This window comes from Urocitellus parryii, chromosome 5, assembly GCF_045843805.1.
Source record: "Urocitellus parryii isolate mUroPar1 chromosome 5, mUroPar1.hap1, whole genome shotgun sequence".
NCBI lineage: Eukaryota > Metazoa > Chordata > Mammalia > Rodentia > Sciuridae > Urocitellus > Urocitellus parryii.
Window position 1 is genome coordinate 16,426,461 of NC_135535.1, and position 72,089 is coordinate 16,498,549.

Below are 72,089 nucleotides of genomic sequence, written 5' to 3' on the forward strand. Positions count from 1 at the left end.
CAAGGGAATGGGGAGTGCGTGCACAGGGGCCGTCAGGAAGCAAGGCTGGGGTTTGAGCTGGTTAAGGAGGGACACAAGAGGCTGGCAGCGAAAACTGCAGCAGTGGTCCCAATGGGGGCCAGAGACTGTTGGAGAAGAGGGAAAGAGAGATGGTGGCCGAGTGTGGGGTGTTAGAAATCGCCGCGGTGAGAAGTTATCATCAAGAACTGGGCATGAGATGGGCGTCCATGCCAGAGGCTGGGGAGAGGACCAGCTAATTCTAGGAAGGAAGGTCAGGAGCTGGGAGGCCAGGGCATGGGAAGGTTCCCACAAAGACAGTGAAGTCTCCAGCACAGATGTTGGTGACAGTGGCCAGGGCAGACTCCCTAGTGGAGCAGCAGCAGCTGTGTCCAGCTGACCCCCAGGAGTGGGAGGGTGGACGGCACCTCTGATGGGGAAGCTCCTCCTGGTGCTGGTGTTTCCAATCATTTGACTTTAATGAGGCTAACCCTTCCCTGAGACTCACTGGCCATTTCTACTTCCTTTATGAGCTGGTCTCTTGGTTGCTTTGTTTATGATTCTCTCGGGGCCTTCATCTAAGAGCTCTTCACAAAGCACATTAGTTAACCCTCTAGATGTCACCCAGCTGCCTTGCTTCCCAGCCACTTGCCTTATAGATGTTTCCTGGCTGGTTTTTTTTTTTTTTTTTTTTGGTTGTTAATGGACCTTTATATCTTCACATGTGGTGCCGAGAATCGAACCCAGCGCCTCACACATGCTAGGCAAGCGCTCTACCACTGAGCTTCAACTCCAGCCCCTGGCTACTTTTTTTAACATAGATTTTTTGTTTGTTTGTTTGTTTATAATACTGGGGGGGGGTGGAACCCAGGGCCTTGCACTTGCCAAGCAAATGCTCTACCACTGAGCCACATCCCTAGATTTTTCATTTTTTACATTGTCAATTCAGAAATATTTTATGAGTTCAACTTGTATGTCATCCCCATAAATCTCCTTCCCATTCTCAGATCAGATAAAAACTGTTCACCAATATTTCCCTTGGTTTTATAGTTTCATGATTCATGATATGTTCAAATTCATTCAAATATATTTATAGGAGAGTATGTGATATTTTGACATTTCTCCATCCAATTATTCAACTGTTTCCAATATCATTTTTTTTAAAAAAAAGTTCCTTTACATTCTGAGAAATCATCATATGAAAAATTTATATTCACAATAACCATATAAATTTTTGTGTTTTCTCTTCCATCTTCTATCTGTTCCTGTACTGGCCTTCCCGTGGCTACTGTGATAATGCTTTGGTGTTCAGCAAGGCACATTCTCCTCCTTGTGTCCACTCCTCCGATCTATATGCTTTATGGTTACAATTGCACTAAAACTATAAGTAAACACAAGAAGATAACAATTTGTTCCTCAAGGACACAACCTCCTAGAGCTGAATATCACTTTGAATAAGGAATTAGGAAATCCAGATTATAGATTTCATCCTGTAGCTCCAAACAGAACCTACATCAGTTGCAAAATACACCCAAGTCAAAACCTGTAATGGAACTCAACAGGGGAGGTTTTTGGATCAAGCAGACCCTCTGCCTAGACCAAAACCCCAGATTCTCCTCTGTTCTGACTGGCCTGTTTCTATGGGGATCTGTGGTGGTGAGAATATGATTACTCCGATCATTTGCTCTGGTGTGGAATGTCCAGTCTGGGACCTCATTCAGTGCTCTCTTCATGTGATTTCCAGCACCCAGATCTCCTGGCTTTCCTCCCGCTCCATCCCCTCTCTGGCTACTCCTCCATTGGCATTTCCTCATCCTCTGGACTCCACAGTGTCTAGGAACAGCCCTTCAATCTCTTCCTCATCTGCTCACCCTGCTGGGGACCCTATAAGCCCTATACACACATACCCAATTTTTACCTTCAGCTCCCACTTCTCTCTTGTTATCTTTTGCCGTGAAGCCAACAGATGCATCTCAGGCTGGGGCTATAGCTCAGTTGGTAGAGTGATTGCCTTGCATGCACAAGGCCCTGGGTTCAATCCCCAACACCACCACCAAAAAAAAAGTATAATTATCATTATGGGGCTGGGGTTATAGCTCAGTGATAGAGCACTTGCCTCACACACCTGAGGCACAGGATTCAATCCTCAGCACCACATAACAAATAAACAAAGATATTGTGTCCATCTTTTAAAAAAAAATGCATCTCGAACTTTGTGTCCAAATCATTTTCTTACCCACTCCCCAAACCCTAAGACTCCAAGTCCCCTGCATCTCAGAATGGCAACTCCTTTATCCTAGTCATTCAACCAAAATCCTTGGAGTATTCTTTTTTAAAAACATTTTCTTTTTTAAAAAATTTGTAGTTGTAGATGGAAGTGTGTCTTTATTTTATTTATTTTATGTGTCGCTAAGGATCAAACCCAGTACCTCACAGGTGCCAGGCAAGCGCTCCGCCACTGAGCTACAGCCCCAGCCCCGGAGTACTCTTCAATAATTCTCATACTCCTGCCTCCTTATTTGATGCCTCAGCAAATTGTCCACTCTATCTTCAAAATCATCCAGAATCTGACTACTCCCAAGGCCACCTCCTTGTTCCAAGCTATCCTCAGCTCTCCCCTAGGTTACTCCAACAGCTTCCTGACTGACCTCCCAGCCCCCATCCTCATACACCAAACACAGCAGCCAGTAACCCCAGCCAGGATCCCTCCACTGCCGGAAACCATCCAGCAGCCTCCCACCTCAGAGAGAAGACCATGGTCTGCCTCCGGAATCGCCCCCGCCAGCAACCCCCGACCTCTCCTAGGACTCTGCCATTTGCAATCTCCGCCAGTTATTCTGAAATCTGTTCAGTTATGCCAGACACACTCCCACGTGGGCCATTTTAGCTTGTCCTTTCTCCTTAGCATGTTTTTCTGCTGGATACCCATGTGGGTGGCTAGTTCTCCTTCAGGTCTTTGCCTTCAAATGTCATCTGAAAAGATGAGTAATTCCCCGATCAGCCATTTAAGATTAAAAACAGCAATGCCCACCTTCCCAACTGGCTCTCCATTCTCCTCTGATATTTTTCTGATAACCACAGATATGTATTTATTCATTTAGTGTCTCCCCTGTGCAGAATATAAAGCCCATGACGTCAAGGACTTTTGTTTGATTTGTTCACTTCTCTATCTCCAATGCCTAAAAAATGCCAGGCCCAGAATAGACGTTCGGGAAATAATCACTAAACGAATCGCATCAATGAGTCTATGAACTGTCACCAATCTTAGCGTTAATTATAATACAGAATTAATTTTATCCTATTGATTGAAAGGGTCCAAAGCACTGAAGGCAAGTAACTTACCAAAGGCCCTAAAAAAGTCCCAAAGATCTACCACACCAATAAAAAGACACTGCAATTGCCCCCAGAAGTCTGGTCCCCTCTAGAAAAGAGTGACAACAATTTCACTTTCATTCTAACCCAAGCCATTTCTTCCGAGTGGGTCCCTGGTGTTTGTAAGAATGGAAAAGAATATATAAAGCCCCTGCTTTCTAAGGAGTCTGTAGTACTTTAATATCAAATATTTAGGGAATAAGCAAGATATATAATGGAGTGCTAAATTATTATATGGTGATTATTCCACTGAAGGAGAAAGAAGTTTAATCTAATGATTTTGTAGAAAAAGGGGAAATGGTGAAGAAATAGGATGATCTAATTACTAATTTCATTCTGTTGTTTCCGCTTGGTGCTGGGATAGGCGTGGCCCTCTCCCGTGGAATGTTCCTGACACATTCGTTGCCTGAATCTACCCCACACAAGCTGCACATCAAGACCCCAGGAATTGTGCATTACAGCTTAAACGGGAAAACTGCACCTTGGCTAAGCAGGATAGCATTAGTCATGTTTCCCACAGAGAGTGCCACAAAACAGGCACTGGAGACAGAGACCAGGCCTGAGGGCCACAGGTAAAGGGGGCGTCAGCACCTGGGCTCAGGACTGCTCCACTCCCCAGGGGCTTCTCACGGATGTCAGAAGTTCCAACCTGGGGCCAAAGGTCTCAGAAGCTCCACCCCTTTGTCACCACATCCCATGCAAGTCCCAGCAGTTGCCAGGTCACACCAAGAGCTTTCAGGGCTCAGCCCTGGCATCTGCAGTTCTCAGCCTGGTAGGCCGCTTTCCTCTCCCACCCGTCACTGGAAACTCACTCCCTTAACTAAGGCTGTGCCTGGGGGCTGCTCTATAGGGAATCTCTCCTCACCTGCCGTCCTGACACAGTGTTCCTGCTCTGTGCTCCCCTTGCCAACCCTGGCCATGGCTCTGTGTACCACCGGTTGCCTGGTACACCCACCAGTACTCTAAGGAGTAACAAATATTGCCTTTAGGCTGTGCCCCAACTGGTGACGGCTGATAAATGGCTGAAAAAGCACAGCTGGGTATCAGAACACCATCTACAGAGAAGCACTGCATTGTCTGGAACTGCTTGAATTTTTTTAGGTGCACAAAGTAAAAAATACATAAATAAGATAATTATCTTCCTGGGAATGAGTTCCTCATAGAATTTCTGAATCCTAAAATTCTTTACAACCCTGACCTGGGTCCAGGGACAAAACTGTTATTGACAGCTTCCATTTGTAAAACCAAGCCTGTTCTCTTCCTCTTCACATCTTACCAATTCAAAGACTCATAAGGGCACTCCCAGCCCCACCATCATACTGACTTGGTACCTTCTCCAATTTCACCTCTCCCCACAAAGCCTAGTCCAGATCACCTCTGGAAGCTCAGCTCATCTGGTTACATTCTTCGGGAACCCCCAGAAGCTGGTTGTAGTTTTCAGAACTGGATTTCTACGTTGCTGAATTAGAAGCCATTTTTCCCAAACTCAATTCTAGATGTCTGCTTAACTGGATCTAGGAATTAAGCACGTCCTAGCTGAGAAAGTTTGTTAAGAAACACTTTTCTAATCATTCTTAACTATTCAGAGGTTCTCTGAAGTTCAGAGATGTGGCTCAGGGGTAGAGCTTGCCTGGCATGCATGAGGCCCTGGGTTCCATGCCCAGCCACTGCAGGGATAAAAAACTCAAATTCTCTGAAACTCATCTCTCCGTTAGATTTTTTTAATAATAATCTTGTAAAGAAACAGAATATTATTGGAAAAGGTTATTAACTCCTAAGATTCAACCGTGAAGTCTTTCCTGGTCTCACTTCCTTTTATAAGATCTTCACGTTAAGAGTTTATTCTTCTCAAAGTCTTTCCCTCAAGATTCTTGCAACACTTAATAAAGATGATAATCATCCACCTTAAGAAACAGGGAAGTGGGTGGCAAGTATTATTAACACGTTAGAGCCACAGGTTCTAAATATAAACGGTGTCTAGTTGAAGGAAACGTTAAGACCTGTCATAATATGGAAGACAACTGCTCATTTATAATGAAATTGATGATGTTTCAGGAATGTGTTTGAACTAACTTTTGAATTGGGTTTTTATTTTATAGGACTGCTATTAAGAGTCAACCTAGGGGAGAACAAAAGGACGGGGAAATGTCAGAATCCAACATGAAAAAAATTCCAATGGTCCAAACTGGAAGCCTTTAAGCAGCAAGGTAGTGACAGCATTGGATTACAGCCTGAAAATGAAATAAATACCCATAAGTCCATACAATATAGTAAGTTATTCAATAAATAAGTAAATGTGTGAGAGGGACAACTGTTTCCTAGGGAAGAACTCTAAATAATGTCTGTAGAAAGAATGGGGTGGTGGAATGAGATGGCCATCATCTCTCTAGGTACGTGTACGATTGCACGAACAGTGTCTCTACACTGTGTACAACCAGAGGATTGAAATGCTACAATCCATTTGTGTATGATGAATTGCAATGCATTCTGTTGTCATGTACAACTAAGTAGAACAAATTAAAAAAAATTTTAAAAAAAGAATGGTGGAAAGTTCTCATTGGAGTACCACAGGAAGAGCTGCTGCAGGTAGGATCCAGGCTGGATTCGAACACAAGTGGGCAAAACACTAAGGAGAAAGAGGACGTTCACAGAGACCCAAAGAGCTTTCCCCAAATACTACTAACTACCATGGTGCTTTCAACAAATGCACCAAAATTCCTGAATACTGTTTCCTCCTGGAAAGCTTGATGCCCCTGTCCTAAGTCTAAACTCAGTGACTCACTTATAAGGAACGGGACAGAAAAGCAAAACTAGAAACTTTTTAGTGGAGAGAGCCAACAGACACCACCTACACGACCAAGGTCAACATCGCCAGTAGTAATCACGTGGGGATCACAGGCTTTAGGATATGATGGGATGAGGGGGCATTTCATTTCTGTGGGCCTTTTCCCCAAAATCTGTAATGCCAGCCCAGTCGTAAGAAAACAGACCCATTCAAACCGAGGAGCATACTACACAATCTCTAACCAGCAAGCTTTACAAGTGACAAGGTCTGGGAAACAGAGAGCCGAATGAGGAAACGTCAGGAAGAGGGAAAAGGAGGCAGATGACAACTGGAACAGAATACCATGGCATCTTGTTCCCAGGACTAAGAAAAGGATATCAGTGGGGAAACAATGGGATCTGACTAAAGGTTATAGTTCATAGTGTGGTCTGTGTTTAATTTCTTAGTTTTGACAAAAGTATAGATATATGAGATTAATCTTCAGAGAAGCTGGGCTAAGGACATATAGGAAAGTCTCTGTACAATCCTTAAAATCTTCTGTAAATCTAAAATTATTTCAAAATTAACAGTTTTCAAAAATTCAATCTATGGGTTATCCTAATCAGATAAATTGCTTATAGTCCATCTATACATCATTGTGGACTTGCAGGTACAGTACAGGAGTATGTGTATCATGATTTCTTAGTAATTTTACCTTTTTTAAATTATTTTGATGTCCCTGTGGTTATCATTTAGAGCAAATATACAAGACAATGACTTTCTAGTTATAAAAAAAACTTGGTATTTTTCATAGTATTCTATAAACTTATTAAATTATCATTATCACCTTTTCATATCAATATATTCTATCTATACATTAAAATGCCATCAAAGAATGATTTCTTTGAAAATGTTCTTTTAAAAATAATTAAGAAATACAGGAAAGAGGGATAAAGTGTTTGTTGAAATAAACTAGTTGAGTACTTTATATTGCAATAATAAAGTACAAACGTCATTAGTAAATTAAGAATTTTCTAGATATCCAGGTATCGTCAATCTTAAGTCCTTGAAAATCATATAGAACAACTTTGACGAGATGCCATGATCACACAGAGGTGGAACGAGAGACTCGGTGGCCATGATGTATGTGTGGTCCCACGAGCCTCTGACCAAAGAAACAGGAATTCAATCAACCCGTATTTTGGGCATGCAAATTTAACTAGTTTATTTTTAAATATTGCAATGCTATACAATGTTTCAAATAAAGAAAATTCTCTACCATCTAAATCAAATTAGAAAACCAAATAGTAAAAAAGGGAAAGAGATAGTAGTAAGAATCCATTTACCAATTTTACAGCTAAAAATTAATGTGAAGTAGAAATAGTGAAAGATAAGAGGCCAAATATTTTACTTTAGGTAATGCATTTATAATGCCTTATTATCTAAAGTTATAAATAGAATAAGGATTTTGTTATATAAAAATTATCCAAAAAGTATCAGAGAAAAGACATGACATCCACAAGCTGAGTGGCCAGTGACAGTGCTGGAGCACGACAGCCCAGGCTGGACAATGACCTCCAGACAGTCTGTGCTTGTCTTCCTGGGCGAGCCACAGAGTCCATAAAAAGCACACTGCCTGACCGGATCCCTCTGCTGTCACTGTGAACTGCGCCCATGCTTTCTTTCACTTAGGATTGGGGAGGGGGTGACTTTAGAATTTCCTTGGGAATGTCTGTGCATGTTGAAATGTCCCTGGGGCCTAACTCCTTCCAAATTGATGAGAAAGCTGTGAAGAGAACAAACAGAAAAGAATCAGCAAACTTGAAAAGGTGTATCAGATAACAATGCACAGCCATAGTCCCCCAATTATGTACTGCTTTTTTTAAGTTGAGTACATACTCAACGTCCACCCAATATTTGTTGTTCTCATTGGAGTACATTAGTGCATGGCATAAAAAGAGACCAAATCAGGTGGCAAAAGAGACTTATAAACTTACAATTAAAATGCAGCATGATAAAAAATGCCCAAACCTGGCCACATGCATGTATAGACTGTTCAGTCACAAATCTCCCCTCCCTCAGTGGTCAGAAACTCCAGGGAGGGCTATTCCAGCTGTCCACGTGAGACTGAGCTCCCTGGGGATTCTGAGGAAGCCAGCCCATGCACTGGCATCTGAGAACCATGACTTCAGTCCCCTGCATGTCTCTGTGCACACGATTTTTACCCTAGAGTAAAGAGAAACTTTTACAAAGAATCTACACATTGCATTGTGGGCCAAGTAACTTTCAGAAACTCTGAAGTTATAGCTGAATTTCCTTAAGAAAGTAATCAAATCAAATGTGAACTTGGGTCAGTGAGTAAGCTCAGTTCTGAGAGATTCTACATGTTGGTCAAAAAAAGTACAGCTGATACTTTTTCCATAAGTCTTCTTCTCCAAAAGACAGACAGACTTCTCATCAGGATGTCCATCCAATAGCTAAGTCCAGAAAGCCACAAGTTAGACACGTCCCAGACCAGTACCACAACAGCCACGCAGCTATTCAACTTAGAAAATCTTTCAGGCCATTCCAAGAGGCAAAAGCGAGACCAGGATCAAAGTGATCATTTAGGTCTCTTCTCTGGACACGGCTTCGGTTATCTCGGACACGAATTCTCTCACTATCTCCATGGTCGCTGCCACTGAACTGTCAGTCTCCTGTCAATCAACCGCCTCCTCTACCACCATTGCTGCTGCCACTGATTGTGCTGCTGCCCCCCTGACATCACCGGGAGGTCTTCTTTCTGGGTGCTGCTGCCACAGAAGAAACCGCTGCCCTGGGTGCAACTGAAGCCGACACTGCTGCTGACCCCGGAGATCGCCTGGTGATCTGCCCCCACAGCTACAGTTGCAGCTGCCCCTGCAGCCACCGCTGCTGCTGCCTGCTGCCAAAAACCACCGCCACTACCAGTGCTACCATGGCCTATGGGACTGCTTCAGGGGAAACTCCAGGTTTGATTGCACATGGTTGCACCCATTTTGGGACACCAGCCAAGGCCTGGGGCCTGGGTGCCAGTAAGTTTACCACCCCAAGAGCCTCTGTCCGGGGACTCCAGATAGGACCTGCAGGTCCAGTGTGGGGGTGCCTGCAGGTTTGGAGGAGACTGGAGTCTTCCTGCTGAGAGTGCTGGTGGCCCTTGTCTTGCTGCTGCATCTCGGGGTTGCTCTTCTGCAGGAGTGTATCCCTGGTGGTCTCTCTGCAGGAAGGAGCAGCACTGAGATCTTGAGACTGCAGCGTGGCTGAGTCTGAGGTATGTGAAGCCCAGATCAGTGGGATAGAGACTGGGTTTGTGAGGGCTGATCTGGGCTTGGTGATCCCAAGAGATGTCAGAGACAGGACTGAGAATCTGTTGAACACTGACAGACAGTTTGGTTTTCTAGCAATATTTATTTTATTTTTTTAATATTTATTTTTTCAGTTTTCGGTGGACACAACCTCTTTATTTTATTTGTATGTGGTGCTGAGGATCGAACCCAGCACCCCGCGCATGCCAGGCGAGTGCGCTACCGCTTGAGCCACATCCCCAGCCCTATTTTATTTATGATTTACTAATCTCTCTACCATACTTGGAACAGGATGTTTTTTATGCATCAGTGTGGGGAGGACAATGAGATATGAATGGTGGTTTATAGTTCTGTTGTATTCTTATGTCTTTAATTTTTTCTCTTTGCTCGTATGCTTCCTCTCTCTTGCCTATTTTCTTGGATTTTCTTTCCAACTTTTCTCCAACAAACAGCCAATCTCTGTCGGCTCCTCTTCCACTCTTCTTGTGAATTTTTACTTCTAGCTTCTCTCTTCCTCCCTCGCAAATATTGTATACTACACTTCCTCTGTTCTCTCATCCACCACTTGAAACTGTAAATCATTTTAACAAATTTTCTGTTTGTACTATAGATAGCTATTGAATTCATCATTCTGGTTTAATGTGAGAAAGCAGTAGATGCCTTAGCTATTAGGTTTAAAGCTATATATTGTGTTCACTGGGTGCTGTTGATATTGGTCTCACCAGTAAAGGTGAACTGCTGGAAACCTTCAGGGACACTACAGATAGGTCTCAGAGTAGAATTTATCCTGCCTTATATCCATACTTTTAGATGGGAAAACACACTAAGAGCATAAAAAAACAAGGATATATAGCACCCCAAACAAACCAAGATGCTTCAACAACAGAAGCCACTGATAACTTAGTAAAGGAAATGTCCAAGAAGGAGTTCAGATTTGATACAGTTAAATTAATATATGAATTAAAAAATAGTATAAGGAGTGAAATCAAGGAAAAATTATAGGAAGTGAAAGATCACTTCAATAAAGAGAGATTATGAAAAAAACAAGCAGAAATCTTTAAAATCAGTAAACCAAATTATAAATTCAATAGAAAGCATCCCCAACAGACTAGACCATTTGGAAGATAGAACCTCAGATAATGAAGACAAAGTATAGAAACTTGAAAGCAGAGTTGAGCATGTAGGGAAGATGGTAAGAAACCATAAACAGAACATCCAAGAATTATGGGATAACATGAAAAGACCAAATTTAAGTGTTATCAGAATAGATGAAGGAGCAGAGACACAAACCAAACGAATACACAATCTTTTCAATGATAAAATAGCAGAAAATTTGCCAAACCTAAAGAATGGAATGGAAAACCAAATACAAGAGGCTTACAAGACCTGAAATCTACAAAATTACTGCAGACCCACATCAAGACACATTATAATGAGAATGACTAACACAGAGAATGAAGATAAAATTTTAAAGGCTAGGAGAGAAAAAAATCAAATTACATATGGGGGAAACCAATTTGGATTTCAACTGATTTCTCAGCCCAGACCCTCAAAGCTAGGAGGTCCTGGAATAATATATTTCAAGCTCTGAAAGAAAACGGATGCCAACCAAGAATTTTATACCCAGCACAATTAAGTTTCAGATTTAAAGATGAAATGAAAACCTTCCATGATAAACAAAAATTAAAAGAATTCACAACTAGAAAGTCTACACTACAAAGCATTCAACAAAATATTCCATGAGGATGAAGTTAAAAAAAAAAAGTGAAAACCAGCAAAGGAAGGATCTACACTAAAGGGACATTTAACCAAAATGAGAAACTAAGTCAAAAAACCAGAAATAAATCAAAATGACAGGGAATACAAATCATATCTCAATAATAACCTTGAATGTTAACAGCCTAAACTCATCAATCAAAAGATATAGACTGGCAGATTGGATTAAAAAGCAAGACCCAACAATATTTTGTCTTCAAGAGACTCACCTCATGGGCAAAGACATCCACAGGCTGAAGTTGAAAGGATGGGAAAAAACTTATCACTCATATGGATTGCATAAACAAGCAGGGGTTTCCATAAAATAGACTTCAAATCAAAGTTAATCAGAAGAGGCAAAGAAGGATATTTCATACTTCTTAAGGGAAATACAGATAAACAGGACATAACAATTATAAAATATTTATGCCCCAAATAATGGAGCATCTATGTACATCAAAAAAAACCCCTTCTCAATTTCAAGAGTCAAATAGACCACAATACAATAATATGGGGTGACTTTAACACCTCTTTCACTACTGGATAGATCTTCCAAACAAAAACTAAATAAGGAAACTATAGAACTAAATAATACAATAAATAATTTAGACTTAACAGACATATATAGAATATCTCATCAATGAGCAAATACTTTCTTCCCAGCAGCACATGGATCCTTCTCTAAAATAGACCATATGTTATGCCACAAAGCAAATCTTAGTAAATACAAAAAAAACAGAGATAATACCAAGCATTCTCTCAGACCACAATAAAATAAAATTAGAAATCAATGATAAAATAAAAAGTAGAAGCTACTATAACAAATGGAAACTAAATAATATACAACTGAATGATGAATGGATAGTAGAAAAAAATCAAGGATGAAATAAAAAAATTCTTTGATATAATATATCAAAATCTCTGGGACAGTGTGAGGCAGAACTATGAGGAAAGTTTATTGCACTGAGTATATTTATTAGAAGAATAAAAGTCAACAAATAAATGAGCTAACACTATATCTCAGAGCCACAGAAAAAGAAGAACAAATCAACAGCATAATCAGTAGAAGACAGGAAATAATTAAAATCAGAGCTAAAATCAAATCAAAAGAAACAATTAAAAAATTACAAAACAAAAAGTTGGTTCTTTGAAAAAACAAATAAAATAGATAAACCCCTGGCCATGCTAACGAAGAGAAAAAGAGAGAAAACTCAAATTACTAAAATACAAGATGAAGAAGGAAATATCACAATGGACATGTCTGAAATACAGAAGATAATTAGAAACTATTTTGAAAATTTATACTCTAATAAAATAGAAAATATCAAAGACATCAACAAATTTCTAGAGACAAATTTCTATGACCTACCCAATGAGGAGGTCATACATGATTTAAACAGATCAATTTCAAGTAATGAAATAGAAAATGTCATCAAAAGCCTAACAACAAAGAAAAGCGCAGGCCCAGATGGATTCTCAGATGAGTTCTACAAGACTTTCAAAGAAGAATTAACACCAATACTCCTCAAAGTATTCCATGAAATAGAAAAGGAAGGAACCCTTATAAACTCATTCTATGAGGCTAATATCACACTGATACCAAAACCAGACAAAGACCCATTAAGGAAAGAAAATTTTAAACCAATATCCTTGATGAACAGAGATCAAAAATTCCCAATAAAATTCTGGCAAATCGCATACAAAAACATATTTAAAAGATAGTGTACCATGATCAAGCAGGGTTCATCCCAGGGATGCAGAGTTGGTTCAGTATACAGAATCAATAAACATAATTCATCTTATTGATAGACTTAAAAACAAGAATCATATGATCATCTCAACAGATGCAGAAAAAGCATTTGACAAAATACAGCACACCTTCATGTTCAAAACACTAGAAAAACCAGAGATAGTAGGAACATACCTCATCATTGTAAAAGCTATTTATGATAAACCCAAGGTCAGCATCATTCTAAATGGAGAAAAATTGAAAGCATTCCCACTAAAAACTGAAACAAGACAAGGATGTTTCCTCTTTCACCACTTCTATCCATCATCATCCTTTAAACTCTAGCCAGAGCAATTAGACAAAAGAAAGAAATTAAAGAGATGCAAATAGGTAAAGAAGAACTCAAACTATCACTATTTGTTGATGAAAGATTCTATATCTAGAAGATCCAAAAAATTCCACCAGAAAATTCCTAGAACTAATAAATGAATTCAGCAAAGTAGCAGGATATAAAATCAACACCCATAAATCAAACACATTCCTTTACATCAGTGATGAATCCACTAAAAGAGAAATTAGGAAAACTACTCCATTCACAACAGCCTCAAAAAAATAAAATAAAATAAATACTTGGGAATCAATCTAACAAATGAGATGAAATACTTCTACAGTGAAAACTACAGAACACTAAAGAAAAAAGTTGAAGAAAACCTCAGAAATTGGAAAGATCTCCCATGCTCCTGGGTAGGCAGAATTATTATTGTCAAGATGGCTATACTACCAAAAGTGTTATACAGATTTAATGCAATTCCTGTTAAAATCCCAATGACATTCTTCATAGAAATAGAAAAAGCAGTCATGAAATTTATTTGGAAAAATAAGAGACCCAGAACAGCTAAAGCAATCCTTAGCAAGAAGAGTGAACTGGGAGGCATCATAATACCAGACCTTAAACTATACTACAGAGCAATACTAACAAAAACGGCATGGTATTGGCACCAATAGACATGTAGACCAATGATATAGAATAGAGGATAGAGACAAATCCACATAAATATGGCTATCTCATTCTAGACAAGGGTGCCAAAAATATTCACTGGAGAAAAGATAGCATATTCAACAAATGGTGATGGCAAAACTGGAAATCCATATGCAGCAAAATGAAATTAAACCTCTATCTCTCACCCTGCACAAATCAACTCAAAATGGATCAAAAACTTAGGCACTAGAACTGAGACCCTGCACCTAATAGAAGAAAAAATAGGCCTAAATCTTCACCATATCGGCCTAGGATCTGATTTCCTTAACAAGACCCCTGAAGCACAAGAAGTAAAATCAAGAATCAATAAATAAGATGGATTCAAATTAAAAAGCTTCTTCTCAGCAAAGGAAACAATCAATAATGTGAGGCGAGAGCCTACAGATTGGGAGAAAATCTTTACCACATGCACCTCCGGTAAAGCATTAATCTCTAGGATATATAAAGTACTCAAAAACCTGAACACAAAAAAAAACCCAAATAACCCAATCAATAAATAGGCTAAGGAACTGAACAGACACTTCACAGAAGAAAAAATACAATCGATCAACAAATACATGAAAAAATGTTCAACATCTCTAGCAATTAGAGAAATGCAAATCAAAACTACCCTAAGATTTCATCTCATTCCTGTCAGAATGGCAATCATCAAGAATACAGGCAACGATAAATGTTGGCGAGGATGTGGGGGAAAAGGTTCACTCATACATTGGTGGTGGGACTGCAAATTGGTTTAACAACTATGGAAAGCAATATGGAGAGTCCTCAGAAAACTGGCAATGAGATCCAGCTATCCCACTCCTTGGTTTATACCCACAGGACTTAAAATCAGCATACTACAGTAATGCAGCCACGCCAATGTTTATAGCAGCTCAATTCACAATAGCTAGACTATGGAACCAACCTAGGAGTCCCTCAATAGATGAATGGATAAAGAATATGTGGCATATAAACTCAACGGAATATTACTCAGCTTTAAAGAAGAGTGAAATTACGGCATTTGCCAGTAAATGGCTGGAGTTGGAGAATACCATGCTAAATGAAATAAGCCCATCCCACAAAACCAAAGGCCAAATGTTTTCTCTAATATGCGGATGCTAATTCACAATAAGGCGGGATGGCAATAAAATGGCATAATTTGTAACCATGAATAGTAGAGAAATATTTCAGCTAGCTACCTGAAGCTGAGTTCTCCTGAAGAAACTTTAGACCCACACACTAAAGTCAACTTGCCCAACTCTGCAGTGAGAAAGTGAGCCCAAGACGCTCACCTGAGGCCTTAGCTGCAGCAGAGCTGCCAGGCTCCCGACCCTGTCTCCAGGGCACCTCCTCCCACTCCACGCCTACACTCTGTGAAATACACCCATTTCTGGGAGGGGAATGGGTGATATAAAGCTGCTTTCAACTACATCACTTTTTGTGCATGATGCAAACACAATTCAAATTCTTGTGCAGGGAACTCAGAAATCTAGAATTAGAACTAAATCCTAGAAACAAAAAATCTTCAGCAAATTCCCAGAGAAATCCAATACCCTGGGGCACAGGTGGTAGGGATCAAACCCACAAGGCTGCTGCCCTGATGAGAAAGTCCTGGAAGACCTGGCTACGCAAAGCTTGTCACGGTTCCTGCAGGGAAGAAACTCCCCACGGTTCCTGTGGCCCCCTCCTCCAGCATGTTAACCTCCACTGTGATCGACACAATCCCACCCCACCCCAAATACTGACTCCTGTACTTCCCTGAGCAAGAACTCGGATCAATGTCAAAAAGTCATGCTCCCGGTCTTCAATGCTGGGTTCTCGTTACATACAAAGAATAACAGGCTGATTGACAATGGCATGGCAATGATGACACCAGAAGCAACCACTTATTTCACCTTTAGCCCTAATAACAACCCTTAAATCTAAGCATTAAATCTATTTTACAGATTACAAAACAGAGGCCACAAAGGGGGAATTAATGTCCGACCAATAGGTGAAAAAACCTGAATTCAAATCCAAGGCTACCTGACTCCCAAAGGAGAAAAAGCTGTCTCAGGAGACAGGCTATTCCTGCCAAGAGGCTGGGCATCACCAGGCAGGACTGAACAGAGTGGGGATCCGAGCACTGAGTGCACGGCTGGGCAGACCAGAGGCGAGTCTCCTGCCTACTGTATCTCTGCCCAGGGGTGACCACCCATCTCTACTGGAGATCTGCTGTGGACACACCACCTCTCTGTGCATTACCTGAACCCTGGCTATCCTTAACACTTCTTATGGATCCTCAACTAACCATTCTGAGCCCCTCTGATTTCTAATGATCTGACATTTCTCAAATCTCAGGCCCTCAAGACCTCAGTGTTTTACATGGACTCACAGGTCGTTCTTATTAAATAAATGAAACTGCACTTAACACAAAGGAGGTTTAAAAAGTAGTTGTATAGACAAATAACCTCAGTATTAATCTCTTTACATACTCAAATCCATAGAATGAAACTCTGCCTTCTAATCCTGAAGTTCAAGATTTCTTAGAAATACACAGCAATAAGATCCACAGTTTATTCCACAAGTCTAAACATATATAAAGAAATATACAGTACCTCTTGATTATTGAGTCAGGATGTTATTTTCCTCTAATCTTAAAGAGAAAAAAATCAAGAAAATTAAGTGTTCAGATATAAAGAACAAATTCTAATTTTCTACAAAACTACAGGCAGTGGTAACATACACTTTTTTCCCAGTCTAAATCTTAGAGAAATAGCAATGAGAATCAAATTACAATAGTATGTTAAAAATAATAGAAAACAGCTTTGTGTGCAAAGTAAATATATCAATAGTCACTTAAAACTATGTATCATATGACAAATCATCACCCTTGTTGGTAAATCAATGTTCTTGACCATCAGCCTCATTTTGAGTTTCCTAGCAAGACACCATCCACGTGGCTGCAGTCATGTCTGTTATTTAGAAAAACTTCCTTAGCTCCAAAATAAATAACTATGAAACTCAGAAAAGGGAACCTCATTTCATTTAATTATACAATAGGCAGTTACTTTTCCTTAAATCACCAGACTGCTTATCAGTTAGTCATCTTTATAGAAATGTACCTTTGTATTCCACAAAAACTCCATAAACCTATTTAAATGTTAGGATTAATTATCATACTGATCATTACTTAAATTAATAAGAAATTAAGACTACATAGAGCATAACCACAAATAAAAGCAAAATTTGCTCTGAAATTACTTTTAACATGTGGGTGACAATTTCAAGAAATGATTACAGTAATCAAATAACACAGCAATCAAAAGGATGGCTCACTGAAACTACGTAATATGTAGACTGAGTCAAGCAAGCAGAAATGCAAATTTCATATTTTTTATAACATAAAAATATTTTGAGAAAGTAAACACAATGCAATCTTACTTTTTCGTACAGTCTTGGTTTGATTGGACACCATACTGACAGCTTCAGATGGAAGGCCAACATATACTCCTCCATAGTTTCTTTAAGAAAAGAATTCAGAACAATGTAAATGGTACTATATAGAGAGGAACCAAGAAAAGTACAAAGTACTTCAATTATCTAATTATTAAAATAACTCATGGTTTTTCAAAAGAAGAATTCAGAATATTATTGTCCATGGAAATATAACTTCTTTCTATGTAAAAAAGAAGCCAAGGATCTGAACAGACACTTCTCAAAGGAGGACATACAATCAATCAACAAATACACGAAAAAAGTGCTCACCATCTCTAGCAATCAGAGAAATGCAAATTAAAACTACTCTAAGATACCATCTCACTCCAGTAAGAATGGCAGCCATTATGAAGTCAAACAATAACAAGTGCTGGGGAGGATGTGGGGAAAAGGATACACTTGTATATTGCTGGTGGGACTGCAAATTGGTTCAGCCAATTTAGAAAGCAGTATGGAGATTCCTTGGAAAGCTGGGAATGGAACCACCATTTGACCCAGCTATTCCCCTTCTCAGACTATACCCAAAAGACCTAAAAAGGGCATATAACAGGGACACGGGGACACAGCTACATCAATGTTCATAGCAGCACAATTCACAATAGCTAGACTGTGGAACCAACCCAGATGCCCTTCAATAGATGAATGGATAAAAAAAAAATGTGGCATTTATACACAATGGAATATTACTCAGCACTAAAAAAACAATAAAATCATGGCCTTTGCAGGGAAATGGATGGCATTAGAGCAGATTATACTAAGTGAAGCTAGCCAATCCCTAAAAAACAAATGCAGAACGTCTTCTTTGATATAAGGGCGGTGGGGGGGGGGGCTTGACTCAAAACAGAGCAGGGAGGAAGAGCATGAGAAGAAGATTACCATTAAATAGGGACGAGAGGTGCGTGGGAATGAGGAGACCCTCATTGTTATGCAAAATTACATATAAGATGGTGTGAGGGGGAAGAAAGAAGAGAGAGAGAGAAAAAACGTGTCACAGTAGATTGGGTAGAAAGAGGGGACGGGAGGGGAGGGGTGGCTAGAAAGGGCAGCACAATACAATAGACACTAGTATGGCCCTATGTATAAACGTGGCTGTATAACCAATGTGATCCTGCAATCTGTACACATGGAAAAATAAGATTAAGATTACGTACCCCATTTGAATCAAATGTATGATATGTCAAGATCATTGTAATGTTTTGAGCAACTAATAAAAAAAATTTTAAAAAGAAGCTATATAAGAAAACTATTGAATTAATAGAATTTTTAAATTTTTATTTGCAATGAGAAAGAAGAAGCTGGGATGTTATAAGTTAGTATGATAATAAATATCGGTGGAGTAACTTGTTACAGGTAATCAATCAACAGTGATCAAGAATTCAGAGTGGTCACCATGGGATCAGCTGTTAGTGCAACAAAAACATTTTCTGCATGAGGAGATAAGCTATGAAATGAGAGGAGGGAAAGGTAAGGAGTAAAGAGAGCAGGGTGCAGCCAACTGGAGGAGGAGGAGGAGGAGAGAATGGGGAAGGCTGGGAAATGAGAGGAAGTCACCCCCGAGGTAGAACAGCCAAAGGCCACAGGCTGGCAATGGGCAGAGGCTGCGCACAAGACAAAAACCCAGTCTGCTGGACAGAAGCACAGATTCTGAATCCTGGGCAAGTTCCTTTCCAGATCTCATGCTCTTACCTGTGTTCTGTGTGGCAAAGCTTCCCATGGACTCTGTGTTATTGGTAATGTGCTACACAGAGTGTTCAATCCATGAGGTGTGGTCAGAATGATTAAATTAAAGCCAGGTGCAACACCAAACATACCTCCTCTTGTCATCTTCTGTTATCGATTCTTCTGCTCTAAAAGGTTAAAAACATGAGCAATTAGTCCGAGTCACTTGGATACATGGCCAGAGACTTAATTTTTGGTTATGAGCGAAAAGGGATCAAGTTAGAGCCTGTGTTTTTTATTTCAAGCACTGCCATCTAGTATCTCTATAGCACAGTGTTTGGGCTCCATCTCAGTCATTCATGCACTAAAAACTTGTTAAGTTTCTACTTACTAAAATGTGCAACTCAGCAAATGGCAAAAAGCCCAACCACCAAACCAAATGGAAAACTGAAGGAAGCTGAGACTGGAGAGGGCACATGGCTCATCATGAGGAGGCCTGAATTCTCTTTGACTGTGCCATGGTTCCCACGGTGACCAAGAGGCTATGGGCCAGCAGCCCGTGCCTTCTCGGTAAAGCAATGGGGTCGACCAGATGACCCCAAAGTCCCTCCCAGCCCTCACACTATGATTTTGGGTCTCTCATGCCAATTCAATGGCACAACTATGAGCAGTGAATGATTTCTTCGGTCCCAAAAGAATCAACACTAATTTAATTTTCTTTTATCTGAAAACATGAGCCATTTAATACTCACTACTACAAAGAGAGGGCAAATGTTTCAGAGGAAGGTCCTGGAGGACACCACTACTTGAGACCTCACAGCTTTGTTCCCTGCATAGAGGAATCCACACTCCCCCAGAAGTCCTTGGTGTTTTCTAAGAGGACTGGGAAGCCTGTCTTAAAGCCCGGTCCACACACCTAAGTTACTTTTAGGAAAGAAAAAACCATCACCTCAACAAAACTCCAACGTTCAACCCTGCAGTTCTCAAGAAGAAATCAGGCTGAACGCATCCAAACACCTGCATCAGACTCTTGATTCCAGAGATGGTCTCAAAGTTGTGAACACCGAAGAGGCACCTGTGTTTCCCTGCAAGTGGGCGTGGCAGTGCCTGGGGAACACTGGCCAGGAACCCAGCAGTGACTCCAATCCAGGGCAAAATCCACCTTGAGATCTCATTTACTCCAACTGGGCACAGAACTCAATCATGCCAGACAATTATCAGCTTCATTTGCCTCTTGCTCAAGTTAAGTTGTTCTTTAATTCGGAAGTCTTATTGTATGAGAAGTGGTGTGATGTTTATTGAAGAAGTGGTGTGATGTTTATTGATGTAGTTTAACAGTGTTGTTCACTACTTTTAATTAAACTGGGTTTATAAACCTTTAGAACAGATAATGGGACAATGATGGTGACAAATTCACTTACTTTGGTCCTGAGTGACTAACAGCATCATAATATCATTTGTGAAGCTATATATAACTGAAGATCTGGACACATACAATGTCTCACATATCCATTTACAGCTACTCTTCACATTCAATTACATCTATTTATTCTAATTATTTTCCAGTTTGCCTCATTCTGCTTAAAATATATTTTAACTTGCCCAAATATAAGAAAATAGTAAATTATTTTAAATCTATTATCTCCTATTAATTATTCAATAGCCTAAAACCCAATCTGTAGTCCCTAGTATAAAATTAATCAACAACCTTACACATGTAACTGGTGCACAAGACAAAACTATTGATACTGTAGCTGTTGTATCTACTGAATAATAAACTAAGCTTTAGATACAACAGAAAATCTCCAATAATACCAATTATAATTATAAGACATCCATTCTTCTAAACCTTCAAAAAATTGATATGGTGGCCTGTGTACATACACCCATGTAGACAGGGCTGCCACTTCACCATTCCTTCTACAAACTATTATGCTCAACTTAATTATGCTTAAGATTAGAGAACTGGACTTTTAAAACGGTGTCATTGAAGAGTCCCTCCCGAGTGTCAGGCACAGCACAGGGACTTCACAGGCTTGAGTGCTATCCCTAATGACAGCTCTGAGAGCTCAGACCAGAGGAACCAGGTGCAGAGATCCACGGAATTAGTAAAGATCTAAACCAAAAAGCAAAACCAACATTCAAATTCACATTCTAATTCACACTCTGCCTCTATGGGACAAGGATACAAAAGTCAAAACCAACTCCAGTGGCAGCCTGGCAGCTTCTCCTCATGTGCAGCTGACTCTACATCACTCTGTGAAAGCTTTGAGTAGCACCCCTACCCATGACCTGCTTGTGTGGTTATGCCAGGCACTTGGCTAATGCTACCATGATATTTCCTTTAATCCTCACCACAATCCTGCAAGACAGGTATTAGCCTCATCTTCAAAATGAGAAACTGAAGCTCTGACAGGCAGGCGGTGGGATCAAGGCTATAAAACTAATGGAGCCAGAATTCAAACCCAAGTTAGCAAGACTCCAACGCTTGCTCTCCTCAGCTTCCTGAGCCCAGGCGAGTTTGTCTTAGAGAACACACACATGCCCCAGCTGGATCTCCCCAATTTATATCCTCCAATTTAAGGAAAGGGGGGACCAAGAAGGTAGGAGAGTCTGAGTCCACGTTTCACTAGCATTAGAAGAAACCTCGAACAGCCACCAGAAGACAGCACCCTTTGCAGATCTTTTCAAATTGCTATGTAACTCCTTTTGATCCAGGTTCAAGGGCTGTTCTGATCAGAAGATGCCTTAGGTCTATTCACCTGGACACTCAGGTCCAGACTGAGGTTAAATCACACAAAAAAACTGATTGATCTAAACCAAATCTCATTTTGGGAGAATAAATCCCAGCCACTGTTTAGCTGCCTGTGGAGAACCAAATGCTGCCTGCCCTGCCTGAGCCCAAGACAGCAGTGTCCCACCAGCTAGGGTGACAGGAATCTGCCTCAATGGCACAGACCAAAGCATAAGGAAGAAGAAATGGTCTGGCAAGCAGCAGTAGATTCCTGGTAAAAGGAAGGCCCAGAGATGTTAAGCCAAAGTCCCCAGGAAGCCAATGGAATTGCCCCAAGGTTATTAGGTTTTCAGGCTCCAGATGGGAGTCCAAAAAATGGACCGTCTGGTCTCTCTGTGGGTAAATACTGCTGCAGTGCCCAAGAACAGCCCAGATAAGAGGTGGATGAAGAGATGGCAATTAACATCCCAGAGCAGGAGAGGACAGGTTTGGACTTCCAACAACCACCTGCTGGACCATCAGAGAACACAGGCCAAATACCTGGCACCTTCCAATGTGATGACAGGACTGACTGACTCTCTCTCTCTCTCTCTCTCTCTCTCACACACACACACACACACACACACACACACACACACTAATGCACATTCTGGTGTGGAGGACTGACTTCCCTAAATGATGAGAAAAGAGGACATTATCCTAGGATAGCTTCAAACTGGTGTGTTAAATTTATCTTAGTGCTCATCAACTTAGCAAGAAACTCTAAGTCTTCAGAATTCCAATCCTTGTTCTTTTCTCCCTTACAGAACTCCATATTTTGGAAGATTTTGTTATCAACCTGCATTCATAATTCTTTTTCTAATATTTTCTTAGGTTAAGTGCCAAAGCAAGAACCTGATGAGCCTGAATACCCAAGGTACCCATGAGAATGTGTGTACTTAAATCAAAGGCAAATAAATTTCAATCTTGGTTACCTGCGCACGACATGGTAAGCACATGCAGATTTCTGCCAGGTTCTGGAAGGAGTTTGTGGCCCATCTTCAATGCTGAGGATCCAGGATGTCAGGCTGGGAACTAGGATGGGGCCAGAACATCCACAGCCCTGTCCGCTCCAGGGAGCCAGGCTGACCCTCGTTGAGGAAGTGATTGCTTTTCTTTTAGCCCAAGTGGGAGGGCAGGAAGCGTATGGCTTACAGCTGTGACTGCTAATGGACTGTGAAATCTGTCCCCTAAACCAGTAGAGGAAGCAGGAAGGAAGAACAGAACATGGAACCACACTTTCACCAGCTTTATGAGAATTCAGCCACTAAGGAGGAGTCCAGAAGGTTCTCTGACATAGGCAGCACAAATCTATTTCCTGCCAGGACTAAAACAGAAGAGTAGGAGTAGAGAATGAGATGACTTCACCTCCTAGAATCTTCCCTTGGAGAGAAGAGCCTGAAGACGGAATGATCCCATGCTGGAAAGACAGACCAAGTGAAAACAAGACCAGTTCACAGTGGAAGAAACAGAAAAGGGGCCAAGCTGCTCTGCTGCACTGGATGACTCTCGGGAGTTGATTGGCCCCAATCTCTACAAACTCTGCTTACCCATAATCTTGTCCCTTAGAAAAGGAGCAAGTGACACATATCAGCCAGGATAAACCTGCTAAAGCATAAACCACTTCTAATCATGGCCTCCTGGGGGGAGATGAGATTTGGGAGCCAGTATCCAGACACCTGCAAGCAGAGGCACTGTGAAGGGAGGAAAGAGAGGCAGATGTGAGAGAAGGGACTTGGGAACAACAGGAGTGTCCCTTCATCTAATATAACCGAAGAGGAAACTTTGAGAATACGGCTTATCCCAAGAGAACCAGAATGCAGAGTCACAGGCGATACGGGAGCAGGCACCATAACCCAAGTCACTAAAACCAATAAGTAACAAGCAAGTCCCACCAGTTTTCCTCCCACTCCTCTCCCTGGCTCCAAGGATTGGGATTCATCAGGACTTCTCCAATTTCAATTTCTCCATCACGGAGCCAGAGGCTGCAGCCAATGGAGGAAGAGAAACCAGCACAAATCTGTTCTGGAAAACCCCACACCAAGGCAGTCTGCTCTCGCTGGGGGACCTAGGCTGCTGCCCCTCCCCGACACTGTGGGAGGACTCTGAAAACCACACCCTTTGTGCTACCTGGTTCCCTTTAGGTTCTACCCATGGGGGTGCAAAAGGGAGGACAAAATGCCAAGGGGGGAGGGCTGCTCTTCCCAGCTGAGCCTGCTCTTCTATCAGCACCACCCCGCCAACGGCCCCACCCCCAGCCTTCCTTCACAGGGTCCTGGTCACTGGGCATGCAGTGGCCATCGTGTGACCTCACCTGTGACTACTGACGGGTGCCAAGTTAGATCTGACAGCCCCAGCTGGTGCTGCCCTAAGTGGCCTGGGCCCCTCCATCAAGACCCTGACAGGTCAGCAGTGGGCAACACCTCGACCCAGAGCCTGGGAGTCCCCGGCCCCCAAACTCCTCCATTTCCACAGCCCAACCTCTTGCCTTGGTGGCTCCAGGCCGGTGGGGGAGGGGGGACAGCTACTTCCTGCTGTTGCTTTCTGTATCACCTTGTCTTCCTCTTTCCTTCCCGGCCCTCCAGGACCTGCTCACCCAATTCCTCGATAGTACCTTCTCGCTGTTAAAATGGCCCCTCTGGCTCCCACAGTTTCATTATGGCTTCTCATTATGGTGACTCAAGTCAGGTTTCCGGCCCCCGGACCCAGGGTTTTCCTCCTTGACAAATACGTGTAGTTTTATGTTGAGCCCCGCACCTCTGGGGTCCCATCATGCCCTGTGACATAAAGGGAGCAGGCACTAGCACCTTCTCAAAGGCCCTGCCAGGGAAACAAAGTTTCTGGCTGGCAAGATGGCGGTGGCAGCATCTCCCCTGTCACGGCTGTCCTACCCACGGCTGCCACCTCAGAGCTTCTCTGGATCCTTCTTTCACTAAATTATTCCAGTTTCCTCGGTACCTAAGGGAGGGGCATGCCCTGTGGGGACAAGCAGGTCAGACTGACTCAGGTCAACCTCCGGTCTCAAGCTTCTGGGTTCCTTCGTCTCCGTCATACCAGGAAAGTTCTAGCATACTCCTCCCCAGGTTAGAGTGGAAGTCCGTGGGTCTGTTTCAGCAACCCAGGAAATGAAACTCTTCGTGTTCCACCCATAAACCTCAACTATTCAACCACAGTCCCTGATCATTACAACAGAGCTAATAAATTTAGTCCAATTCAGTATACACTCGTTCCTGTTTGGTCTACACCCTGGGAATCCATTCCACATATCCCCTAGTCTCCAGTGACACCAAGTGTGAAACCTGCCATGACTCTGCAGCGTGAGCTCCGCCCAGGGCAGCCCTGTGGGCATCCGCTGCAGCACAGTGAGCTCCAGCCATATTTGGGGGTCGGTCCCCCTACTGATCGCTCTCACTTCACAGGTCAGAGGGCTACATTGATTCTTAGGCTTAAGAACCAGCAGCACAGCAGAAGCAGGTGCTGAGGAGGGTAAGTAAGCATCCTCAGCAAGGCGACCCCCAGGTGAGGGAGACTAGCACCTTCTCAAAGGCCCTGCCAGGGAAACAAAGTTTCTGGCTGGCAAAATGGGGAAAGAAAGTCGGTTCTTTGTCATTAGATTCCCCTCAGTTCTAATGTAGGCCAGTCTAGTGCTCTAGAGATGAAAAGGGAAATTGAGGAGGCTACAGTGGCTGTGTCTTATCTCACCAGGACCTAACGACTAAAGGGGACACACACACACACACACACACACACACACACACACACTCGATGTGGAATGAAATCTAAAGCAGCAGACAGAAAACCTTTCCATGTACCACAGTTTGGGGGTAAATTTTGGTTTGTACTTCGGTGCTAAGGGTTGAGTCCGGGGACTTACATGTGCTAAGCGGCACTCTACCACTGAGCTATATTTCACATGGCTTTAGTGCTCTAAGATCAGGACCACTTGCCTGGGACAACTCAAAAAAGTCACATTCCAAAGCCAGGCACAATGGCACACACTTGTAGTCCCTGAGGCTTGGGAGGCTGAGTTCAAAGCCAGCCTCAGCAACTCAGGGAGACCCTGTCTCTAAATAAAACATAAAATAGGGCTGAGGATGTGGCTCGGTGGTCGAATGCCCCTGAGTTCAATCCCCAGTATGCCACCCATCTTGATTTCCGTCTTCCACAGCTAAGCAAAGAGTAAAGGGAGGAAAGGAATGGCATAAGGAGGCAGGAGCCTGGCCTTCTCTGTACTGTGGTGTAAGCAACCACCTATTGGAATACTTTTAAGGGCCCAGAAAGGCCAAGATTCAATATAGTTTCACTTTACCTGTTGACTAAAGATACAAACTCAAGTTATCCATATCCGCTAAGAAGCCCCAGAGTCAAAGAATGGGGAGGCATCCCAGGGAGAGAAGGAGGAAACCCCAGGGAAGAGCCTGGGCCAAGAGCTGAGTTTGAGAATGATGTCAGTCAGCACCAGAACCAATCTCAGCAGGAAGACTGAGTTCTCTGGCCCTGAGACTGACAGAGGAAAGTCATTTTCAAGGACTTATGTCAGCTCCAGGGAGTAGCCCATCCATTCTCTAGTTACACGTGACCACTACTCTGAGAATAAACCTGTGCGACAGATTTTTTTTTCCAGAAGGCACATGGCTGAACTCCTGGTAAATGCTCTCTCTGGTATCAAGACCATATTCCACTTCTGGTCATATACATCATTTGAAAAATGTGAAGAATGTGATGTAATATTTGAAAATTTTTAAGAGTGAGCTACTTTTTAAGATATTTATTTGTCTTTAGTTGTAGTTGGACACAATATATTTTATTATTTTTTTATGTGGTGCTGAGTATCAAACCCAGGACCTCACTCATGCTAGGCGAGCGTTCTACAGCTGAGCCACAATCCTAGTCCAAAAGTGAGCTATTTTTTTAATCATAACCGCACACCATCTTAAGGAAAAAAAACCTTCTAAACCACAAGAATGATTCCTAACAACCATGGAACATGTCTGAACCATCTTGGACCAGATTTGAAAAATACACTGGGCATTTAATTAAAACAGGTATCTTCCTGGTAGCAAAGATTTAGCTTCTTTTGTCAAATAACACCATGTTCAAGTAGAAAAAAAGTGTCAAGGTTAAATGCACCCACTGAGGCTCTTAATCTCTTAGACTAAGATCACATGCTTCCAGGGCTCTGACTCAGACTCGGGGTCACAGCATCAATAAAAATGTTTGCAGAAACAAATAACGCCGAAGGCGGAGGGACCTCTGTGACTCAGATGCCCCCATTTCTACACCTCAGTCGATAGTTTAAGTGTGACTCACTCTCACAGAGTAAAACAATGGTGCAGTGATCCATCTTACCAACACTGACCTGGCACCTGGCATCTGGCACCTGGCACCCCAGGAAAAAGTAAAGCAAGGAGAAAAATGAAAAGTGATAATGCAATCGACCAAGGACAGCCACTGCAGCTAAGGTGACAGATGTCATCCCATTAATTCTTCCTGAGAAGCTGCTAAGCAGCAGGGTGCTCTTCTTACCCCTCTCAGATCGAATATATGGATCCAGAGACTCCAGGTAATTATGCCCCTTTCCACTTCATGCTCATCTTGTAAACTTTTTCTAAATGAACCAGAGAGACTGAATCTCTCCTGAACCATAAATAAGGTCTGATTTCTTTTGAGTCGGGGTTCTGGAAGGCAGCTGCCTCCAGACCTGCCACTGACTGCAGTTGCTCCCTGGGGCAGGTGGCTCTACATTTAATTCATTCATTTCTTCACAATTTCAAAACTTCATTAGACAATTATCTTTCGCTCTGTCTCCTTGGATGAGCTCCTTGGCCAAAACTGGTCCCTTTCTTTCTTCCAGGACGTATTTCTGGAGAACATAAGTAACATTTACTACGAAGAACGCTTTCAAATTATCCTTTTTGTCAATGATGAATTTTGTACGTGCCCATTTTAAATCACCTACACCTTTGATTATTTTCATTCTGTCAATAAATAATTATCACTTACACAAAAAGAAATCTTATTCAAAGTTAATATAGCAAGCATAAGTTACTACTTTTTTCCTCTCCAGTAACACATCAAACTCAAAGTATTTGCCATCATCATATTGTCTTAGTTTCTAGGTTATATAAAATAGATATTCCAAGTGATCCAAAGGTTTCAAAGGCAAAATAATGAAACCATGTCATGTTCAAGGACAAACACAGATGACAAACATTAGGTGGCAGTCGGCCACTCCAATTAACATTTCCAACTTGTCCTAGCTACAAGTTGCCTGAAAATTCAGAAGTTCTCACTTGCTTTGCCTTCCACAACCAATGTACTTATGTGGCAAAGGCATGATGCATTTCTAACTTATTCATCAAGAAAAATGTTCTAAATATAGAGCTAGTCTTATTAGAGCTGCTCTAAGAAGCAGAAAACACTCTGTCGTCTTTCCTTTTCCCATATTTGCAGTGCCACTGAAGAGGCTGAACTTATTTTGATTTGTGAGCTGTACAGATTTAATGTGGAAACCTTTGGAGAACATGCACGTAGCTCCAGGCATCTATTTTTTTTTATATAGCTTTATTGAGGCAAAATTGAAGTACAATAAAATGCACATATTTAAAGTATGCAATTTGATCAGTTTTGACACGTTTTGACATGTGTGAAAACAATACAATCAATATAAAAAGCATTTCCATTATTTTTTTAATTTGAAATCATGCAGACTGTGTTTCCTTCGTGATTTATTACATTAGAAATCAATCACCTTAAGATATATAGAACCCCACCCCCACATGTCAACTACTTCAAAATTAAGTGGCACACTTATAACTATCTCACGGGTCAAGGAAGAGAGCACCAGAAAAGTAAATAAAAAGTGTTTTGAACTAAGTGATAATATAAGCTTAAAATATTAGAATCTCTGGGATGAAACAGTACTCAGACGAACATTTATAACTTCAAGTACTAGTATCAGAAAGAAGCTAGAATAACAATCAAATTATTTTCAAATTAGGTAGTAGGAAGGAAAAAATAAGAGTAGGAGCAGAAATATATGAAACAGAGAAGAAATAATACAGCTAAAAGTTGATCAAACAAGTCTAATCAAGAAAAAAGCAAGAACACAAAAATTAATATCAATGGAAAGAAAGCTATCAAAATAACCCTAAAGATGCTAAAAACATATTAAGATAATATTACAAATGCATGCCAACATATGTGATAGCTTACATAATATGATCTATATTAAAGAAGGATTCATGTGCTACTGAGAAAGTGTTATTAAGTCATCGATGGATGAAATATTCTATATAAGTTTCTAAAGTCTAAATTATGAACTGCATTTTTTTTAGTTCTATAGTTTCCTTATTTAGTTTTTGTTTGGAGAATCTATCCAGTTTTGACAGAGGAGTGTTAAAGTTACCTAGAATTATCCTGTTGTGGTCTACCTGATTTCTTGACTGAGAACTGAGTTTGTTTGATGTACACAGATGCTCCATTGTTTGGAGCATAAATATTTACAATTGTTATGTCTTGTTGATGTATGATTCCCTTAAGCAGAATGAAATGTCCTTCTGTCCCTTTTGATTAACTTTGGCTTGAAGTCCACTTTATCTGATATGAGGACAGAAACCCCTGCTTGTTTACAAGATCCTTTTACCTTCAGTCTGTGGATGTCTTTGCTATGAGGTGAGTCTCCTGGAGATAGCATATAGTTGGATCTGGCTTTTTAATCCAATCTCCCAGTCTTGTGTCTTTTGATTGATGCGTTTAAGCCATTTACATTCAATGTTATTATTGAGAAATTATTTTTATTCCCTTCCATTTTGATTTATTTCTGGTTTTTACTTTGAATTAGTTTCTCATATGATTGACTAATCTAGTGTAGTCTCTCCCTTTGCTGGTTTTCACTTTTATTTTTCAGTTTTTCTTCATGAAATATTTTATTGAGAATGTTTTGTAGTGCAGGCTCTCTAGCTGTGAATTATTTTAACTTCATCCTTTCATCATCAATTCTGAAGCTTAATTTTGCTGGGAATAGCATTCTTGGCTGGCATCCATTTTTGTAGTCATCTATTTCTGTTATCATTTGTGACACTCATTTGGAGTAAGTTTGTTAATTGACAAATTTTACTTCCATTTACACTACAAGTCTCCAGATGACAGTGTCATCATTTAATTTTCCTTATGTTTCCATGGTGACTTTTGCTTCTTAGGATGGTTCTAATCAAATCTACCAATCATATATGATTTTTGAGTAAATTAATGTCTTACCATTAACTGGGCCTGTTTGATCTCATTCATTTCTCCACAATTCCACCATTTCTTTGGATGTTATCTTTTAAACTGTCTCCTTGGATGAGCCCCTTGGCCAATACTGGTCCTTTTCTTTCTTCCAAAGTGTTTTTCTATAGATTGTGGGTAATATTCACTTTGAAAGAATGCTTTCAACTTTTCTTTGTATGGAGGCAATGAATCAAGAGCTAAACTTCCCTTCTTCACGCTAGGCATGGCTCCTCCTCACTGTTCTCCTGAGGAGCACGGTTGGCTGTGGAAGTGTCATCTGCTTAACAAAGGCGGGAACACCCTCTCCATCTCCTTAGAAACCTCCATTTCCCCTAATGGCACCACTGTCCTCCCAACCTCAAGAAGTGCACCCTATTTTCCTATCACACAGTATCTCCAAACTCTTTGCTATTTCAGATGCAACCAATTTCGTCTGCACTCAAGAATGCTCCTCTTTTGGGTCTCGCCCTGCTACAAAAACCCCCAAACCACTGAAGAATTTGGTCCTACCCCAAAGTTGGTATTTCTAATCATAACTATCTTTACACCAATTTTAAAATTCATAAAATAACTATCCAGCCTCTCATGTTTTACTAACCTGCCCTAGCTTAACAACTTTTTTCTTTTTACTTTTACATAAATCATGAAATGGTTAAGCTTATTTTTTAAACTGCCTCATAACTGTACATATTTATGGGGTACAGTGTGACATTTCAACACCGGAATGTGATGCACTATGATTAAATTAGGGTAGTCAGCACAGCCGTGCCATTGATCATGTCCCCGTGGCTCTCCAGGGGCTTAGCTCCTGGAACTACTTCAGCCCACCAGGTCAGGACTTCCTTCTGATCTTGGACTGTCGCTGTCTCCAGTTTATAACTCCCTCCCCATTGCTCCATCCACAGCCCTCGGCCTCCCCTCCCTTTCTCTGATTTGTGCTCTCCAGCCCAGCTTTCAGCCGCACCTGCTGGTCACCACCCAGCCCTCCATCCTGGCGTGACCTGCTTTTCTCTCTTCTTGTTCCTACTCCACTGGGTCCCACCTAAGGAAGATCTGAACAGGCGTGGCTTCTAACCACAGCAGGGTCCTCAACATGCTGTGTCTTCTGCTATTGGGTGTGCACGACAGAGGCTCTGGAAGTCTTTACAACATCCCTTCAAACACCTAATGATTTTATTTACCAGAGTAGCAAGCGCGATGCCAGGCATCACACTAGGATACTGAGATACGGAATCTATAACCACCTGAGCTTTGAGCTCCCACCTGAGCTCTCTGCATCCCGTCTCATTCAGAACATGAAGCAGCGTTACCTTCTCCATCAGAATGGGTACAGAATGAGATAACGTACCCAAATGCTGAAATTTAGTATCTGGCACACGGTCCTCAATAAGGATTAGCTACCAACATAAGAATGCCATTGATACTGATGAAGATGACTGCCCTGCACAATTATTATTACAATTTTATATCTACTTATACTAAAGACACAGCATCACACGGGCAGTACAGGATGGATGGAATTTTACGCACAAGCCTCCCTGCTTCCAAAATGCAAATTTTGTAAATAACGCTTCAGCCCCACCCTCTGTATCTTCAGAATACAATCCAGCCTCCCACTACACCGAGGAGAAAAGAACCCATCAGAGACTCTTAGGTTTGTAACAACGAGGAAACAAGAAGAGGTAGAGAGGGCTCAGTAACACAAGAGCATGAAACATGGGAAATTCATAGACTTCCAAGGAAAATTAAGATTAGAGATGCATAACTTCATTTTCAATAAGACAGACTGTCAATGTGTTTTATGCTCGTTCATTTCAAGATATTTTCCTCTAAAGCTGTTATCTTCTATAACAATAAAATGGCTTTGTCGAGAAAGGAATCAATGAAATGTCACTTTGTAAATATTAAATGAAAGAAGTGCTTGAATTATCTCATTTAAATCAAAAAGATGTGTTTTTTAATTTTCAACAATTAAAAAAAACATTAAATTTTAGCTAACTTATTTGACCATTTCTTATTCAAAACATACTCATAATATTCTTACAAATACTGCTGAAAGTTGAGAGATTTTTTTAAACATGAAAAGTAACCAATATATAGACAAAAAGCTTTGCTTCTGCCTACCTAGTTACCGTTGCCCCCTGTTTTGGTAGCAGCAACCTGATTTTTCTTTGGGGAATCATCACATGCTTTGCACAGGATAAGGACCCAACCAGCTCAGCAGTGGGGCACGCGGCCAGGGCCTGGCCAATGAGAATCCCACAGTCTCCTGGCCTTGACTGATTCAGAGGAGGCACAGTCCCACCTGGAGGGCCAGAGAGTTGCTCTAGGACTTCAGGGGAAACTGCTCTCCACAGAAACCACCAGGCTGACAAGAGACAAGCTGGCCAGGTCAGCCACCACTTGGGGAAAGCTCCTAAGGGTGAAGCCCAAAGCAGGCAAGCAGAGATGAAAGAGTTTCTTCCTATCCTTTGACCACCTGGATCCAGCTGTGACTAAAGCCAGACCCCTGGAGCTTTTCCACTACACATGCCAATAAATTCCTTTTTGTTTGTTTGTTTAGACCAAGCTGGGCCTCTGCCATTTCCCAAAAATATCCCAACATAACCTACTGGTGCCAAATAGCTCAGATAATTCACTGAAATAAAATAAAAGCATGGCTGATTTTTGCAGGATTGTAAAGCAGCCAAATGTCATCATGTTGCTGCTGCACCATGGTTTAAAGACACAGGGAGAGAGGCAAAGGAGTTAAGCCTCCGACACGCCATCTCTGTTTTCTCCTCTCAAGCCTATTTCAACATCAACCTCTACCAAGTGTTCTCTCCCTCCCCAACCTGCCCTCAGCTTTTCTTACTCCCTGGGTTCCTTCTCTCTAACCCACAGGTACACCCAAGTCTCCTCCACTTAAAACAATAAACAGAAAAAGAAAGACTGGACTTCAATGTGAAAAATCATCCATACACAACAATCAGGCAGAAAAAATAACAAACGAATTTAAAGAAATGTTAATGATGACTGTCTCTGATGGCAGGATGACAGCTGATTTCAAAAAAATATTGTTCTGGGGGCTGGGTTTGTGGCCCAGTGGTGGTGGAGTGCTCACCTAGCACGTGCGAGGCCCTGGGTTCGCACTCAACACCACGTAAAAAATAAATAAATAAAATTGTTTTAAATATTTTTCTGTATTTCCTGGTGTTCCTTTTGTAATACATACACGTTTTTAAACTGTTATCTCCTCTTGCTCCCGCCATCTTTCCCACCCCTTACTGGCAACTTCATACAGTGAAACACCAGGCATCACTCTCCCCACTTCCTCCCTCACATCCATGTGACTGAGTTGCTATTCACTCCACTCAGTTAAAACCACCGTCCCCCAGGAGACCAAGGTGGCTACCTTGCACCCCAACACTTCTCTTCCTCCTTCAGCCATTGGCCTTTCTGGGTTAACAGCCTCCATTCCCTTGGCTTAAGTCTGAACTGCAGTGTCAGCCTCAGAGGCTTCCTTCCTCTCCTTCCTCGTTGATTCAATGAACCTTACCACATCCGTCCCCCCATGTGTCCTGAATGGACCACCTCTTCTCCTTTAGTAGCAGCCATGTGTTCACTCGCCTCCCACAGCCTCACCTCCCAGTCTCCTATGTCCACACGCCTTCCCCATGTCACTATGCCTCCTCTGGGAGTTACTGCCCTAAACCCAAACTCCATCATTCAAAAACACCTTAAAATCTCTAATGACCCCTGAAAGCACACAAAATCAAGTTCCATTACTGACTTGGCACCAGAGGCACTTCACCAGCTAGTCCCAGCCCACCAGCCTTGGCTCCCACCTCTGCCAAGCCTGTTACAGGCTCCAGGGGAGCCAGCCGGGCAACTGTGCCCAGGAGACATTCTACTCACACACCCGGGTCCTTCTGCACGCTCCTTGCTCTGCTCTGGGCTGCCGCGCCTCGCCCTGTAAACCCGGCTCATCCGTCAAGACCCACACTGACATTCACTCTGACTGTTTTCCTAATCAGCCCTATCACACTATATTTTGGTCCCAGTAGACAGTGACCTACTAAAATGCAGCAGAATCGTTTGACTTGTTATTGGATACTGGCTTCATGCCTACAGAAAGCAGGCAAATGAATAGGAAAAGGGAGAGAAGAAACTGCAGACCTCCTCTCAAAAACTGATGTTTTAATATAGACTAAGGGAGTAATTATAATATTGCTGGCTTCAAAAAATAACTACAATTCTCCCAAAAGACTTTCGTGTGGTTCGTACAACGTGGTAGTGGGCCAATTTGAGTTCCCCACTCTTGCAGCATCTATTATACTATTGGGGTCACTTCTTTGGATTTCAAATCAGCATGTTTGGATTTTTTTAAATAAAAATTTAAATTTTTCATAATAAAAATGTCAAATTGTCTTAATTTCTTAGCTCCTGATTCATTCATGGCATCACCAAATAATGCTCTGGTTAAGATTTGTAAATCTAAAGCTTCTTTTTAGAAAAATCTGAGTTTGAATATACCTTCTGTGTACAGAAAAGTAATACTATAGTATTCTTTAAGCTTTTCCAATTATATCTATCGCATTTATTTTTTAAAGAATCATTGATTTAATAAAAACAACTTTTAGTTATAGGGCATTAGATGAAGTGTAATTACAGAAAATTTAAATCTGAAGATTTCAGAATTTTAAAGTAGTGAGGTGACATCTCACATCCTGAAGCAGTTAATCCTGTTGACAAAACCATCAGTAAATTCTTTAGGCACTTGCATTCCTCTAAAAGAAAGAGGATGCATAAAATCGCTCTCTTGTTAAAGAGAAATGATGGAACCTTCAATAACTTTTTACCAAACGTTAACCATGTTCAAAGTCTGATACGAACAACCCCAGAGCACAGCACAACGGCAGGGCCTTCCACCCCTCCAAGTCCCGAGGGAAAGGACAGGAAGGTGGACAAGGGCAATGCAAGTCCCACCTGAGACATCACAGAGAGGGTCTGACATACTGCAGCGGGTGGGAAGGGAAAGATTCTATACCCAGCAAGAAGGTTCCAGGAAATTCTTCTTGCAAAGAATAAGACGTCAGCCCTGAAGAACAGGCAGCATATTTACCAACAGAACTGGAACAAAGAACATTTGAGGCTGGTAGAGTTTGGATGAGTGTCCCCCAAAGGCTGGCATATTAAAAGACAGTCCTAGGCTGGCGCTGTTGGGAGGTGGTGGACCCATCAGGAGGCAGGGCCTACTGGGAGGTTTTAGGTCACTGGGTGAATGCCCAGTGGGATTGTGGAACCTCAATCATCCGCTCTTTCTCTCTGCTCTGGCTCGAGATGTGAGCATTTTGCTCCAACATGGGCTTCCTGCCACTGTCATCCATGCCACAAAGTGATATAATCACAGGGTGGCCCTCACCAAATGTTCTAAGCTGTTGAAACTTTCAATCTCCAAAACTATAAGCTAAATAAGCTTTTTTCTCTTTATAAAGTTAATTTCCTCAGGTATTTAGTTCCAGTAACGAGAAGCTGATGGATAAATGGGGGACAGCAAGAAACAGGGAAAGTAGATTGAAACATGAGTCTCTAGAGTGGTCTCCTTAAACAGTCCTGGGTTTTCTCATTCCCGACTGCCACCTCCTTCCACTCCATGCAGTCAGCTAGCTTACAGCTAAAACAAATGGCCTTCCTACTCCCAAGGGATTCTGAGCTGAATCCAGGGGGCAACAGACATAATGGAACAGTTCTGAGCAGAGACCCTACAAATTTCAGAGCTTGAGGAAAATTAACGTGGCAACAGCATACAGAAATTGAAGGAGAGACCAAAACACCACAATAATAGGGATAAGGTAAATGTGCAGAATTTACTGTCACTGAATGTTTTGGTAATAGTCTCAGGCACTGCAACCGGGAGTTTGAAGCAATCTCTTATGGCTTCTTTTATGCTTAAAGTCACATAAAAATATTTAATTCCCAGAAAACTTTACAACCCTATCCTCATCTTCTCCAACTTCTTTGTAATAAAAAGTCTGACTCTATTTTAGTACTGGGCCACTGTCAGCTTTCAAGCCCCACCGCTCTCCTTCTGTACCCTGTCTGTGAAAGCCAATAGGAAACCTGTCAACAGGAAGATCAGACCTTTGCCCCTGCATAAGAGCCCTCATCTGGTCCACTCCCCAACCACAATGAAAACCAAAGTCATGCACCTCTCCTTCACTCCAGCTCAAAGGCGCACTCTGGGTACCTACCCTGCTCTCCCCAGAAAGCCACATTATGTGAGTATTACATCTTTCACACTCTCTTAATCTTGTGTGGCTCCATCAGTCTTGACATGCACCAATATGGGGTAGGAGGGCTGATTCCAACCTCCACAGAGTAACCACAAACACTCTTTAACAGTAAATTCCCATGATGTTCATGTCTAGATTATAGGTGAAAGGATATAGAGCAGGGCCATAAAGGAAATCCTAAAAGGTTTCTATGCCCCCTAATTAATGTCCTGTGGTCTAAAGATCAGCTCAATAATGACTATGTTGAATTGTATGTTTGTCCATCATCTGTGGCTATAACAAAATACCTGAGGCCAGGCATTTATATCTATAAAGTATGAAAGTTTATTAGGTTCACAGTGCTGGAGGCCAGAAAGCTAAGAGCATGGTGCCAGCATCTTCTTGGCTTTTGGCAAGAACTCTCTTGCTGCATCATCACATGCCAGAGGGCATCACATTGAGATGGAGCAAGTGTGCTAGCTCAAGTCTCTTCCAGCCTGGGGGCCTGACTCTCACGACCTCATCTAACCCTAATTATCCCAAAGCCCCCACCCCCAGTATCATCAACATGTGAATCTGAGGATTAGTTTTCTAACACATAAACTTTCAGGAGACCCCCCTATTCAAACAATAGTAAATAGTCACATAGATTCACTCAAATTTCTAGTTTTCAACTTTAAAGCCATCTAACATGCCTGGCCCCAGTCTGTCCTCCCAACTCTGAGACCCTGCAGAGTCAGGAGAGCTCTGTGCTTAATTCTCCTATAACTGCTTACTTTCAACTAAAAGAAGCCTCTGCACAAGTTGGGATGGAAACACAATTAACATCCTCTTTTCTTAAGATTCTGACAAAAAAAAAGATTCAGGACAAAAAAGGCTACAATCAGGAGTTACAAATAATAGCATTCTTCAAGTAGCACTTGTAACCAAGTGATAATCTTAATGTGTGATAGCACAGAAAGTATTGTCATGTCTTTTCAGCCATACCTCCAGATAGCTAAAGGTCACAATCATGAAAAACAGCAGCTTCCGAAGAAAGAGGGCTTATGATATAATATGATGTACTTACACATCTTTAGCTGCTCCCGCGGGGCCTGGAAGGGGAAAAAAGACAGGTTGGTGTTGGTACAACAGTATGACTCCAAACATGTGAAGCCCAATACCTAACTAGTAACACTCCAGAAGAGCCAAGGACATTTTCCAATCATTTCAAAAAGGAAAAGGGCAAGAGAAGTACAAAATTCAATTCTTAAGTTTAGAATTTATTCTGCCCATTTTTAACAATCCCCATACGTTACAAGGTGCGGGTTCCAAAGAGGAATGTACAGGTCACCTAACCCACTCTCCCATTTTATCAGTAAGGAAGCAGACAGACCCTGAGGAACATTTTCTTTTTGAAGCCACACCTTGGAAGCTGGTGTGCACACTGCGTTCTTGTAAGTCACGCTGTACAGTTAACACAAAGGGAAAGCAAAGTCACAAGAAGAAATGGAGGAGATAGACTCCATGGGTCAGGGCATCTCAAGGACACCTGTCTCACTCCAAAGGAGTCGCGTGCTTGTCTAACTCTGCTCCAGCTTGCTGCTAAACTCTCTCCTTTCTGCTTCCCACCCACGTGCCAAAAGTAGACCACCTCCTTAGGACGCCATCCCCATCACTCACCACAGACTCTCTGCTCACCCCCCAATACCTGTAGGACACAGAACCTGATTCCAACACTTACCAGCCACGTGCCATCAAGCCTCCTTTACAACTCTCAAAACCTCAGTTCCCTCGAGTGGGTAAAAAGGTTATTCTCTGGGTTATTGTGAAGATTTTAAAAGATAATGTATATAAACAGAAAAGTCCGACACATAAAAATAGCACACCAAATTATCGTTAGCAATCACAGTTAACTTTTCAATTTCCATATCTATGAAATGAAAACTAAAATACTTCAGCACAAGTCACAGAAAATTAGAAATAAAGATGTGCTACATAGTAAGTACACAAGAAAGCAGGAAAAGTTACTTCCAAACTTGCAAGAACTATACTTCAGTGACTTTAAGGCTTGTAATACTAATAGCTGGTCATAAAGATAATCAAGACTGTCTCCAATGCATTCTTTTAAGACTTTCGCTAAACCTGAACTTTGCCATGAACACCCTTCTGTCTTTCCAGGAAGAGTCACATTTTTGTGAAACAATATCAGTAGAATGGAGGTTGGGAACTTTGTGCTTTGGTATCCGAGATCTTTTAAACCAAGATTGTAAAATTAAAAAGAAAAAAAAACCTGCCAACAGCAGAGTGTTTTGATAGAAAAAAATAAAGGATTAGTGCCACCATAAACCCATAAAAATGAACATTTTATTTCAGAGTCCAAACAGGCAGAAAAAGTCTAGAAAGAAAATAACACCCTGTTCTTGTTTTTATTTCTACAGAAAGGAGTGAGAATATCTGGGAGGGGAGCAGCAGAGGGGTCAGAAACTTTGTGATTCTGCAAGTGGGTGATGAGGACGTGGGCCTGGAGTCCTGGGCACTGAATGCAGAGAGCCAGCACAATCCAGGGAGAGAGGAGCAGGCACGCGGGTCCCCACTGCAGCCTGGGGAGGCAGCAGGGGTGGGGTGAGGACAGCACGGATTTGGAAGGCACACACCTGAGCAGGGTCTGAGACCTGCCTATCAGTCACTAAGTCATTCTGCTTCAGTGGCTGACGGGGACATGCAGGCCAGCAAAAGCAGCCAAGAAGGAACAGCACGGCAACAAGCGAGAAGAGCGTTAATGAAGGGCAGTTGGAGCATGCTTTAATCAGCCATCAGGAGCCTCCATCCGCTTCACCTTGACCGCCAAGGACACCACAGGTCCTCTCCCTGCTGGGCTCACCATTTAGAAACCCAGCGGTCCCAAGAGAGATGCATGGTGTCTCCTCCAAAACGAAGTCCAGGGATTGTACTTTCTGTTCTAAAATGTCCCTCGCTCAAAAGGGCAGCATCTATTTAATCACAGCAGCAGTTATTAAACTGGGGCGAAGTCAGAAACACTCTATCAGTACACACAGAGGATAGTAAAGGGCACTCCATTTTCAAAAAGGGAAGAAATCTGCATCTTAGAAGCAAGGTAACATGGTGGTTAATGACGAGCTTACAACCAGGCTAGAGAGACTATGACTCCCCAACATATAACTTCTCAGAGTTTAAAAAAAAAATTCAATAGATAGAAACCCTTGCCAAACTATCAGAGCACCTAAGTATATAAAACGTGAAGTATTAAGTCAATTTGCCCTGAAATAGCATGAACTCAAAAAAGATTAGAAACAGAAAAATTATTACTTTTGCTGCAACATTTTAATCACATTTCACTTAATTATATAAATAATGAGATCAAGACTTCTACTTGAGATAATTTATGCAAAAATACTTTGACCAGAACTATTCATACAATGACAAAATCCCATGTGGTTTAAAGTGTATTTGCAATTTATGTGATTTATTATTGATTAAGCAAATATTTACAGTGGTGCATCTACTTTCTGGACCCTGGGATGGATTGTTCATCCCTGTTAATACCACTTCATTTCCCACCAAACTAGCTCTTTACTGTTTAAGCAGAGGCTTGCAGGGTTAACATCATGGATCTTAGAAGAAATAGAGATGCAAGGATGGTAACAATTTTTCTTGTAGAAAAATAAAATACCAAGACACATAAAGAATCAGAACTTTTTTTAAGTCAAAAAGATTTAATTACCAGATTCTAAAACTGTATAAAGATAATCATAATTTTAAGTGTCTTCTTTTAAAACAAATTAAGAGGGAGAAAGTTTGCTTTCAGAAAAGTATAACACGCAGCTCCAGGACCAAAACCTAATTGCAGGGCTGGGGGCATAACTCAGAGTAGAGCGCTTGCCTAGCATGCTTGGAGCCCTGGGTTTGAGCCCTAGCACCCCCAAAAGAAAAGAACTGTAAATACATTGGATGTCTAAGGAATAACATTTCCTTCTGAAATTACCTATTTCTTTAAAACTTAAACATCATTGGTTGCTCACAATATCACTTCATTTCATTATGATCATGTTTATTACCCTTTATACACTTTAAAAGACTTTATTATTTTATCCATGAGCCTCAAAGTCAAAAAAGTCTCAGTTACTTCAAAATACGTAGCAAACTCAATTTGCTCCAGCATTCAAAAAACTTAATCTGATATTGGAACGCCACAGAAGAGCTCCCCAAACCCTGGGAGTTTCCTACCTGATAAAGGTTGACAAGGGTGACTCTTGCCAAGTCCCTAGAGAGCCTCAGGATGGCAGCTGGACCCCAGAAAGACCAAGGCTTGATGAGAAGGTGGAACTTTGAGCCCCACTCCCAATCCATAGGGAGGAGAGGGGGCTGGAGAGAAGTTAATCCCGATGGCCGATGACTTCATCGATCGTGACTGTGTGAGGAAGCCTCCAGAAAAACCTCCAAAAAAGGCCCCGCTTCAGGGAGCTGCCCCGTTGGTGAGCACCTCCACGGGCCAGGAGGGAACAAAGGGCCTGTGCTCAGACACTTCCAGGCCTCGCCCCGTGACCTGTTTATTTGTGTCCTTTGTGACAGAATGTGTAGAACACCTTCCTGAGTTCTGTAATCCACTCTGGCAAAGTACCAAACCTGAAGAGGGGGGCGTGGAACTCCCAAACTGGCAGCCACGCTGACAAAGTGTGGGTAACAGGAGGCCCCATACTTCTGCAGTCTAGTGGACAGTGCTTTGGCCCTGGAGTCCGCCATGAACCCTGGGCAGTCAGCATCAGAACCTAACTGCACGACAGGACACTCGGGGGGGTGGTGGGGCATCAGCTGGTGTCAGGAAGAAAGAAACTCTCATTTCTTCATGCTTCACATAAAAATGTAGGACCCTCACGGGAACTGACCAGCCGTGAAGTCCACTGAGATTTAACCATGCTGTACTTCTGTCAGCAAGTAGTCTTCACACTCCAGATCCAGAGCTTCTAACAATATTTTCCTCTATGCTAATTTTGTGCATTCCTGAACAACTGCAGAAAAGAGCTTTCTGTATTAGTTTCCTGGGTTGCTATAACAAACCACCACAAACTGGGTGGCTTAAAACAGCAGGAATATAAGCCCTCACACGTCCCAAGGCCAGGAGCAATAAATCCAGGAGTCAGCCAGAATGGACCTCCTCAGCCACAGTCCCCGGGAGAAACCCCGCCTGCCTCTCCCTGCTTCTGGGGCAGTGGGCACTGCTGGGCACTCCTTGGCCAGTGGCTGCATGGTCTCTGCTCTCTCTCCATCTTTACAGCACCTCCTCCTCTCTGTGTCTGTCTTCTCTTCGGTCTCTTAGGAGGACACTTGATTTAGGGCCCACCCAGATCACACAGTATCACCTTTTCATCTCAAAATACTCCACTTAATTACACTGGCAAAGACCCTCTATCCAAATAGGGTCACATTCACACAGTCCAGGGATGAGGGCATGGACGTATCTTTACAGGGACCACTGTTCTATAGACTACTACTTCTTACCCTGCCATCCCCCTCCTTGAGAAAAAGAAATTCTAGGGTGAAAAGAAACACGGCAAAATTAACATGGGAGGGGGACCAAATGTAACATGACATATCATACATCCCAAAACACAAAATGTATTCCCAGCCAATGATTTAAGCAAGCCAGCTGCAGGGTTGGGTAATTTTAAGTAGAGCTACACATCATCTTTGTTCCAATGGGCAGATGTTCCTTTGAGACTCATCAGTCTGCCTTGTAAGTTAGGAGGAGTGAGTCACACTGCCCAGAACGCCTTCAGTATCATCCACATTCGCGCACTCACTAATGGGAGAAGTTCCTCACACAAGCCAAATTCTAAGAAAAATACTTTCTTTTTTGGTGGTGCCTCACTCATGCTGGGCAAGCACTCTACCACTGACTACAACTCCAGTCCCTTACTTCTTTTAAAAGAACACATGATTTTACATTTGAAAAAACAGACTACTACAGCAAACCTTTTTTGAAATATACTAGAAATATTCACTGGAAAATAAATTGCTAAATTATATGTTGTGATATTTCATTCTTCAAACTCAGTGGTGATGACTCACACATACACATATACACAGGCAGACATGCACCAAAAATAATGTACATCAGGAATTTATAAAAAAAAAAAATACTCAAGATTTACAAATCACTCTTCTTAGAGCATTAAAAAATAAGAAATGGCTATGGTTCTTATGGGAAATAATAAAAACATGTAGGAATGTTCTACTCATTTTATAAAAGAAAAAGTCTCACTGACAACTGTATAAACACAACTACAGAAAAATAAACAAAATTCTCTTTAATTCTGACAGTTTTCTATGGGCGCCTTTGACCCATAATAGTTCTAAAACTATGTCATAGTCTCAGTTTGGCCAAAAGAAATGGAACAACACAGCTCATTAGTATACCCCGAGTGGTGTTTATTTTTGAGAATACAGATTCATAAGTCATTTCTTCAAATAATGGAAAAAACATTTCAGGTCAGTGTGTCCTAGAAATCAAAAACGCTGCCAATGACTATGAAAGCTCTTGCAGAAAATCTCTTTGCTTACAGGTTGTCTTTGCTGAGCAGTTCTATTTTAGGTCATAAAAATTAAACACAAAGGCAGCCGGATAATGAGTACCCCCATAGGTAACGTGCAGACCCTTGGCTGCTATAATGTGACTGATGCCATGTCTATACTGAACTGCAAGTAAGTGGCTCACGGCAGATGGAGAAACTCTAGGACACCTTTCGAACCATTCACACGGCTGCAACATCCAGTCTGGGGAGCTGTAGCATGTGGGTAACACACAGAACCTCCAGAATGTGTCACGCGGTGATAATGCAGAGCAGAGGCGTCCCCCCACCATGCATTTGTCATCACTTTCAACGTGGTACTTCCAAGAGCATGTTGGTCACCTGCCCCTCCCTACCTTGCCCCTAGTGAGCAGCAACCTGCTCCTGGTCACCCAGGCTGTGATGGTTGAGCTCATTTTTACATCTCCCTCCTCCTCCAACACACACCCGCAGCCTGTCTGCCTGTGTCTCTGACTTCAAGGCCTCCCACCGGAGCAGGACCCAGGCCCTCAGCGGTCTGAGGAATCCAAACGCAGCTTTTGGTTCCACCTCTTCTGTAGGCACACACCTTCGGCAGCTCACTCTCCTTCCACACCAGTCACAAATGTCTTTCCCTATACATTACAGCCTACAGGGACACAGGCTTCCCTACAGTAACAGCACAGGAGTATCTGCACTGTGTGAGGCATTGTTCCAAGCAGCTGATATAGACTATCTCATTTAATCTTAGTAGGTTCTATTCTTGCACCCCATTTTACAATTGAGGAAATTATGGAACAGACAACTTAAGCAGTTACCCAAGGTCACATAGCAGATGAACAGCAAAAGCAGATCTCAAACTTAGACCTCCTGGCTCCAAAGCCCACTCTCAATTCTGAAATACACTGCCTCTCCAGCCTCCTTGCCCCTATTCTGAACATCCTTGCTTCCTTCCCATTCCCAGCCACCACCATGAAGTACCAAAGCCAGCCAAGCCAGACTTCTCAGCACCAGAAAATGCACCAGTCCCACTGGGACTTCACAGAGCCCTAAAAACGCCTTCCAGCTAAGGACGCAGCATGCAGGAGGCCTGGTTTGATTTCCAGCAAACACACACACACACACACACACACACACACACACACACAGCAAGCCCTTCCTGATTCTCCTTGTCTAAATCCTACCTATTCTTCAAAGTCAAATCAAGATCCACTTCTCCCAAGCGGGTTTCCCTGCTGCTTAAGGTTTTATTTCATCCTCTCAATTCCTACATCAATGACAGTTACCTCTTCATTTTCTCTCGTTTCTTAGATATACATACTCATTCATTCAACAAATATTTTTTTGAAAGCCAAGGAAAAATAAATTCCACTAAAAGTATGGCAATGAGTCTAGAGGCTGGGGACCACTGTGAATAGCCTGTGTGGGCTCACCTGTGTGGGCCTGCGTGGGGGAGGGGACACATGAGATATGAAACAAAATGTCAGCTCCCCGCAAAAGGTAATTCAGAGAAAAGATAAGAGGGAGCTCAGCAGGGCAAAAAGGAAGAGAGTGACCTTCTTTCTATTTCTAGGTGAGGGGAAGAGGGAGTAATACAAGATACAAATGATTTCTTTGATGATATCAACAAAATTTTATATTATTTCCCCACAAGGCATAGACCAATGCTAGGTACAGGTGCTTCATTCCAATACTACCAAACCATCTACAGATGTCAATTAAGGCTGAACCAATGTAGCTATAGAGAATATAATTATCTAGTAATTGAAGACCAGGAAATAACTAATCTAAATAACTGGACCCAAAAGGAATCTATTAACTCCCTGGGTACACTGATAAAGTAAGATAAATAATTGTTAAGCTCCTGTTCCTCTTCTTCCTCCTCCCCCTCTAATGCTCTATTGTTATATAAATAGTAGAAGAACCATTATAGAAACAATAAACTGCCCACAAAATTACAGTCAGATAGTTGCCAATTACATATCTCTGGCAAAACCTACAACTAACCAATTCAACAAAATATTGCCAACTAAAATAACTCTCCTGCAGGCAAATAATTATTCTGCATTATAAAAGGGTACTGGAGATAGTTGAATCATTTAAATTTTTAAGGGGCCTCCTGGTCTACATGAAAAAGGATTTGGGTGGATATTACAAAGCTGTCTCTGTGGCTGTGTGAACACGACTGAGTGACCTGTTGTACTTCATGAGGTCAAAACGCAGAGCTGCTCACTTTTCTGCCTTGTTAATGGGTAGCTCAAGGGAAAACAAGAAGATAGAGAGCATCTGATGGGACTGGGGAGGGGAGACACAAAAGCTGTATGCCTTATAGTAAATGTGACACATTAAATAGACTATTTAATCTCCACAGATCAAAGTCTAAGATCTAGACAAGGCGATGCAGGAAAAATGTTCTGAGTCCTCACAAAAGGAAAAGATAAGAAGCCACCCTACTTTATAGTTCTAGGCTGGGAAAGATCAAATCCCTACTTTTGAGAGAATGATCATATTAAAATGGAGAGCTCTTGAGCACTCAAAAGGGTTCTTCCACTCCCTCATGGGCTAATAACTCACCTCCTCCTCCAGAAAGCCTTCTCTGATTATTGGTCATTTAACACCTTCTGGGCACCTGGAGGTTCAAGGTGTATTCTACTCTACATTGCTTTGCAATTGTTCCTATGTGCTTAATCTCTCTACCTAGACTGTCAGCTTGTCAACAGCAAATAAATTTGATTGCATTGTACAATTGTTAGGCAGGAGCTCAGGAACACCAAGGTGGTGAAGGGAAGGTATAAGAAGAATGTCGCTGGAGGACAAAACAAAGAGACAAGTTAGGTCCCTGTTTCAGATAAGTCCCATTACCATGACAACTCCCACCACTGAGGACTTATCACCATGACAACTCCTGCCACAGGTTCAGAATTTTAAAATGACCAGTGAGGGTAAAGTGGGCAGTATTCAAATTAGGTTTTCTAAAGTAACCAATGTGGGGTATTTGGACAATATTCTAATTAGGTTTCATAAGGTAACCAATGGGGCAAGTGGGGTAAAGTCTTCAATCAGGTCTATATAGGGAAGAGGGCCTCACAACTCAGCAAGTAAGACACTAATTTCCAGACACTGGGGCACTGAACCGCTCTACTTACCAGAATGCTACTTTCACCTTCACCTTCAATAAATCTGTACTTCGTCTTCAGTTGTGTATGTCTTGCTCAATTCTTTATTCAGGACACCAAGGACCTGGACTCCGACTGGACACCCTGATGATAACACAGTCATCCATTGCTGGCTACCCCAACCCCTGCCCTAAAAGTTCCCGGCAGGGAGCTCTGCCCACAGGACTGGACCATGCAGAAGTTGCGTTAGCAATCTCCCAAAGGGGTCAGTCTACCCTGAAGACCCATTTCACTTTCTTTATGTCACTGGACCATTTTAACACACATCACTTTCTCCCTTGATGTGGGCAATGAAATCAAGTTTACTCAAGCACATTACTGCACATCAATCTATCATATTAACCAAGTTCATTAGCCAAAAGCAAAGTAAGGCAACTATCCAGATAGCTCAGAAAAAGGAGAAACAAGTATCTGGGTTTATCTGAATTGCTTAGAGGATAAAACAGGGCTTATAATGGCGATTTCTGGTTTGGGGATCACTACATAAAAGTGTTAATGCACAAATGTAGATTTGCCATTTTCTTATAGAAAAATATTCAAGGAAAGTCACCTCATCTTCAACATGATATATTGTTTTTTTACTACAAAATGGCAGTTATCTTTTATAGAGTGCTATTCCACATTATCTGATTCCAAGTTTCACATGAGCCCCATGAAGCAGGGCACACAGAATTATTCCCATTGCATACATGAAGGAACTGAAGCTCAGAAAAGCAAATTGAAATGCCCACAGGAAACAACCAGCATGGTGCCAATGCCAAGAGGAAGCCTCCATCTGCAAGCTTTGAGCTCAGCACCCTTTCCACCACCCTCCTTTGCACTTTTTTCCTCCGTACAGCTACCGAACTTTAGGACTCCTGGAAGATTTCTGAAGCTGTGCTCTGTAAGTACCTAGAGGACAGGGACAACATGGATTTACCACATTTCACAGCACTTGGGTTCAGGGCAACTTTGCAGATTGGTCAATAAACTGTACGGTGTTGGTGTCAGAGCTCACGGTGTGGACAGAGTTAAGACTCTGCATTGTGGTGGACTCTTCTGACCCATCTCTCTCTTATCTCGATGCATTTCCTTTCTGAAACTTAATTCCTACAATCAGCAGACAGAAAATAACAATGACCAAATCCCAAAGCCAGCCAAATGGACACACAGCAGGGAAATGCTTGGGAACGACTTCTCAAAGGCAGGAGCAGATCCTCTAAAGAGGTAAGGCAGCAACCCTCTGCTCACAATGCTTTCCTTCATGGTCTACCGTCTGCCCTCACTATCTCGCTCTTCTCTGAACATAATGTGATTTTGAGCAAAGAGCAGGCTTAGAGGAGAGAACAACATGGTCTTATATGCTTTGTCCTTCATAAACCAAAACAAGGCACTGCATAAAAATGTGCCCTTGGAGTGGTTTTTGTCAATGTAAGTATAACTCCCTTTACCTAATACTCTTATTACAAAAAAAGAAAAAGTCAATAAAACATTTGACTGAGAAATATTAAAATAAAATATTCAAATATCCTTAATGTTAACACTTCAGAGCTACCTTACCATACCTTACCATTATTCTGATTTTCATTTAGCAATGGAATTCCCCCATCTAACTCCAAACCTGACAAATAATTCATTAATAAAAAATAAAAGTGAATAAACTAAGCAACCTTTTAATGAAATCTGTCTCAAATCCTTCCTACACTTTATTTTTAGCATGGATAATTGTTCTCAACCTTTTTTACAGTAGGGTATCCTTGAAGTGGATAGCATGGGGCCAGAAGGTCTGGTAGGTTGAGAGACACAGTTCTCTGTGTGGGTGTGGCCTTGACACTGTTCCAGGTTTCCATATAGAGCTTTGAATCCTGTCCTTGCCACCATTAGCATAAGGCACTAACTAAATTAACCAGCTTCTCACTGTTATATGATTCTAAAAGATTTGCTCCCCGGTAGATCTCTGTATATCACAAGGATAGATTTTAATTTAAGATGGTAAAGATTACGTGTAACAGATAAACCTTTCAATGAAACACTACCTAGGCTCATTCAATCTCTAGGACTAGAATCCCATTCAATCTCTAGGACTAGCTCCTTCTCTTAAAAATGAATATTCCACGTATATGATCATCTAAAGCCAAGAAGGAAAAACAAACTTGGCCAATTAACTAAGCAGATTTCCACTCTTGCTCCTATCATGTGAATGCCCAAATAAACTTTAAAATAAACAAGGCTTCAGGTGTAGGTTAAGGGAAGTGACAAGTCCAAGGTTACAAAGTCATTGACAGGGCATCCATGACCGCCTAAGAAATACTGCAGTAACAGACTGCTGTTTGCATTTGCTGGTTAGGGCAGGATGTAGCGACTGACTCAAGTGGAGGAGCTAGGAGAGGAGTTCTCATCCAAAACGACACTAAAAGAGGTAGCAGATACTACTCAAGACAGATCCAAACTATCTTAAATCGGGTGACACCAATTGGGTTAAAGGGAAGAGTTGAGTTTTAGAATCATCACTTGACCCAAAGCCTGGTCAGGATCTAGACCTGCCTGCCAATCACCAAAATGAAGTGGTGTAAAACGAAGTTTCCGTACGTGCTTAAAGGAAAAACGCCATCAAGGGAACTGCTGATACTGAAGCTCTGCCACACACATCGTGCTACTGCAGCTTCTCAGAGAGATCCTAACAGCAACCCAGTGGGGCATCAGCTGCACCGAAGCGGGATGCATTTCTGGAGCCCGGTTCTCAGCTCTCCTCCACCCCACCCGCACCGCATCCCAACCCATCGTCCACCCGAAAGTCCTGACTCGCTCTGCGGCACTTTTCCAGGTGCCCGGTCCCGGATCCGAGGGGCTGGGGGGCGAGGCCCGAAGGAGCGAGAGTCGGAGGTGCAGGGAGCGGACCGCGGGTCACGTCAGGGAACCCTCGCCCCGAAGGGTGTGAGCCCTGACCCCCTGCCAGGGACCCCCGCCACCGTCCTCCCTCCCGCGCGCCCTCCGCGGCTCGCCCGCAGGCTCGCGCGGTCCAGGCGTGTCCGCCCCCGCGCCGGGCTTTGGTGTTTCCAGAAACCGGCGATCTGCCCGGGTCCCGAAAATGGGGACGGGTCGAGGGGCCGTGCACCCCCACCCCGGGTCTCCGCTCCGCTCCTTCCCGCCACCTCGCCCCGGCCTCGCCCTCAGGACCCCGCCGCGCCCAGCCGCCGCGCTCACCTCGGCCCGCGCCCGAGCTGGTAGCGGTGGAGTTCCCGCAGCCCATCGCGCCGCTGGCCCGGGAAGCCGCGCTCAGGAGCTGGCGGCCGCGGGTCCTGGGGGCGGAGACCAGACGGAGGGTGGCGCGCCCCGAGCTGGAAGCCGGCAAGCGGGCGGGAGGGGGGGACGCGCGGGGGACGCTCGGGGGACGCCCCTCCTGTCGCCGGGGGGCGAGGGAGGGCGGGACGGAAATCGCCGGGCACCCCCGCCCCACCCCGCCCCGCCGGGGGACCCCCGCCGGACCCACCCGTCACCCCGGCAACCGCGGCTCCGGCCAATCCGCAGCCTCCTGCGCGCTCCTCGGCCGCTCATTGGTGGTTGTTAAGAGGGGGCGGGAGTTTAAAGTGGGTTCGGGGGCAGAGGGCGTGGCCGGCGCGGGCGGGGCGGCGAGGCGGGGGGTGCCCACCTGCACACCCTCCACTTCCTCTTTGCCTGCTGTTTTATTTCCTCACTTCCCCTCCCTGCCCCAGGATGTGGGGGGCAGAGGAAGTTGCGGGGAGCACCTGTGTTGAGCCTCGTGGATGCCCAGTGGAGGTGATTGACTCAATGATGTTCAGAACTGAAGCCCCAAACAAGACTCTCTCCTGCTTTAACACAAAGCTAATGCAGCTCTATTCCCCCATCCATCGTTGCCAAGAGGAGAACAAGTTCTTTCCCAGGTTGGTCACATGAACATACTCCACTTTAAAATAAATGTTTGTCACGACTTCAGTGACCAGCGCCCTGAGTTGATGACAGAAGTGTGTTGGGCAAGTACTGTTGGAGTCAGGCTGTCTAGGTTACAAGCCCTGCCCTGCCTGCTGATACCTGCAGAATGGTAAACCTGTAAAGCACCCAACATAGTGCCTGACCTTTAATGCCAGCTGTTATCCTCAGTCTTAAATCTATTAAGAGTAAATGCAAATACCTTGGAGGTGAGGACTAGGATATTTCAGTGTTCTTCTGGCTCATAACGTAGACTCAATAAATGGCTTGTGAAGGGAATTCAAGCCAAGAATTAAAGCTCCATTTTAAATTCAATATTTTAGAGAGCCTAGCCTGTGCCAAGTCCTTTGTTAAGTCCTGGGGATAGAAATGTATTCGAAACAGTCTCACCAGGAAGACAGGTTGTGATGAGGACTTGGTTATCCTATCATTCAGGATACAGAGATAAGCCATCCTCCATTTGAAAATTAGGTATACATGGCCATGCACTGAGATGATATTAATTCTTGGACAAAGGTGTTTTTTTTTTTCAGTTGACTTCTAGAAATATTGCTTCTTTACCTTGACCTCAGCTGTCTTGATTCAAAGATCACCCCAATACAAGTCCACAATTGGAGGGTCCCCAAAAGAAATAATCTTGCTTATTTCTATGCGGTCTGATAATAGACTTTGGCCCTCCTACACCTGTAAGAAAGAGGAAAACAAATTCTGTCATCCAGAAACTGACTTGACTTAACTAGACCTTTGCATTCTTCTATTGAATGTGGTTTCACAAAACATGATATCACACAAGGCCAATCTCTAATTGATGGAGTGAGATTTAAAAAAAAAAAAAACAAGACTCAGTAATGTTGTCTAAGCACTGACACAAAGAAAGTCACTATGCCAACCACAAGAACCCCCAACAAGCCCCACCCTGGAAATATGAATGCTGCTACTTTACCTATGATTATTTGTTTGTTTTTACCAGTTTCAGTCTTTCCGCCTGTAGATGAGATTTATTGAGATTATCCATGGAATTATCCTTGCTTCCTGATGATATCCAATACAGAAAAAATTTAAGTTTTCCTTAAATCCCAACCAAAAATCACCTAAAAGGAATTTAAATTCTATCAATTCTTTCCTAACATCCTCCTACGAAGATACTTCATGGATCCTCATGTTGTGTTTTGTTTTGTCTTGTTTTAACTGCAGTGAGCAGCAATAAACCCAATTTGACAACTACAAATGTGTTCCCTGTGTTCTCGGTTGGAGGGCATTGACCCCTGTCACTAACATGCTCCAAGGTTACAGAGTATGTATCTATGCATTGTTTCAACAAACACTATTCAGGATCTCCTTTGTGCCAGCTACTTCTTTACATGCTTCTAGTACATGTGGCCATGAACTAGAAGGAGAGGAAAAAATATAGTGGGAGGAGACAGATCAAAATAAAATAAAATAAGATCAATTCAGATTCTATAAGTGCCATAGGAAAAAATGAAGCATGTCACTGGACTAGGAGACCAGGAGTAGGAGAGAAATCTTGTGCTATTTTATATGGGGTAGCCAAGTAAGGGTATTTAACTGAGATATGATGGATGACAAAATATCAGACATGTGACAACTCAAGGAAAGAGCATTCCAGGCAAAGAGAATAGCTAGTGCAAGAGCCCTGAGGCAGGAGCATGCTGGGTATGTTTTTTAAACAGGAAAAAGGCCGGAGGCTGGGCCAGAGCAGAGGTGGGGGTGGGGAGCCAAGAGGTAGGTCAGATCACTCCAGGTGTGACTGGGCCTGGTAAGGAGTTAAAATGTATACAGAGGGCAGTGCAAGGTCATTTGATGAGTATGAAAAGTTCCCAATAAGATGCAAATATACAAAAAATAATGTGGCGTGGGGACTGGGGTTATGGATCAGTGGTAGAGCACTTGCCTGGCTCATGTGAGGCACAACGTTTGATCCTCAGTATGAAATAAAAATAACTAAATAAAAATTTAAAGGTACTGTGTCCATTTACAACTAAACATTTAAGAAAAATAATGTGGAGTGAAGAGTAAATCTAGGGTCACCTTTTTTCCTGTTTAGGGATTTATTTTTGTTTTGTCTTATTTTATGGATGAAGACTCATTGCATTCAGATATTTCTAAAAATAGTCAAAAGAAAATCATGACTGCGTGCCCCGCTTCCTGATGGGTCGATGTCAGCTTCTCTCTGTGACGGTGAAACCACAGTACCTTGCTGTCTTGATCTGGTGTGAAGAAGAGTCTGGAGGCGCATGACTGAAATGGATCTGATGGGAAAGACAAGGCCAGAGCAGAACAGGGAGCCAAGTAAGCCTACGTGTTCCTTCCCATAGAGGGCTCCCGACAAAATGTTTGGCAGCCTGGTTTTATTTTTATTTTTCCCTGTTGACATGCGACAAGATGGCTACAATACTCTGCATCTAAAAGGCTTTTCTCCACTCTGTGCCTTTGAAAGCTGGGAGGGACCCAAGTACACTCCCCCCCCCCTTTCCATTGGCCAGGATGAGCCCCATGACATACAGTCAGAAGGTCGATAGCAACCTAAGTGTGTCTCAGTGTCTATGTCATGCACTTCCCTCCCCTGTGGTCAGGACTTGTCTCACTCCATCACCAGAACAAGGACGAGTACAGGAGAGAGAGCAGGAGAGGCTACGTTGGCATTACTTTTATCACAGTGTATTATCATATTGTCCTACTTTGTTATCACTTATTGTTGTTGATCTCCTACTATGCCTAAGTTATAAATGAAAGCTCCATCACCGGTATGTATGTACAGGGAAAAAAAAAACAGCATAAAAAAGGGCTTGTGGTCTCAGGCATCCACTGGAGGTCTCAGAATGTACACGTGCAGATAAAGGGAGACGGCTGTCGTTGATTTTGAGTTTCCATAATATCTTTGTCCTTTATTTTGTACATATCCGGCAGGAGACTTGGGTACAAACAACAAACACTGACTGGCTTCGTCAGCAGGAGGAGAACTCACTGTGAGGCTGTCGGGCCATCCACAGACCTGACAGAAGGCCGGGAGGCCAGGCGTGGGACACAGTCCAGGAGCAAAAGAGGCTGGAGGAGAGGAACAATGCAGCCAGCCACTCGGTGCCTGTCCCTAGTGCCACTCTGCTGTCACCCATCCCAGCTGCTGGCACGGACCCAACCCCATCTCCACTTAACCTTGTGCCGCTCTTATGGGCTTCTCAGAATCCCAGGAGGGAAAGTACAAGGTCAAGTGCTCTGTGGGGTCAGGGAGAAAGAGAAGCTTTCCTCCTTTAATGGAGATGGGCCCAGGGTGGGGGACGCTGTGCCTGCCACCAAGACTTAAATAGCAGGCGAGGCCCCAGAACTTGAAAGAGCATTTTCTGAGTGGCTGAAACAGCAGTGGACAGTACAATATGGACAGCACCGACTCCAATGCTGTCATTTGAAAAAAAGCAAAGAGGCCAACAGGCCTGCAGAGGTCTGGTCACAGACCGGGAGTTAGCCCCGGGCTTTTCACTGCTTGTCCACCGAGACTGCGTGGACCGAGAGCCAGGAAAGGGAGAGCAGACCTTGGGGGCTCCAAGGCAGTCAGCCCTCCCTTTCCCATTCCAGGCACTCTGTAGTAGCTTTTCAGCATGTAGATTTGATCAAAATACTTCCTCCCATTTTCCTTAGAATCTTCTATGGCTTCCCATTGCTCTTAAGATAAAGATAGTCCTTAATGGCACCTATGAGGTTTTGCCTGGTCCAACCTCTATCCACCTCTCCTACCGCCATCCTCCTTCCTGTGCCTTTTTGGCTCCTTGAGAGCTTTGTGCTCTCCAACACTGGGCCTTTGCACAAGCTGTTCCCCTTCCCCAAATGCCCTTCCCTCTCCTCTGTGCCTGGTTTTGCTCAGGGTTGTTTCTCTAGCACCTCACTCAATGTTTGCACCAAAGCACAGTCTCTGGAATATTTGGGAGCCTCTATCCATGCCACCAGGCAGTTCATCTTCTAGAGAAGGAGACAGGCAACATAATAATAACAAATACAAATAGATGCCCCAAAATCACAAGGTAGGGTATGTGCAATGAAGATGTTTAGCCATATATCAGGCTAAAATTAAAGACACAAACAGATTGGCTTATTTCACTCAACACAATAGTCTCCAGATTCATCCATTTACTGGCAAAGGTTATAAAGTCTTTTTATGGCTGAGTAATATTCCATTGTGTACATATACGGTATTTTCATTATCTGTTCATGTGTCAAATAAGCCAATCCCTACAAAAAAAGCTGAACGTTCTCTCTGATATGTGGATGCTAACACACAATAAGAGAGGTGTTGGGAGAATAGAAGTTCATTGGGTTAGACAAAAGAGAATGAAGGGAATGGACACCACATCATGTACAACCACAAGGATGGGAATAAGTTATACTCCATGTATGTATAATATGTCCAAATACACTCTGCTGTCATGTATGTCTAAAAAGAACAAATAAAAAAATTTAAGGAAAAAAAAACACAAGTAGAGATACACTTACATAGGAATGGTGACATTTAGACTGAGATCTGAGGATGCAAGGAACTAGACCAATGGTTCTTAAAACTTCCTGGCTTTGTGTCGCAGTCAGACACGGGCACCTCAGGTTGCCAGGTTTCAAGGCTCAGAAGCAAGGCCCAGGTAGAACCTTGAGAGCACAGAGATGTGCTGAGCCAGTTTCCTGGGATTTGAGAGTAGAGGGCAGATCAGGAATTGTGGGCTGGTGTCCCACCGACAGGCATCTGGAGGGATCCCGTTTCTACTCCACACCACGTATCGACTGGGTTTTCTGCAGACCGATGTGTGGTTTTTATGATGTTGGCCAACTTCAACTGGAGGGAGTGGGATGGAGACTCTGAACTGGCGGTCGATTGCCCTGCAAATCATCCTTTTTCCTCACCCCTCAACATGGCCAGCCCTCACGATCTGACGTTATCACATTTTTTAAGTTGAAATGAATCCTTCCAGAGTGACAACCCAGTGGCATTTGTCATGTTCTCCATGTTGTGCAGCCGTCACCCTCTGTTCAGTTACTTCAAAAACACTTCCTCACCCAGGAGGAGACCTGGCCACTGTCCAGCAGTCCGACCTCTTGCGTCGCCCAGCAGCCACCGACCTGCTTTCCGTCTCTATGGGATTATCGATTCTGGCTGTTCGTATAAATGGAGGCGTTGTTGCATTTTAAGTTGGGAGGGGAGGGTGTTCTGTAACGTTTTGATGTGATCAAGGCTTGCATGTTGCCTTGTCCTATCCTGGCTTATTAGGTCCAACTGGCATCTGGAGTTTAGAGGGCTTGTTTACCATCTCCGGCTATTGACAATGTGAATGTGATGGGGAGGAACTAGGGAGAGATTTGCCACAGGCAAGTTGATATCCTTGTTGCCAGGCACCTCGAAAGCAGCACCGAGAAGGTTTACTGCACCTGTAAAATAAGAAACATCGTGTCCTCTTCTTGGAAGAAAACTGCATAGAGAAGATCCTTTCCTTCAGGGAACTGAGAGCGTTTTGCTTGGGTGTCTGATGTTCAGGCTGTGATAGACTTGGATTAGCCTGTGCCAAGTGGATGAGTCGGCCCTCGTGAGATCAAGCTAGAAGATCAAAGCTAGAGATCAAGCTAGAACTCAAACCATGGGCAAGAAGTGATGTGTATTATTTTGTTGTTTGTTTGTTTGCTAACTGGAGATGAAACCCAGGGTTGCTTTCTTCTGAGCTACATCCCCAGCCCTTCTTGTGTTTCATTTTGAGACAGGGTCATGCTAAATTGCTGAGGCTAATCTTGAACTTTCAATTCTCTTACCTCAACCTGCCAAGTAACTGGGGTTACAAGGGGTACACTGCCACACCCAACTGCCCCCAAATATTTTTGCTTATATTTTAAAATTTAGACTCATCTTTAATTGATACATAAAACATAAAAATTGTACATATGTATGTAAGGAGAAACAATGTGATGTTTTATTACATGTATACATTCTGTAATGTTTAAATCGGGGTAAGTAAACCTATCTCCGCAAACATTTGCCATTTCTTTATGGTGAAAACATTCATGATTCTTTCCTCTAGCTTTCATTTACATGTTTTTTTACACATTATTCTTGAAGATTTAAAACATGGTTGAATAATCTTTAATGATTTAAAAACATGCAGAAAGACTCTTCAATGTTATATATCCACTTACAAATTTAGCATTCAGACACACATAGTCCTTTTGCTTGAATTTAATTTTAGATCTAATATTTTAAATAATGAAATACTATCCAATCTTAGGGAAAACCAGAACAAGGATTTCACTGCATGTGTAGGAAATCTTTATTATAATAGACTGTTATTTTATAAGTTCAATTTTTAAAAGTGGGATTTTAGCAACTACATATTTGTGGGGAAATAAACAGAAACTTGATGTTGAAATTCTAAAGTGCACATTTCTCCTGAAAAAAAAAATTCTTTTTTTTCAAAGAAATTCCCCTCTCCCAGATTATTATTTCATGGACTACTTTAAATGAAACCAAATGAGCTGTATTCTCATATTTCACCATTGCTTTACAAACATATTTGAAAACCAAATCAACATATTCTACCATGCTAAGGAGATTTTTTTTTTCTCTAACTACAAGACCCTTAGTATCCAAGTTTTGGGCAATACATGAAAATCAGTCAAACCTTTATGCTAGAATCTCAAAGCGTTGGCTGACACAGCCAGAATGTCAATATTGCATCTAAGCTGCTAATCAGCCTATCAAACGACTTCGTTGCCATGACTAACCAAACAATACCCTCTAATGGTTAAGATTAAATTGCTCGGAAAAGAGGGAGGGAACCTGAAGATGAGACAGAGACACTTCATCATTAGCTAAAGCAAACGGAATTGGGACTTTTATTTGTGTTTGGAACCCAGATTCAAACCAGATTTCTAGAGGAACTGATTTCCAAATTCAGGCAGACCCTGTGAGGGGCGGGAATCTGCCAAGGTGCAGAGAGATAATGAAGACATCACTGTCTAACGTTAACTGCTACAACAGACGTCAAAAAAAAATCTTATTAAATTACTACAGTGTTTCCTATCTTGAAGATCTTAAAATATGATTTCAGACACAGTGTCTTGGGCTGGAACCTTCCTAGACTGAAGGAGACCAACCCCCAACAAACCCTCCGGCTGGCAGGGAAACAAACATGCAATAAAGTGTTCTAGGTGCCATCACACTCATAGCCAGAGACCCATAGGAGGGGTTGGCAGCAATGCTGGGGAGAAGATCATGGAAGGCTTCCTAAAGGAGGTGACCCTAGCTAGATCTTTAAATAAGAACGGTGCCAGCCAGATGGAAAAAACAGGGTGGCATTCCAGGAGCAGAGGCAGCCATGCCCTGCGCTCATGCCAAGTCCTCTTTCTGTCTCAACATATCTGATCAGATCACTCAACTTTACACCTGACCTTGGCTCCCCACTGTCAAGAAGATAAAGGCCGCTCTCTCCAGCTGGTTTCAAAGTCCTTTCACAATCTGCCCCTACCTCCTTTTGCAGCCCCAACTCCAGACACTCCTCCACGTGGGCACGTGTTTTAAGCCAAGGGTTTCCACCACATCTTTGCTCATATGGGTGTTCCAGCCAGGCGTGCCTTCCTCCACCTTCTCCACCCAGGACCTCCATACCCAACCTTGGATCCGTGCCCATCAAAGGTCCCTTTCTTGGCAAGTCTCCTATGCTCTCAGGAAGAATTATTGCCTCCTCCCTCTCTACCTCAGGCTCATTCCTTCCCATTTTGTGTCATTATGTCTTGTTTATCTCCTGTCTCCCCATCCTCGCAACTAAAATATCAACTCACCAAGATCAGGGTTTTATTTGACATTGCGTATCCAGAACCCCAAATGCATGGGAAGCTCTCCATCAAGGTGAGCTATTATTTTTCTGATAGATGCCCAGAAAATGTTCATTTGAGTCATGGAGTAGAACTTGTTTGAAGAAAGAATCAATAAACTAGATCAGAGATTGTGCAAAGCAATTTTGTGCAGGGTAAAAGCAATTTTGTTCAGCATTTCCTAACTTCCTCTCTCCTTAGTCTCCAAAGCACTTGCTTTTGAAATGTACAGCCAATAAGGAAAAAAAATAATTGGAACAAATTATACCTTTGGAGTCCCACATGCCCGTGAAATGCACTGTCCTGGCATTGGGGCAGTCTTGCCATCCAGTGAGTACTCATAGGTCGTGAGACACCATGACCCAGATCTCTCTGCACAATAACTTAGAAGTAATTCCTATCTATTGGCACAGAATGAAATTCTTACCATCCATAGCCTGCCAGAGAGGTGCAGAAGATCAACTTCAGCTCTTCCATTAAAAGTAGAGATTTGGCCCTCAGCTCCTCATGGTAAATTGTGCTGAGTGCTTCATTGCATTAATGTCACTGGAAATAAACAGCATGTGCCAGGAGAAGGCCTATGGCAGCAAAGGTAGAGTAAACTCAGGCAGGGTCTCCACATTACACAGCTCCAGGGGACACGATTCATATTGCAATGCATACAAACAGCACCCCTGTAGCATCTGGAGGATGATGGGAATGCATCCTTTGGAGCCATCCAGTACAGCATCACTAGGACCTTTTAATAAGTATCAGAATTAAGTGAGGTCCTTATTAAAAGTACAGAATTCTGGGATTTATCCTCAGAAATTCAGATTCAGTAAGTCTGCCTTGGACCCAGACATCTGCCTCTTAAATTAGCACACACACATCCATCCTTCACCCTGTGATGCAGATACTGACCTCTTTGGAAGCACATTGCTGTGGGAACTGTGTGATAGTTCCTGATAGTTTCTCCTCCTCCACCTTCCCAGTCTAACATTGTTACGCATTTAAAATCAGCAAGCATTTTCCCTCTCTCACAGTCGCATCACTAACCCTGGGCTGCTGGAGTGATTTCATAATGTGGTTATGCTCATAAAAAAATCAGATGGGCATTATCAACCCCATGCCATGTGTGAAAGCATCCATATATAACTTTTTCTGCAAGTAGGTAATCCTCCTCCTAAACCTTAGACTCTACCTCCTGCTATGAAAAGGGACATTTGCCACTTTCCTCTCCCATAGGAAATATCAGTTTTTACTTCTTCTCTGGCTGTAAGAATGGGAATGTCCTCTCAGTTATAGACATAAATTCCATTTGATTCCTAGCCTCACCGCTCTTTGTGGTATGTGAGTTGTCATTTCCCCAGGTTATGGGCTACCTACTGTCTTTCCACGGTCCATCTACTACTCTCATGAGTATTCATTGGGCAATCCTCTGGGACCAACAACCTCTGGGTTTCTTAAGTTGGTAAGACAAGCAAAGCCACCACTGTTCATAGTACTGTTGGGAATTGCTACTCCCTGTTGAAATCATTCTAATGGATCTTCTAAGTAATGATGTGGACAGTTCTGAATTTGCCTGCCTGGTATTTTTTCATATTTTCTCTTCTTGTCACAAGAACCCAGCTTTCCTTTGGCTAACTGTTCACCTCCCACTTCTCAGTGTGGTTCTGATGGGATTTTGAGCCAAGATGGTGCACCAAGCTGAAGGACTGCCCTGATCCCAGTAAGCCAATCCACTTCTCTACTATGCATCTGAATCTTGAGCAGAGTGACACAAAGATGAAAAATCATTGGAGCCCAGTTATCCTGATGTCAATGCCCCAGAGGGCTTGTTCATGGTCTTTCCAGAGCTTTCCTTGTTATTTCTTTCCAGAGGCCTCCTTTAAAAGAGGCCTCCTCTGTAAAGCTGTGCAATTTCCTTCCAATACATTCCATTTTTCCTAAACTAATCAAATGTGTTTCTGTGACTGAAGAAATGTAACTGATACAGTAATAATGAATATATTAATTAGTGAGTCCTTTAGAAACCAACCTAGAAATACAAGCTAAAACATCCAGTTCTTTAATGGTGGTCATAATTACAAAGCGCATTTTCATGCAGTTTGACTTTTTAAAGTGGTAGTCTCCAAAATGGAATACTCCCTGGCTAATAAAAACCAAATTGGAATCTCTGGAAAAGCTCTTTTAAAGTAGTCATCTTCTATTTTAGCTGTTCCCATAGATCGAGGGAAAAACATAGGCTGAAAGGAAATCTTTTGAGTTTTGTTCCATTTTTTTTTCATTTAGGAAAACAAAATGCAGTTAAAATAAACTCGATCTTCACACCTTAGGGTGTGCATTATTTCTTCCACTTGTCACACAGCAGAGATCTTCAGGTTGGAGGGACGAATCCTTTCGACTAACCTAAGGAACTTGTGGATCCAGTATTCTTAGGCTTCCTCCCCAACACCATTCATAGTCCTTCCCAAGGGAGAAAATGGGTTCTAACCCATATGACTTGAATGAGTGCCTTTGGCCAGTCTTAATTTAATCTGCTGAGATTTATCCTGTAGAAAAAGTCACTTCACTGCTAGTGGATGACAAGCTACTAATATAGGAAGTCCCAGAGATGCTCCTTGGCAGGCTTCTTGACTTGCAATTGTATCCTGGAAGACTGTCCCAAACCTCAACCCACAGCTCTAGGTAGGTCTTTTCTAAAACAACTCCTTTATTCCTTGACAGGAGAAAATAATGATGGCAATTCACCAGGATCCAAGTTGAAAGTACAGATTATTTGTGAGAGAAGAACACTCTGTTAGCTTGAAAAAAAATCTATTTAACTTTAACTACTGTGGAATTATGTATCTAAGAACATCAGGAATTCCTTCTAGGCTTCCCATGCAAACCTATAAACACCAGTGTTTAAATGGTTTCATTCTGACATTCTTATTGCCTTATTCTTATGATAAATTATATTATTTTCCATATTTGCCAATAGTTGCCAAGGAAACTTTTCTTCCTTGTGGAATGTGTGTGTGTGTGCATGTGCGTACAGACGTGCACATGACAAAATTTTATTGTATTTTTTTTAAAATCTCTTTGGGGACAATTGTACATTGAATTTCTCATTTTTATTAGACAAGAGAAAGGAAAATACAGCATCCAATTCTTGATGAAGAAAAATTGTGCCTAAACAGAAAAATGATACATCTTAAAACATGTTTTGCCATAGGAACTGAAATAGTGATTCCAAAAGCTAGTTCACAGACTAACTTACAGAACTGTTACATGGTTTGGATCTTAAATGTCCCCAAAGGTCTATATGCTAAAGACTCAGTCACCAGTCTGTGGTTGAGGAGGTGTTGGAACCTTTAAGAGGTGGGGCCTAGTGGAAGGAAGTTAGATCATTGGGGGCGTGTCCTTGAAGGGGATATTGGGACCACTCCCATTCCTGTCTCTCTCTTTTGGTTTCCCAGCTGCCATGTGGTAAGCAGTTTCCTTTGCCACGAGTTTCCACCATTATGTACTATTTTGCTGGGTGCTCAAAAGCAACAGGGCTATGCAACCATGGTGGGAAACCTCTGAAACCATGAGCCAAAATAAACATTTCCTCCTGTCAGTTGATTTCTCAGGTTTCTTGTTTGCTGGGACAGAAATCTGATTAACACAATCACAAACAATGCAGGGGTGAGGGTGGGGGATCTTTAAAAAGCACAAATCCTGAACTTTACCTAATCCACTAAATTAGAATCCCCTGAATGAAAAACATACATCCTTTTGAAAGAATAAAGAGGAGCTATGTGTGCTATGTGAAAAGGGGCCTGGTTTAGAAAAGCAAGTTCTATATACAGAATAATCATACTTGCATATTCAAATATGATGTGTTACGTAACAAAGGTTTTGGAAGGCAACACACATAATATATTAACAATGGGGTTATTTTAGAAAGTGCACAGAGAAGAAGGGATGCACTTTGTATCTTTCATCCCTTTGCACTATTAAAATTATTTTAAACAAAAGCATGTGCTACTTTTATAATTGAAACTAATTAATCAACAGTGAAAAACATATTAAATGCTTCCCAAGGGATTCTGATCATCAGCCAGTTTCAGGGACCATTGCACCAGGCAAATGAGATAAAAGCCCATTAGTTTAATTTCTCAGTTAAAGGAAGTGAGCCTTCTCTCAAAATGCAAGTTCTTGCAATTATTCTGCAAGTATGAGGCCTCAAGCAATGTTGACACCTGCTAGCACTCATCTACACAACAAGTAATAAAGGAGATAAGAGATAATGAGGGGAAAAACTCATATTACGCTTTGGAGGTAGAAACATTATAGTCCAGTGTGGGGGAAAGAAAGCGTTAAAATCATTTTTATAGGGACAGCAGACTGGAAAGAGACATTCCTACCCACATCTATGTTTCTAGTACACAAAGTACTTTCACTTCCTTGCATTAAAAGATCCATAAGCCAAGCTAAAATTTTACAATTTTGTTCCCTACCAGAAAGTTTAAATTTTGATTGTCAAGTGGCCAATATATTGAGTATTATTATTGAGAAGTGGGACTGGAGATGTGGCTCAGCGGTAGTGCGATCGCCTGGCATGCGTGCGGCCCGGGTTCGATCCTCAGCACCACACACAAACAGGGATGTTGTGTCCGCCGATAACTAAAAAAAAATAAAATGTTAAAATTCTCTCCCTCCCTCTCTCTAAAAAAGCATAATAATAATATTATTGAGAAGTGTATCATTTATCGTTTTGATGTTAATCTTAATGGAATAGGCCAGATCAAACCCCAAAAGGAAGATTCCTCAGTATTCCTCAGCAGCAAAATTTTGCTGACACTGGGCTGGGGATGTGGCTCAAGCGGTAGCGCGCTCGCCTGGCATGCGTGCAGCCCGGGTTTGATCCTCAGCACCACATACAAACAAAGATGTTGTGTCCGCTGAGAACTAAAAAATAAATATTAAAAATTCTCTCTCTCTCTCCTCTCTCACTCTTTCTTTAAAAAAAAAATTTTTGCTGACACTATCCAAAGAAACAAGAATTTTCTACTCTTTAGATTATGCTTTGAGATACCAGCTTTTTCACATTTTGGCTCTCTTATCTTGCTCCATGCTGGACTCTTTGCCCAAAATCTTTCTAGAGGTCAAAGAAATTCTACCATATAGAGAAATCTCAGGATAGAAATTCTTTCAGGAATTGTGGTTGGAATCAGGCCATAAGAGATATACAAACCTGTGATAATGCAAAGATATCAGGTGATCAATGAGCAAAAGAGAAGATTTTTTGCCAAAAATACATTATTATTCAAAGAGGATGGAATGACGCTGGTTTTAAAAGTTTGCTAGGCATCTTATTTTTCTAAAGAAAAGTTTTATTTTAGCAAATTGAGCTTTCAGGACAAATTTTTTCAAGGGCAAATAGTAAGTCTATTTTGGAACAAGGAGAGTTATTTATAGAAAGAAAGAGTGAGAAAGTATTTGTAAAAGAAAGGAAATGTTTTCATGCTCAGCACTCTGTTCCGAACGTCTCATTATTTTTCCCAAAAGACCCATGAAATCTTAAGTTAATACAAAGCTAGATTCCAAATCATTCTTGCAAGCTAGAACTCAAAAATGGTGCAAATTATTTCTTTATCATACCCTGTTTTTGTATGTACCATATGCCCCTGGGGCGGTAATCACATTGAATGCAAAGGCACTCTTAGCTTTAAGTCCCCACCGTGCTAAACACATTGCCTCCTCACATTTGGAGGGATTGGAAAACTTTAGAATTAAATTACACATGGATAGTTTATGTGAAAGCACATTAAAAGCAGAGAAATTGGTACAGAAATAAAGCTACATAATTGCCATCAGAAAAATGTAGACATAAAACCTAATGAAATGTTTTTACCATACGCTCATGTATTCCCCTTAACATGTTGTGCAAATCAAACCTAGAAGCTACAGGTGTCCACTGGGAGAAATGTGAATCAAAGAACTCTACTGTGCAAAAGATCACTTTCCCTGAGCAGCAAAAAGCATTTTGTCTTTTGTCAAAATAAAGGAACAAACATATTTTTAAAAACCCACTAGCTTTATTAAATGCACATCATTTACCAGCCATACTTTTCCTATCATAAAATAGTTGATCTATTCCCTGAATTGATTAATTAATTAATTAACTAATTAAAAAACATTATTTTAGGGTTATAATTGACAATTTCTATACTGTCACAGATGCCAGTATAGAACACACTTGGATGTAGAAAGATGTCATACAAATTTGCTTAAGGTATCCCCTGGATTTGCCACAACAATCCCAATATCAAATACTCTATACACTGTGTGTGTACCTTTCCTTGGACCAGTCAAACCAAACATCTATGTAATAAGGATTTTTTTTTCTACTCAACATCCATTACTTTTCAAGAACTAATCCCACCCTAACTCTGGATGGCTTTATTGGTGGCTTCCAATTAGATTTCCAGGGGTAGGCCCAGGACCCTTAAAAACACCCATGAGTCAGGGTGCAATGGCCCATGCCTATAATCCCAGAGACTCAGGAGGCTAAACCAAGAGAATTGTAAGTTTGAGGCCAGCCTCAGCAATTTAGCGAGACCCCAACCAACTTAGATAGACCCTGTCTCAAAATAAGAACTAAAAAGGACTGCGGATGTAGCTCAGCAGTAAAGCATCCTGAGTTCAATCCCCAGTACCAAAAAAAATTTTTTTAAAATCCTTGATTGCTACTTTCCTCTTGATTATTTGGCCTCTTTAGTATTGTAAATAAACTTTGAATTCTTTGTGTATTTTTTTAGTTATAGGTGAACGCAATACCTTTACTTTATTTTTATGTGGTGCTGAGAATCAAACCCAGTGCCTCACGTATAACAGGCGAGCACTCTACCACTGAGCCACAGCCTCAGCCTGTAACTTTGACCCCTTTTATCCCTGAATAATATTCTTTGCCCAGAAATCTATCTGGAAGATTAATCATAACAATAAATTTATTGCACATCAGATCTTATCTGAATTAATTATTCCAGGATTTTGATGGAGAATAATTACAAAGAACAAATTTTAGATTTTTTTCTTTCATGTCCTAAAACTGGGATCAATATCAAAAGGCATTTTCATAAGAAATGGCCATGAATATTTTCACTGGATCTCTTTTCATCCACTGAGCTGTTAAAGGTTTAAATTTTTCAGATGATCAAGAATTTTCAGGGCCTGACCATATATGGGCAGTTAAGTATTTTAGAGACTTTTCTGGATCTAGGCTACATTTTAATGGTGAATTGGATTCTGCCCCTCAAAATCTGTAAGATTCCCTTTACCTTTTTTAAAGTTATGGCAAAATATATATGCAACATAAAATTTATCATCTTAGTTTCTTAGCGTTCTGTAGTGTTAAGTCATGCATCCAAACTCCAGAAATTTTTCATCTTGCAGAACTCCACACCCACTGCAAAACAATTTCCCTTTCCCCTTCCCCCAGCTCCTGGCCACCACCATCCCACTTTCTGCCTCTGTGGATTTGCATTCTCTACACTTTAGCTCACATATTATCTTATTAATATCAAAGCATAGTATTACTTTTTTGCATATAGTTCAGACAACTTGGAAATGTACAAAGTAGAACATAAACTTCTTCCCATTTCCAATCCCACAGCCCACACATGTATGGACTATTAAGTTTTGTGTATATTATGCATTATGCACCTTTTCTACACATTTGGGCAGGGGTGGGGGCGAGGTATGAATGGCATCCTTTCTAATAGGGTCTCTGGATCTCTGTGCCTCTAAATTTAATGGACTTCACACTCTCAGTCACTCACTGTGGTTCCATGTTCATTTTGTGGTTATCACAGACCATAATTCAAGAACTCTACTATCCATGACCCCATCATGGGTAATTGCCACATGCTATGGTTTGGGTAAGTGTCCAACAAAGGCTTGGTGCCCAGCCTGTGCTCCTGGGAAGTGGTGCAACTTTTGGGAGGTGGAGCCTAATGGAAGGAAGTTAGGTTATTAGGTTGTGCCCTTGAAGGGGATATGAGAGCCTGGTTCTTCCTGTCTCTCTTTGCTTCCTACCTGGCTACCATAGCGAAAGTTCTCCTCCACCACACATTCCCACCATGATATAATGTGCTGCCTCAGACTCAAAGCAACCAGGTCAACAACCATGGACTGAAAGTCCCAAAATTATAAGCCAAAAGAAAGATTTCTTCCTTTTAAGTTGATTATCTCATGTATTTTGTCACAGTAAGGGAAAACTAATACCCCTTACAGGGATCAGGAAGTTCATGTTAATGTGAAGTTTCAGTATGGGACCTCATCATTTACTTCTCCTCTTAACACTAACTCAGAAAAATACAGTAGGCTTTATGCTAAGAAAAGTATAAAATATTTAAAATAGCTGATAATAAATAAGATAGTTTATATAAAATAAATTGTCAACTAAATACTATTTTTCCCACAAACCAAAGAAAAAGCAAGCCATGTCAGTCCTTCTCAGGGGCTCCCCTAGGAACTCACCCTGTCCTGTCTTGCTCCTTTGGCCTTGAGTTCCCTATTATTTCTACAATGCCTGCTTTTTCTCGATGCCATTGAGAGATGATCTCCCACCTCTGGAAATCACACCCCACATTGGAAGGGTTGTTTTCACCCATCTTCCCTCACTCAGCAGCCCATGCTCTGTGCTAAGTTATTTAGTCTAAGTAACACTCCAGGGACTCCAGCAGGTTCGTTTCCTGGGGCTTCCCATTCCATGTTTCCTTGCCTCTAAGGGACACAAATATATTTCAGTATCCTTCCTGGTCCCCAGCTGGGTCAGATCAACCCATATAAACACATGTTCATCTCCCATGCTTCACCCATCTGAGCTTAGCTGCTTCCAAATCTGAGCAGCTTTATGGATGAAGCTTAATGAGGATGGTCTTGGTTGGTCATTCAAGGGCCAGATCCCTTCCATTTGTGACCCTGCCTTCTCTCTCGGTCCTCAAAATCCCCTACAGACAAATTGCAGGCATTTCCTACCTTCAATAGATGCAGACAAAAAAGTCTAAGGATCATTCAGGAGTTTTGATGGGCCAGATGGGGAAGGAGCGTCCATCCAGTGGCCAGAACTTAGTCACAAAGCCCAACAATCATCAAAAAAGAGCAAGAAATTTAGTATCCCTGGATCCCAGGACATAAACTAAGTGGATTTTGTGTGGTCTCTGCTACAACCACCATGTTTCAGTATGAAGCACTCTGCCCTGTCTCTGATGACCACCTCCTACGTTTCCAATTCATTGTTTTTTGTTTGTTTCGTACTGGGGATTGAACACAAAGGTGCTTAACCACTGAGCCTCATCCCCAGCCCTTATTTATATTTTATTTATAGACAGGGTCTTGCTGAGTTGCTTAGGGTCTCACTAAACTGTTGAGACAAACCTTGAACTCATGATCCTCCTGCCTCGGCCTCTCAAACTGCTGGGATTACAGCTGCTGGGATTATAGGCCTTTGCTACTGTGCCCAGCTCTAACTCATTCTTAAATTTAGCAATGTTTTGTCTCCCTCGTCAGCTCCAGTGCACTGACTCATCATCCCTCCTCTCCTCCTGACCCGCTTCCCACGTCATCATGAATTTCTCTACCCGGCCTGAATGCCAAGGTCCACCATTATAATCACCCACTCTTAACTCTTTTGTTTCTCTCTGTCCTAAAAGTCTGTTGGTTGCTTAAGATCATCTCAATGAAGGGGCTGAGGTCTATAATATTTGTAAATCCCCTTCCATAGGTTTAATTCCCAGCAACACACACACACACACACACACACACACACACACACACACACACACAGCTTCATTTAATGGAAGCTTGAGCCCATGTAACTAAAGATTTCTACACATACCGGAAGCAACTAGCTTAGAACCTTCTACCTCAATACTTAGTTCAAGTTCTCATGCTCTGCTTGCTGGTCTCATGACCCAAAGAATCCACATGTGTGGATATATGACCTTTCTTTCCTGATTCTCAGACTTGCCGACTTGTAACTGTGAACTTTTGGTTTGGCACCAATTGGTGATATTTGCTTGCTCCTCTAAACCTAGCATATCTCTGAATTCCTCAACATCAATGATACCTAACATCTCCTTCACCAAAATTTATTCACCTTGGGCTGGGGATGTGGCTCAAGCGGTAGCGCGCTCGCCTGGCATGCGTGCGGCCCGGGTTCGATCCTCAGCACCACATACAAAGATGCTGTGTCCGCCAAAAACTAAATAATAAATATTAAAAATTCTCTCTCTCTCTCTCTCTCTCTCTCTCTCTCTCTCTCTCTCAAAAAATTATTCACCTTGACCAACCTGTCCCCATATGTACCTTTCCAGCTCCTAGCTACAGAGCTCTACCTAAGTAAAGGCCACCATCCAAGATCACAATGGAATTTACACAAGAAAAAAGTGGAGAGAGGCTTTCAAACATGAGAACAGACTCAAAAGCCAGGTGATGGATAATAAAGTGAGTGGGTGAGGCCCTGTGGTGGGGACAAGTGCCCAAGATTACAGAGGTAGGTCACTGGAAGCAATTTCTGGGAAATATTAAAACACATTACAAGCTACCATAATTTTGTAAAAAGTGTTATTTTTACAAGTGCCAGAACAATGAGACAAACATAGTAATGCAATATAACAGAAAGTCAATGAATCGAGCTAAAATGATATAAAAATCTAATATGTGATGAAGGCGGCCTTTCAAAGAAGTAATGAAAAAGTAAATTATTTAAGTATTAAGGTGGGGACAACTGAGTAGCCATCTGTGAAAAACTAAGGTGTAATTCCCATCTCATGTTACTAGACAAACATTAGGACAGTTTTTACAAATATTGCCTATGTAAGTCATTCTCAATAAAACCCTGGAAGTTGAAAAAAAGACTATGAAATTCCATTTTCTGAAAGAAAAGCAACAAGTTAGTGTGATGTGCTATTATTTGGAGGAAAATAGGAAGGATAACAGGGATGGAGAGAATAAAGTCTGCATTTGAGTTGGTAGGATTACATCAATGTCATTTTCCTTGGTTTTGATTATGTACAGTGCAAAGGCAAGCCAGGTAGAGGGCTCACAGGAACTCTGTGTACCATTTTTGCAAATTTTTTAAATTAAATTATTTATTTATTCTTATTTGTTATACATGATGGCAGAATGCAAATCATTTCATATCACACATACAGAGCACCTTTTTTCAAGTCACTGATTGGACACAAAGTATTTTCATACCATATCATTTGTGTCTTCATACATGTACTTAGGGTGATGATGTCTAACTCATTCCACCATCATTCCTACCCCTTTGCCCCTCCCTCCCCTTTACCCTATCTAAAGTTCCTCCATTCCTCCTATGCTCCCCTGATGAGTCAGCATTCTCATATCCAAGAAAACATTCGGCCTTTGGTTTTTGAGATTGGCTAACTTCACTTAGCATTATATTCTCCAACTCCATCCATTTACCTGCAAATGCCATGATTTTATTCTCTTTTAATACTGAGTAATGTTCCATTTCGTATATATATATACCAGTTTCCTTATCCATTCATCCCTGAAGGGCATCTGGGTTGGTTCCACAATTTAGCTATTGTGAATTGTGCTGCTACAAACATTGATGTGGGTCCTTTGGGTATAAACCAAGGAGTGGGATAGCTGGGGCAAACAGTGGTTCTATTCGAAATTTTCCAAGGAATCTCCTTACTGCTTTCCAGAGTGGTTGCACCAATTTTCAGTCCCACCAGCAAAGTGTGCCTTTTCCCCCCACATCCTCACCAACACTTATTGTTGCCTGTATTCTTGATAACTGCCATTCTGACTGGAATGAGATGAAAGTCTTAGAGTAGTTTTGATTTGCAATTCTCTAATTGCTAGAGATGTTGAACATTTATGTTTGTTGACTGATTGTGTATCCTCTTCCGAGAAGTGTCTGTTCAGTTCCTTGGCCCAATTATTGATTGGGTTATTTGGGAGTTTTTGTTGTTGTTGTTGTTGTTGTTGCTTTTTTTTTTTTTTTTTTGGTGTTAAGGGTTTTGAGTGCTTTATATATCCTAAAGAGATAAGTGGTCTATCTGACGTGACTGTGGTAAAGATTTGCTCCCATTCTGTAGGCTCTCTGTTCACCTCACTGATTGTTTCTTTTGCTGAGAAGAAGCTTTTTAGTGTGAAGCCATCCCACTATTGATTCTTGGTTTTAATTCTTGTGCTATAGGAGTCTATTAAGAAAGCCTAATCTGACATGATGGAGATTTGGGCCTAATTTTTCTTCTATTAGGCACAAGGTCTCTGGTGTAATTCCTAGGTCTTTGATCCACTTTGAGTTGAGTTTTGTGCATGGTGAGAGATAGAAGTTTAATTTCATTTTTTACATGTGGACTTCCAGTTTTCCCAGCACCATTTGTTGAAGAGGCTATCTTTTCTCCAGAGAACATTTTTGGCACCTTTGTTTAATACAAGATAACTGTAGTTATGTGGGTTAGACTGTGTATCCTCTATTTTGTTCCATTGATCTACAGGTCTATTTTGGTGCCAATACTATGACGTATTTGTTACTATTGTTCTGTAGTATAGTTTAAGGTCTGGAATAATAACGCCACCAGCTTCACTCTTCTTGTTAAGGATTACTTTGGCTATTCTAGGTCTTTTATTTTTTCCAGATGATTTTCACGACCGCTCTTTTATTTCTATAAGGAATGTCATTGGGATTTTGATTGGAATTGCATTGAATCTGTATAGTGCTTTTGGTAGTATGGTCATTTTGACAATATTAATTCTGCCTATCCAAGAACACGGGAGATCTTTCCATCTTCTAAGGTCTTCTTTAACTTCTTTCTTTAGTGTGTTGTAGTTTTCATTGTAGAGGTCTTTCACCTCTTTCATTAAGTTTATTCTCAATTTTCTTTTGAGGCTATTGTAAATGAGGTTATTTTCCTAGTTGTCTATCAGCGGCTTTGTCACTGATGTACAGAAATTTTGATTTATGGGTGTTGATTTTATATCCTGCCACTTTGCTGAATTCATTTATTAGTTCTAGGAGATTTCTAGTAGAATGTTGGGGTCCTTCTAGGTATAGAAACACATCATCTGCAAACAGTGATTATTTGAGTTCTTCTTTTCCTATCCGTATCCCTTTAATTTTTTTCATCTGTCTGATTGTTCTGGTTAGAGTTTCAAGAACTGTGTTAAATAGAAGTGGTGAAAGAAGACATCCCTGTCTTGTTCCAGTTTTTAGAGGGAATGCTTTCAATTTTTCTCCATTTAGAATGATGTCGGCCTTGGGCTTAGTATAGATAGCCTTTACAATGTTGAGGTATGTGTCTGTTATCCCTAGTTTTTCTAGCACTTTGAACATGAAGGGGTGCTGCATTTTATCAAATGCTTTCCTAGCATCTATTGAGGTGATCCTATGACTTTTATCTTTGAGTCTACCGATGTGATGAATTACATTTATTGAATTTCGTATGTTGAACCAACCTTGTATCCCTGGGTTGAACCCCACTTGATCGTGGTGTACTATATTTTTTATATGTTTTTGTAATCAATTTGCCAGAATTTTATTGAGTATTTTTGCCTCTATATTCATTAGAGATATTGGCCTGAAGTTTTCTTTCTTTGATGTGTCTTTGTCTGGTTTTGGAATCGGGGTGATATTGCCCTCATAGAATGTGTTTGGAAGTATTCCCTCTTTTTCTATTTCATGAAATAGTTTGAGAAGTATTGGTGTTAGTTCTTCTTTAAAGGTCTTGTAGAACTCAGACCTGGGCTTTTCTTGTTTGGTAGGCTTCTGATGGCATCCTTTATTTCCTTGCTTGAAATTGATCTATTTAAATTGTGTCTATCATCCTAATTTAGTTTGGGTATATCATATGCCTCTAGAAATTTGTCAATGCCTTCAATATTTTCTATTTTATTTGAGTACAAATTTTGAAAATAAGTTCTAATTATCTTCTGTATTTTTATATTGTCTGTCATAATATTTCCTTTTTTATTATGGATATTAGTAATTTAAGTTTTCTCTCTCCTTCTCTTCATTAGCATGGCTAATGATTTATCAATTTTATTTACTTTTTCAAAGCAACAACTTTTTGTTTTGTCAATTTTTTTCAATTGTTTCTTTTGTTTCAGTTTCACTGATTTCAGCTCTGATTTTAATTATTTCCTGTCTCCTACTGCTTTTGGTGTTAATTTATTCTTCTTTTTCTAGGGCTTTG

The 72,089-nt window shown here is 41.8% G+C and overlaps 1 protein-coding gene across 1 annotated transcript; it reads right to left on the minus strand.

The window, feature by feature from the left end:
* Positions 1-7,516: 7,516 nt before the first annotated feature.
* Positions 7,517-49,372, minus strand: C5H12orf75 (chromosome 5 C12orf75 homolog). Its single transcript, XM_026398973.2, has 6 exons — positions 49,300-49,372; positions 37,462-37,486; positions 19,247-19,282; positions 17,382-17,461; positions 16,556-16,593; positions 7,517-7,919 (listed from the first exon to the last, which is right to left on the minus strand). The coding sequence occupies exons 1-5, from the start codon at positions 49,343-49,345 to the stop codon at positions 16,589-16,591; spliced, it is 192 nt and encodes a 63-aa protein (XP_026254758.1). The 5' UTR covers positions 49,346-49,372; the 3' UTR covers positions 7,517-7,919; positions 16,556-16,588.
* Between the last annotated feature and the right edge of the window lie 22,717 nt (positions 49,373-72,089).

Coding starts and splice junctions, on each gene's coding strand:
- C5H12orf75 (XM_026398973.2), bottom strand. CDS start 49,345: ATGGGCTGCGGGAACTCCACCGCTACCAGCTCGGGCGCGGGCCGAG. Junction 37,487..49,299: donor CAGCTCGGGCGCGGGCCGAG/GTGAGCGCGGCG, acceptor TTCCCCTTCCAG/GCCCCGCGGGAGCAGCTAAA. Junction 19,283..37,461: donor GCGGGAGCAGCTAAAGATGT/GTAAGTACATCA, acceptor TTAACCTTTTAG/AGCAGAAGAATCGATAACAG.